Genomic DNA, 72089 nt, shown 5'->3' with positions numbered 1-72089 from the left:
TCTTTGCCGTTCAGTGGAGGTTGGTGGAGGGAGTGCGGTGGTGCTGGCCACTCGGAAGGCGGGCTCGGACCTACTCTACGGTCTCCCTCCCAACCTATCGCCTTTGCCTGTCACTGTCCATACCCACTCCCTTAATTTGTCAAACCCCAATTTAGGCCCAACTTATTTTTTTTTTTTTTTACTTCCCCACTATAAATCGTCCCCTAACCCCCTGTACTGTCCTTGTTCGGCTAACCTATCCTGTCACCTAGCCTACTCCCAACCCCTACGTTCCCTTCCCGGAGGGGAACAAGGGAGAGCTAGCGTCCTGTGTCGAGGCCCAATGAAGCCTCAGAATGGCCTCCCCAGACTTCAGCGATCTAACCCAAAGTGGGTCCAGTGGCCCACAACTAGAGCGAGGGGATGGATGGTGCGGAGGGGTACACTTCCTAATTTACCCTAACCATTTAACTGTTAAACTACCCTGGGGCTTTCAACAAGCGCCTCTCGCTTAAACTATTGGTTCTATAAACCCAGATTCCCGTCGCCTGTGTTGGTGTCCTCACAATTTCGGGCCTCGCCCCCCAATTTTCTTTTCCGTGCCCTCACACGGTTTCATGGCTGGGACGCGTGGCTCCCTTTGGCAGGCACGACCCTCTGCCGATTCTCCGACGATGTCACCCCCGGGCACTACACTGCCTCCGAGCCTACCAGCTCCCTAACACCGGGGAGTGCCCCCCATGGCACCTCCCCTGAAACGCACACGTGGCAGGCTGGCTTCCCGGGCCCCTTTCCGAGGGTCACCCGTGCCCACAACACTGCCCACACGGCTAATGGCGCCTCGGGCCCCCGCACCAAGCGGGCGCACCCGTGCCCACTACGCTCTCCCGGCCCCCCATGGGCCCTTGGCCTACCACAGCCGACTAGCCTGGTGCCCGGGGTACCCACTCAGCGATACTCACCTTTCGCAGCCACGCTCCCAGCCCGTCAACAGGGCTCCTGCACCCCTCCAAACGGGTTTCGAGCCTACACTCCCACCAACAGCAAAACGACCTCGATTTTTAAATTTTACTAACCCCCTAACTCACTCTACACTGACCCCGGGGTCCCTTGGGCGGGAGTCACTCCTCCCCCCAATCACTCATCGCACCATGCAGTCCCCATTCGCTCCATACACACAGACCCGCTGGCCTCACTCACTCACCAAGCACATGCTTCCACTTCACTCACCAACAACTCTTCAACACACACACCACTGAACTCTGCCATCCTTCTAACTACCTCCCGTAACTAACTCGTGCTCCCACGTCGTCCCTTACACTATAGCACGTTCCTTTTAACACTACGTAGCTAAACTACGTCCCCTCTACACACTCACTGTCAGTCACTGTCTCCAAATAATCTCATTAATCAATTTCCCAACCTAAATCTCGCTACAATCCCTCTAACTAATCCATTCCACGGGCCCCATGAGGACTTACCCCTGCCCCATGGAGCCAGTCTAGCTAAGCTAACCCTTCCCCCTAACTAGTTTCATCCTGTGCCCAGGCCAGGGGGTCTTCCACCCCTTGCCTGGGAATCCTGTTCACCCGAAAGTGAGGCTTGCTTTTTTTTTTTTCACATGCGCAGCACCAGCGCGGCAACTCACAGCTTGCGCACTTTGCACCTGCCCGTGACGTCATGCAGCTGCACGTGTACCTCGTCCCTCCTTGGACGGTACCATCCGGCAGGGATACCCCTCCTGCTGTATTCCAACCCCACGTGCAGCCATGACGTCACCGTGCGCATAAAAAAAAAAAACCACAAGCTCCACGTCTCGAGGGGTTCCCCACGCGAACATGTGCTCTGCCCGTTGGAGCGCAACACACACGCCCGCGTAGAGAACCCGTCCGGTCCAAATCCGTAATCCTGCCTAAACTTTGTCCATCGCGGGATCGGCAACATTCACCGCACTCGTTTCCGGACCGGGCCTTCACTCTCGCAAGCGAGCACGTGGGGGCCTCGTGCGTTGCACAGCACGGACCTCGCGCTCGCTGCTGGGTGAACCCGGCACGGTTCCCGAAACAGCTGCAGCCGCGACTCGGCTTTTGTCCCTCACATGTCGCCGTCGTAGTCTCCATTCCACCCACGCACACCTGCGTGTTACGACGCTCATACACCATTCCATTACATTCACCCCGGGAGACGCGGCTGCATGTTCACACATGCCCACCGACATCTCCCTCACACACAGCGACCTTGCACACGCTGTCTCTCTCACACTCGGCCGCTCACTCACGCATGCCATTACCCTTGCACACGTGGCTCCACTCACTCGCGGCCTTTCACTCACTCGTGCCATTTCCCTCACACAAACCATACTACTCACACACGCGGGGGCACTCGCTCGCAGTGCCTCATCCACACACGGCGCGCTGGGAAGCACGCCCTTCTGCACACTTACCACCACACCACTCACACACGGGGTCGCTTCCACACACAGGGTCTTTGTCACCCACCCGGTCGCTCTCACACACGCCCTTGCACCCGCGCTATGCGTGCGTTGCAGCACGCATTTCGCCACACTCGTGAACACACACCTCGACACCACACACACCGGGACAACCACACTGGGGATTCGTGTCCCCACAAGGGTCTCCGGGGCCTCTATACCCCCCAAGCTCTCCGTGCACCCGTTCGCAGCACTCCTCCCCCCGAACTCGCTCGACACGACCGAACCCACCTGGCCGTGACTCGCTTCAAGGGGGCATACTCCCTCCCCTCGTTCCTGGAGGAGGCCATCCAACTGCTCGCACTGGGTCTCCACCCAGTCCGCGAGCTCACCCCCATTATCCTCCACTACCTCCGTGTGTGTGTGTGCGTCACTTACCCCGTCTTCATCGTGTAGTCTTCCCTCTATTGTTCCCATCTCCCGTGTCTCTGCCAACTCAGTCACCTCTTCCCTTGTTATCTCCCTTGTCTCAACTATTATTTCCGTCTCTTCCCTTGTTATCTCCCTCGTGCACGTCTCCGTCACCCCAACTACTTTTTCCCTCTCGGTCACCGTCACTCTTCTCGCCCAACACGTCCCCCGAATTATTTTCTCCTTACCAGCCTCCACCGCGGGCCCGACAGCCGTTGCACTCCCTCCCAGCTCGTTCGCTCCCACACGTGGAGTCGCCATTTTAAACTCCCTGGTAACGGCCTTCATGCCCGCCTGCAGGCTTCGGCCCATGTTCTGCGTCTCACCCCGCAGCTCTTTCATTTCTTCCTTCATTTTGAGTGCGTATGTTTCCATATTCACCTTCACTTCGTTTGTGTTTGTATCCATCTTTTCGTTCATGCGTTTTATTTCGTTTTTCATTTCATTTGTGTTTGTATCCATTTTCGTTTTCATTTCGTGAATTTGCTTGTTCATGTTCGCATTCATTTGTTGCGCATCCGCATTCATCTTTGCCAGCATGGCGAATAGCTGGGTCATGTCGGGTGCGTTTGGGTGAGCCGTTTCGGCAGGGATCGGGGAAGGGTTTTGGTGGAGAGGGGGAGGGGAGGTGTCATACACCGCGGCCGCCGCCGCACCTATTTCGGGCTCTGGGTTCAGTTGGGGGAGTTCGTGTTCCTGCACAACCAACATTTCCTGCACAGGGTTTTCATCCTGGACCATGGATTCTACACATTATAAATCCATTTCTAATACCCCCGGCTCCCGCTCGCCTTGAGACGCCATCTTATTTCTCGCAAAGGGTTAATTTAAATCGCTCGTAATTTGGGGGGAATCGGGGGTCGCTCCTCTCACCCCTGGACCGATTCCCGTGAATTTAGCTGGAGACAGGAGAGCCCGTTTTCCCGCTCTCCGACACCAGTGCCGTTAGGAGGGGGATGAGTTTGTATCCCACTCCTGACACCAGTGTTGCGGATTTGCGCCCGCCGGCGTGCGGGCGGCCACGTAACTCGAATCGCGGCACGTCGCCCACCGGACGGACAATCCCGTCGTGACCCTCTCGGACTAACGCCGGGAACTAGTCACGGGTGGGCCTTTCGGCCTCACCACGATCGTGCCAATCGGCTCCCCGCGTGGGATAGGGTTGTTCGCCAAATTCGACCTACCTAAGTACCCACACGGAGGGTAGACCGGGCGATCGCACCTCGCCGCAGGTCGACTTCGGACACGGGCCACTTTAAGCGACCCGTTCCGTACTATCGGGATAACCGAGCGGTGTTATCGTCAACCTCGACGGTTCCGATTAATTATCGGGCGTATTTAGCCCACGACCAACCCTTTATGTGAAGTAAGATGGAGATTCAATTAGAGAAAAGACGAAGCGAAACGGGAGAAACAGTTCAACATAAAGCACATTTATTCCGTGGCAAACGGAAAGCACACATATACAATTACCACAATTATGCACCAAAAGAAGAAACAACAATTACGCACCAAAAGCAATTGCAACAAAAGAAACACAATGCAGATCTATACCGACTACGCGAGCACACAGCAACACTTACACAGTTTTACTTCACAGACGGCGCCGACAACACATATACTCCAAAGCAAAAGGAAAAAAGGGGCCACCCTCAACGATAAGGGGGCAGACGGGCCTGGGGCTGAGACCGCGTCGAGCCTACCCATCTGGTGATGAGCCGCAAAATGGCGGCGGCGCCCCGACTCCGCGGGCCTCGCTCGCACTGCCTGGAATGGGGTGGGAACGGGCCCCCTTTTCACACTATCTCAGCGCGGGAGAAAACAGTGGGGGTTGTTGATGCTCGGGGGAAAGAGGATATCTGGCTTGCTTGGGTCCCGCGACGAGCGACTCCACTGCGACCTCGACCGCGTTCCCGGCCTCCCCTCTCCGCAGCTCCCCAACTCTGACACGAGCGCAGACCTCCACAAAGCTCCTTGGCTTCTCCAGACTCTCCGGACCCCGACAGACACTCTCTCGACTGATTTCGCCGCCGCCACAACTCTCCAACTCTTTTCCGATTCGCCCCGCGCTCGGCGCTTTATAGTGCGACAGGAGAAACCATCTGCAGATTTTTGGATCAGGATCGGCTCGGGGGCGGAGCCACGCTCACCCATTGGACAGAGGAAAAGTGGGCGTGAATCATTCCTGATCCTCGAATCTGCATATATTTATTATACTCCGACGCACCTGGAGGCGGGGCCAAATCGCCCCACGCTCGCTGATAGGATGGAACAGAAGTGGGCGTGAATCATTCTTGATCCGATTTCTCGGAAAGGCCGCTTTTTGCACCCGCTGCTCGGTGCGCGCCCTGTACAAGTCCAGGATCGGTGCCCACAAGCGGCGCGGGAATGACGGTGATGCGATGGTTGCGAGGGCGAGATGTGACGGTAAAGGTCGTGGCTGTTGGCGTTGTTGTTGTTGTTGTTGTTGTTGTTGTTGTTGTTGTTGTGAAGCGGCGTTGAGGTTGGTGGTTGTTGTGTGATGGCTGTTGAGACGTGGTTGGCTCAAAATAAAGATAGAACAGAAAAACGGCTATCTTGAAGGGTCGCAGCCCGAATGAATGACATTTATTCCCTCTAAACAACGGGTTTGGGCTAACTACACATATACTTACAGAGATATCTCACCTATGGGACCTGAATGGTGGTTTGCGAATTTCCTCAACCACAACAATATATACATATATAAATAAATAAATATATATATATATATATATATATATATATATATATATACATATATAAATAAATAAATATATATATATATATATATATATATATATATTTGGAGAAGAAAAACATTTCTTTTGGTGGGGCACCCCGCTGTACACCCCCCTGTACACTTCTTAAACCCAGATTATGTTTTATTTTAATTTTATATATTTTTACTTTTTTTAATGTCATGAACAAACTTTGGTATATCATTAGTGATGAAGGTTGTGGTCAAATTTCGTCAAAATTGTGTTTGTGGTTTCGGAGATGAAAGTACCTATTTTGCGGGGTAACCCCACCCCGTCAGAATTTAAAGTCCCTGTGTTAAAGTTGCGGACAGAGGAAATACAAAAGTTCCATATAAAGGAAAGGGCACTTTGCGCTTCCCTTGATTACTGCAGGAGTCTCTGCTTCTACCAACACCATCGTTGCATATTTGTACCACACAAGAACAGAACTCGAGCTAATAGCTAATGAGCAAAAACTGTCAAAAAATCAAAAACTCTGGCACTTTTCTAGAATTTGTCTTGAAAGTCATTAATTACGCGTATTGGCCGATGTATATTCAAAGTATCAGCTCGTTTCAATCTATATCCTTTGAGATATGAGCGCCAACAAATTTCGGGTGGATGGACGGACATACTGACAGACACCAACGTTGATATCGAGGGTTTTCATTAAAAACTCAACAATGTGGAAATGGATGTTGCTGAAATTTAGAACATATTACTTCGACGAACAAAGGATTTACTTCTGAAATTTGCAACCAATTTTGTCCAGTGGAAGCCAAGAAATGAATTTTCATTCCTTGTGTTAAAGTTGCATACAGAAAAACCATCCCATATAAAGGGAGGGAAGCTTTTCGCCTCTCTTGATATTTATAGATCTATAGATCTGCATGCTGTATACATGTGACATGATCAATTTGGTGATGAGCGTTTATGGAGGGCTCATTCAAAGGCTGAGCAAATGGCTCACGTATATATGTGTATAATATTTATATATATATATATATATATATATATATATATATATATATAAACATACAGTATATATTCCATATTCTCTACGATTATTTAATATTATAATCTGTTATAACTTGTCAGAGAACAAGGTGCTGTTGCCTCGGTGAAGCGAGGACCACACAGTTTTCCATCATGTTATTATTGAAAAATCGGGATTCCATAATGTTGTTGTTGTACTGCACCAACTGGCCCACAGCATGGCGACAGCCAACCGATCCTGCAGAAGCGGTCCAAAGATTCCTCACAAATGAAATGCCATGCTGCCGCCTGTGTAGAGCCAATACCATAGAGACAGAGACAGAGACAGAGACAGAGACAGAGACAGAGACATACCCCATTCCAGAACTTCCCCGTGCTCTGCACACCATAGGCCTTGCAGCCTGCAGACACACCTCAACGGGCTTAGCCTTTAATTCGGCTGCTTCCCAGCCTCAACTGACATTCGTAGAGTTTACTCACATATGTTACCATGATGCCACTGCTTACACGTCACCAAGGTCTATGATAATGACATTATGATGTCACACTTGACTTAAGACTTGCCCTCATAGACTTGAGACATACTTGAGACTTGGCTCAGGTGAATTGTTGTCATGTCTGTATCCTGATCTTTGTTTGAATTTGCATGGCTAGGGTGTCATAAACTAGGAAGGAACCACAATTGACGTCACTGATAGTCTGATAGCTGACCAAAACTTTTTTTTTTATTAACCTTACAATATAATGCAATCATACATATTACATAAATAATAATATATGACATAGACTACCACATTTCACATTACAAATTATATCTTACACAGTGAAGATTATCAAACGTATTTACAGTAGATGTGAAACCACAAGTGGTTGCTCATAGTCACACAAAGAACAAAATCATAAACCTGAGCCTGAGGTTGACTATGACTAACATTACAACCAAGTTTCAGGTAAGTCCAACTCGCTAGCTGTCTTTGGCATGAGTAAGATTAAACAAAATCTATAGAACTTAATGAAAATGAACATTTGAACCTGTCCAAGTAGGCAAAACTGTAAGTTAGAATTTCTTGACCTTCTTCTTAGGTGGTACCTCCACCTCTTCAGGCTCGTCATCCTCTACTTTGTGTTCTGCTTCTGTGAAAACTCCCTTGAAGTGGATTTTAAACTTTGCTTTGTCATGGCTTTTGTTTCAGCATGCCTTTGATGACAGCCAAATCATAACCGCCTCCCTTGGATGAAATGCTTCTAATGGTGGCATGTTGTAATGTATGTACAAATACAGATTTTCCGTCTCCACTGACATTCTTGATCTTTCACATGTTTTCAGAGCATTGCTGCTACTTATAAGATGCTCAACATCTGCTGAATGAGGCTCGGCAGCCACAACTCTGCTTAATGCCTTCACCAGATTTGGAAACAGTTCTTTAGACACCAGATACTTGACCAGTTTGTTGAGAGTTAAGTCTTTTCCTTGTCCAGAAGACACAAGATCTTGGTATTCCATACCGAGTTCCTCAAGGTCCAAATCTGGACATATCAGCTGATGAACAGTCTTGATGTCAGCATCTTGTAGCTTCAAGAAGGGCACCAGTACCTCCATCATGTGCTTGTCAATGTCACTGTCAAACCGCTGTACCAGGAACTCTGACAGGGATTGCACAAGCTCGTTTTGTATGGCTGCATTGTCCCTTTTGCCACTAACAAAGAGGTGGTGGTCTTTGCTTCGGCGTCCTCTTTCCTCACCTGTAAACACATAATCACATATATATTAAGATTAGATTGGTTGTAATCGTTCATCTCCCATTAAAATTAAAAATTGATTGGAATCTGAGATATTACATTCCATTAGAAAGTGAATTTCATATTCAACTTTCCCGCTATTGTACAGAGTGCATTTTCTATCACACAGTGCAGTTTTTGGTTTATTAAAACCGCCGGTTTCCACAGCAAGCGGTAAACATCCTGATCGGAATTTAAAAAGAATACGTCGGTGGTCATTGAGTTAGAATGGTTTAAAATTTGACGAATTGTTCTTGTTGATAGTTACGAAAAAACTTTTAAAGACAAAAAAATGTTGATTGTTAAGAAAAAGGCTCACCAAGTGTGATATTCTTCAGTCTGTAAGTGGCATGCCCCTTCTCCTCTGTGGACTCCAGTTGTGTCTGCAAGGTGGCAACCCAGCCACCCAGCAGTGGAGTTTCCTTGAGTTTCGCCAGGTTTGTTGTCACAAGAGATGTTTCAATATACAAGTTAAGCAGGGTCACACTGTCACTGTCTGACTGAATCGTCTTCTGGAATTGTGAAAACACAGCTAGTACATCGGCAACAAATGCCATTAGCTCAAGCACAGATTTGTTGGTCAATAGCGTCAGGAAACCATTAGCGGCTTTATCTTCCGATTCCCGGAAGTATAGAACCAGAACATTCCATGAAGTCAAGATTGCATTGACAAGAGATAATGTGAACCTATGAACTGCACACCAAATCTTCATCTTTGGAACCTCTGAATCAATTCTGTCAAATGCTGTCCAAATCCCATTCTTGTCACCAGTGTTCACACTTGCTCCATCTGTCACTATGGAAGACATATTGGAGAAGATCTTTTGGGTTGCTTCTTTGCCAACAGTGTTATTGCAAGCCTGTTCCACCGCATTGAACACATCATGAGCTCCCCTAGTCTCAGGTTCATGAGCACCAAGGAAAATGGTATCTTCATCCCCACTCACGGTTATCAGCTGAGCCAACACATAAATCTTGTCTACCTGGGTTCTGTCCACGGAGCCGTCACACCTGAGTGAAATGGCAATGGAATTGTGAATCTTTTGGGATAGTAATTGTCTATCTGACTCAACAATGCACTTGAGCAACTCTCGGTGGCTCGCCGGGGTCACATACTGGAGGTCCTTGTCAAGCTTTACTTCCTAGGAGGGATCATTGAAGCTGAAGCTGTGTGACTTTCTGTAAGTCACTACTCTCATGGGGAAGGAATTTGCAGATAGAGACAGCTTCTTGCCATCTCCGTGCACCAGAATTGGTGGACTGCCAATTTTGTTTGCAAGGTCTTCATTTGCTGTTGATATTAATTTATCCAAATGAGAGACTTGCGCAACTTCCATCCTGGAAAGTGAATCTAGTCTTTGTTTTTTCATGACTTGTCTGTGCATTTCAGATTTAACATGAACATCTGTGACAGCTTTTTGGTACACAGTTCCTCTGGGTAGGGTGATAGGAGGTAATTTCCCCTTTGGCGCATACCTTTTCACAACATGAGACTCCTTCATACAAGGATCACAGTAAACTAAGTGTCTCCCATGTCTGTGAAGGTGGACAAAACATCCTTGATCACTGTTGATTGTAGATGGATTTGAGTTATCTGCTGGAGGGTCATTTGTGTTTTCACTACCTTCAGAAGTACTTCTTTCCAATTCGTATTCTCTTGATTCATCTTGTACACGTTCTGTATCTGCCTCAGACTGTTTGTCTTCATCTGCAGCTGTTGATGTACCTGGCATGGTATCATCATCCTCACCAGGTTTGGATGCCACACCACCAGCTGGACTAAATCATTTCCTGATATCCATTCTGAGTTCTGACCGATGACCATGCCTGTCAAAAAAGAATTATATAAATTACCTCACATATACTAAAAACAGTATCTATTTGTTTACTTATTAACTTACTTATTTATTTAGTTTTCAGTTTATTTGTTTATATATATATATATATATATATATATATATATATATATATATATATATATATATATATATATATATATATATATATATATATATATATATATATATATATATATATATATATATATATATATATATATATATATAGTCTGAAAAGAGACGTTACAATAGGTATGGGTGACTGGTATATTTTGGTTTGCGGATATTTATCACGTGACGATGATTCATACCAAGAGTTACAGTCGCCCACTCTTAAATGTGTGTGTAATTAATTAGATATCGTTTTCTTGCAAAATAGCCATATATGGCAGATTGACAGATGGCCTCGCGCCCCCTATATCCATCTCACACCCCCCAGTTTGGGAACCACTGGTTTAGGTCGTTCGGGCCTCGCATCAGGGGCGTATTTAACGTCGGTGCAGTTGGTGGAAACACCGACGGGCCCCTCAACATGCTGGCCCCCAATAATGGGCTAAGGCAAAAAATCTATAGGTAATAAATTACCAATTTTCATCCCAGAATTAGGCCATGAAACTGGTCAAGACACCCCTCAGAATGCACTACAGAGCATCTAGAAATCAAAAATTTTCTGGGGTAGACCCCCCCAGAGCCACCCGGCAGGAGGGGATACCCCTCCCACACCCTCCCGCGCTCTGCACGCCTTGCCCCTCCGGGCCTTGGCGCTGCTACGCACCACGACGGCTGTGCCGTCGTGCTCGGCTGCTTCGCAGCCTCCATTTTTTCCTGCCCCTGCCTCGCATCAGAGTTTGTGCAGTTGTAAATTTTCCTTAGAATAAACCCTGCACCTACCCCCTGCCTGTGGCCACAGGCCTGTATGTATGTATGTATGTATGTATGTATATATATATATATATATATGTATATATATATATATATATATGTATATATATATATATATATATATATATATATATATATATATATATATATATATATATACACGGCTTGTCTAATGGCCAAGAGCAGTGGTTCTTAAGCTTCTTTTTTTTTACCATCACACCCCCTCTCATAGTTGGTCCTTGCCTCCACGCCCCCCCCCTCACATCTTCAACCAAATGATTAAAAATCCCTCCTGAATTAAAAGGAAAAACTGAAAAAATGTGTTTTAGTCTTTTTATTGAACAGAATTCCGTATAAGCAACGCTCATATACACAGGATATTTAATGAGATACTTGACATTGCTACTTCGCTACCAGATCTTGAATGCGTGGTCGAATGACAGAGAGAGCACAACGCAAGTCCCCTTCAACGTTCAGCTTGTTTCTGTACTTGGTCTTGACAGCAAAGAGCGTGGAAAATGGAGCTTCACGAAGATACGTTGATCTAAACAGTATCAGAATCCGAAGAGCTTGATGTGAGATCAAAGGGTAAACAGGAAGGTACGTGACCCAGAACGTCTCCAGATCCAGTTTTTTAAAGTCTTCTTCAGCCGAGGAGTTGAACTTTAACTCAAGAATCTCCTCTTGCACTTCATCTGAAATATCAGCCACTTCACATTGAAATGTGTTCCTCATGAATTTCCAGGCTTCGTGCTTCTCATCTATATCCAGAAAGTATCTGATGAATTCTGCTTTCAATTCAGTCAGATGAGTAATTATTTGTTTCTTTAACTCAGAATCAAGGTAACTGTGAATGAGAGCAGAATCCAAGTTAGCAAAACTGGCTGTATTTCCATCCTGAATTCGACATTTCCAGAGGTCGACTTTGGCCATGAAGGCTCGAATGACGTCATGGAGTCATGGTTATGTTGATGTTTTTCCCTTGGCATTTGAGGTTGATGGCATTCAGCGCTTCAAAGATGTTCACCAGGAAAGCTGGAGATAGCAAAAATCCTTCAGACTGGAACTTGTCATGGAGATCTGCTTTCTGCTGCGAATCTAGAAATGTTGTTACTTCTTGTCGTAGTTCATAAAGACGTCCAAGCATGTTTCATTTCGAAAGCCATCATACGTTTGTGTGGACAACCAAGGCTTGATGTTCAGAATCCATATCCACACACAGCTGTTTGAAGAGACGACTGTTTAAGGCTCCAGCTTTGATGAAGTTGACGACCTTGATAGCCAGGTTCATGACATCCCTCATTTCAGCAGGTAGAGTTCTGGATGCTAAGGCTTCACGATGAAGGATGCAGTGCGTACCTATAGCAGATGGACTCTTTTCTTTCACTCTTGTTATGAAACCAGATTGCAAGCCAAGTATGGCCGGAGGTCCATCAGTGCACACCCCTACCGGCGAGTCCCACGAAAGTTGATTTTCCTGGAAGAAGTTTGATACCACTTGAAAAATATCTGTTGCTGTTGTATAACTTTCCATGGGATGGCAGAAGAATATTTCCTCTTTTACACAATTTCCTGACACGAAACGAGCATACATCAGTAGCTGAGAACACTGAGCAAGATCAGTCGTTTCGTCCAGCTGGATGGCAAATACAGGAGAAGCTCTTACTTGGTCGAGAACTTCATCTTTGATGTCTTGAGACATTTCATCGATCTTTCCCTTGACGGTATCGTTTGATAGAGAGATTTGGGAAAGCTTGTTTGCACTATACTTCCCCAGAACGAGCTCTGCTGCTCACAGTACACTTGGTTTTATGAGAGTCTCTCCGATGTTTTGGCTCTTTTTGCTCTTTGCAATCAACATGGTGATCTCATAGGAAGCCTCAACAACCTTTGAAGTCTGTTGCCGAAATGCTCCACTGCTATCCATCTTAGCTTACTTCAAGGACTGCCTTTTTGTTTCAAAGAATTCCTTGGGTTTGGCAGCGAGAGCAGGATGCATCGTCTTCAAGTGGCGTTCCAAGCATGTGGGCCGCACGACATCATTGCTCAGAGTCTTGTAGCATATTACACACTGGGGGACCTCTGTGTCACCCTTTTGGAGGGAAACAAATCCAAATCGAATATATTCGTCAAGATACTTCCGCTTTTTTGCACTCATTGTGAATGATTTAGTTTGAAATGGGTGCTGCAAATCTGTGAAAAAAAATTAATTTTAATTATTAAAATAAAAATAAAATGTAAATTTTAATATTAAATTTAAATAAATGTTAAATTTTAAGATTAATTTTAATACAGAAAATGGAAGGCCAAGTAGCGAATAGAAAACGAAAATTATTAAAGGCGATACTTTGTTTTTTTATGTTCATCACGATATGATGCAAACACTTGTAAAGAGAATTCTAAAAATAATTGGAGAAATTCCTACTTTTTTCTCCGGGCTCGCGCCCCCTCTGGAAATTACTCACGCCCCCCCCCCCCTGGTTAAGAACCAATGGCCTCGAGGTATGAACACTCTCTCTAAGCTGTCTTGCCTGGGTTTGAACCCGACCCAGCTATAAACTGTCGTCTCGGTGTTTCACAGGGGCAGAGTGATTCATCAATGTGTGTGTGTCGTCTCTCAGATGGATGGTAAATGGGTGTCCCGTCTACCAGCATTCGTTGGTGGATGTTAAACATCCGACAGTGTTCTTCGTGAAGAGTCGGCGAGCTATTGCCGGCACACTGAACAAATTCCTGCCATAACCTCCAATCGACATGCCTGGTGTTGGCTTAATGTTTATGGGTGGTGGGTTTTGGATCCCTGGGTCCTGAGTTCAAATTCCCCATCAGCTGTTGAATTAATACCAGGTGGGGTTGACTCTGCCTGTTATCCTTCCGATGTCGGCAAAATGAGTGCCAACTTGCTGGTATCTTGTGTTGGAGTGGTGACCCATCCAGGATTGTGTCCAATAGTCAAGGAGACTGCTGAGGAAGCACCAACACTCTGCACAGAGTATGGTCCCAATCTCCTCCTCCTCCTCCAGGCAACAGGGGGCACTGAGTCAACAGCGAAGCTGCACTCCTGCAAGAACCAACGCTGACCCGAAGCTACATACTGTGTATGACAACAAAGACGATGTTCTATTCCACTGGTTGGACGAATATCAAAATAAGAATTAATTAATCACCTTCCATTTTCACCACCACTCCCAGCCCTTTGTGCACTTCATGGCTTGGTGGAATAATGCGAATGGTGCCACTTCTCCAGCTTCCTCTGTGCAGGTACATTTTCTTAAAAGAGACCTTTCCTATGAACTCCCACCATGCTTTATCCAGCTTGCATCGCTTTTGGAGGTGTCTCGGTAAGTGTGGAAGCCTTCAGGTGAAAGTGAAACCGTAATACATGGACATCACATATATCCATCATTATTCATCTTGATGCCAGGGGTGAATCACGTGATAACTCAACCAGCCCACAGACAAAGACCTGTCTCAACACTCCATCTCTTCCCCCCTCTCCCCTTTTTGGTGTTATTTTACACACCTCGAGCATTGAACCCGTCGCCTCGCTGATGGGAGTGGAATATCAGGATCATAACTTGTATATGTCACAGTATAGAAGTGCAGGTTATTAACAGTCAATATTTGCTTTTTAACATTTATTCCAGAACATTTTATTTACTGCTAATAATCCAGCATTCATTTTAGAAACTAGCAGAGTTACCCGCTCTCTATGGGCGATCTTGTTCCAAGCGAGCAACACATTCTTCTGGCGCAGCATACCTTTATTTGGACGGTGTATAGGTAACTGACTGCTCTGTAGATGAAGCAAACATACCTCACTGTACTGCATCACATGGGGACAGAAAACTGCACTGTAAATGGTGGAGACTTGTAATACCCTCCTACACCTACAGGTGGCGCTACACGAAACACATTTACGAAGAGATTTTGTGTCCCCCCCCCCCCTTTGCTGAGTTGCTGCTGAGGTTCAGCATAACTCCAATTAATGTACAGGGGTGTTTTTATTTTTGCCGGTGGTCTTATGGGAGTGAGGGGGATGTACCCAAATTCTCTATGTAAATGTGTATCATGGAGCGCCACCTCCAGATGTGGGAGGGTATTACAAGTCTCCACCATTTACAGTGCAGTCCCCATGTGATGCAGTACACTTATTCACTAAAAAACAATATTGTGAATTTGTTTTATGTTCCGAGGGATCAGACGTTACATCCTCTTTTTTTTTCTTTTCCAAGTTGTATAATGTGGCCGTGGAAGTAAAATAATTTATCCCATCTTGTGAAATGTGATTAATATGCTATGCCAACAATTTTTGGACATGCACTACGTGGCCAAAAGTATGTGGACACCTGCTCGTCCAACGTCTCGTTCCAAAATCAGGGGCATTAATATGGAGTTGGTCCCCTCTTTGCTGCAAGAACAGCCTCCACTCTTCTGGGAAGGCTTTCCACAAGATCTTGGAACATTGCTGCAGGAATTTGCTTCCATTCAGCCACAAGAGGATTAGTGAGTTCGGGCACTGATGTTGGGCGATTAGATCTGGCTCGCAGTCGGCGTACCAATTCATCCCAAAGATGTTCGATGGGGTTGAGCACAGGGCTCTGTGCAGGCCAGTCAAGTTCTTACACACCGATCTCGACAAACCATTTCTGTATGAACCTCACTTTATGCACGGGGGGCATTGTCATGCTGGAACCTTAAAGGGACTTCCCTAAACTGTTGGCACAAAGTTGGAAGCACAGAATCGTCTAGAATGTCATTGTATGCTGTTGCGTTAAGATTTCCCTTCACTGGTACTAAGGGGCCGAACCTGAACCATGAAAAACAGCCCCAGACCATTATTCCTCCTCCACCAAACTTTACAGTTCACACGATGCATTCGGGCAGGTAGCATTCTCCAAACCCAGGTTAATCCGTCGGACTTCCAGATGGTGAAGCGTGATTCATCACTCTCGAGAACTCGTTTCCACTGCTCCAGAGTCCCATGGTGGTGAGCTTTACACCACTCCAGCTGACGCTTCGCATTGCACATGATGATCTTGGTCTTGTGCTGACGTTGCTCCCAGAGTCAGTTTGGAACTCGGTAGTGAGTGTTGCAACTGACAACACACGATTTTTCCGCTACGTGCTTCAGCACTCGGTGGTCCTGTTTTGTGAGCTTGTGTGGCCTACCACTTTGCGGCTGAGCTGTTGTTGCTCCGAAACGTTTCCACTTCACAATAACAGCACTTACATTTGACCATGGCAGCTCTAGCAGGGCAGAAATTTGACGAACTGACTTGTTACCTCCACCACCGAAATGAAGGAGGTTCTGTTTTCACCCCTTTCTGTCTGTTTGTTTCCAGGATATGTCAAAAAGTTGTGAACAGATCCAGATGACATTTTGTGGACAGGTTAGGTGTGTGACAAGGACGAACTGATTAGATTTTGGTGAAGATCCGGATCCGACTACTACAATTTTCTACGTGATTCTTCACCATTGAGAGATAGGGTTAAAATAATTATATGTAGCATGATATCTCAAAAAGTTGGGGACGGATTCGGACGAGACTTGGTGGACAGTTTGGGTGTGTCACGAGGATGATTTGGTTCAATTTTGTTGACGATCCGAAGTTGGATCTGGATAAGAGAGTTATTTAATTTTTTAATTGATTCTTCACCATTGAGAGATATGGCCAAAAACGATGTGGTTCTGTATAGCATGATATTTCAAAAATGTATTGATTGGGCCCGATATGTTCTTGTGGATCAGGCATTAACTGGTGGAGGTATGCACTCCTTCCCGAGTGCCCTTCTAGTTGTTGTTTTTTTGTTTTTTTCAACTGCAGCAAAAAGGCATCCAGAGGCACCTCACTGAACTTTAAGAGTGCAGCCACACCTGAGGTCTATAAATTACTCTCACATCTTCAGAGAAAGCTTCTTGATTGATGCCTCTGCAGATGAATCGAAGGGATCATGAACCCAGTCATACTGCTCCATGTTGGTCAACTTCAAGTAATTCTGAAACTTGTCATTATGCATGCCCAGATATTCCGCGACCACCACATTCAGCATTTTTTTTTCAGGATGTGTGTTACTGGTCCGTTTGAACATGTCCGATGAGCCACTATGTATTTCTTCTCTCCAGCTGAAGTTTTGATTTGAACCCGTTTAGCCTGTCTGTGCATGTAAGCACGTTCACGCCACGATCTCACATTCTAATTATTCAATTATTTGATATACAGTACTCAAAGATGGCAGTCATGTATGCCAGTTTTTTTTTTTTCCAGCCAGTAATTGTCTTGTAAAAAACAGACTTGCTGCAATTTGTTGTGCAACACCAGAAACTGTTGTACCTTGTTGCTCAGCTCAAAAATTATTGATGGGACCTTGCCTTGGAAAAGCCAGCGAACATCTGTGCGAGGAAGTAGGGAGTGGTGATGTGCCCCAGTCTCCTCAAAGTATGGAGGAAAGGGGACACTCGAGAGGCCTTCATTTGATGACAACGACAATTTTCATGGCTTCAGTGAAAACTGATTTCACCTCATCCAACAAGATGTTTGCGATGGAGGAAACGGTGTGATTTGAAGACTTACATTTTGATTTCTCACATCCGACGTGAACCGTTTGATATTTTCTCTTTATTTTCCTCTGATTACAAAAGTACTGCATCATATTAGGGACTTTGTAACGACACACGAGTTGCAAAGCATTGGCCTTGGGATGTAGTTTTACCCACTAAGTATCAATAGTCTGCTCCACATTATTTCAGTTCTGTTACAATGGTTGCTCTCTCTTTGTCCAAAACCGTTGAAAGGTTCAATCAATAAATGAATTTAAACTCTTTTATTTCTTACAACCACTCCCAGCCCCTTGAGCAGCTTTTTGTCTGGAATCACTCTCATGATTCCTTCCCTCCAAATGCCCATGTGCAGGAACTTTGGGGATGAGTTCTTGGGTGTTGCTGCAAAGAATACCCACCAGAATGTCACCTCCTTACCGTGCTTTTGGTGGCGTCTCTGTGAGCAGAAGGTAAATCCACAACCCCCCCCCCCACCCAGAGATGAGAACGGTTATTTTCCTTCCAACTTCAACTTGTGTTAAAAATGATTTTGTTTGAAAGCGAGATCAGTATTGGTAATCATTACAGTTCGGAATCCATCGCCATCGCCGTACCGGTATGACTCACATAACGCTGTACCGGTATCGCTTTCACATCGGTTTCACAGATCACTGACTCGGCTCAGGATTTTTAAAACACACCCAATTCATATAAAATAATCACCAACAGCTTTAAAACCAGCCACGAGGGCAAAGGAAAACACGATTGCTTGTATGGGTGCTCGGATGCTGAGGGTTAAAACATACTGTATTTACTTTCTGTTACGTCTTGACGTCATATGTTCCACTGTTCTTGCTCTATGTTTAGCCGAGACGCCGAGTGCATCAAAGCTTTTAAAATCATGTACGGTATTTAAACATTGTAAACACCCTCCTTCGATTTGTTGGTGATTAACCCGTTTTTTTATTTTGGTATACCAGTATCTTCAGAATTCCAATACCGGTGTATTGATATGAAAAAAATTATATTGATATATCGCCGGACCCAACTGGAGCACTTGTGAAAACTGGAAGCACGTACTTGAAAATGATTTCCTACTTCAGAGTACAATTCTACTTTCTATAGTATGACATCATCACATTGTAGCCTTTTTTTCATGTTTACCACCATATTTGTTGGCGTATAAGTTGATATGGAGTACAAGCCGAAATGGCGAATTTTCCCATTTTTCTTTCCTTCATTCATTGATCAATTTAATTTGAGTATAATATGAAGCAAAATCAACTTCCGTAGTTAGCAAAACTGTCAGTCGGAATAATCGAGGTGTTTAAGTCCTTCCTGACATTCACAACACTTTGCTAACTACGGTACTTCCAGGGTCATGAATATTAATGATCTGTTTTGTGTATATTATTTTGAATTACTTTGAGGGATGACCTTTTGGATAAATTAGCAATGTAAATAGTTTTTCAACATGTTTGTTATCTTATAGAGGTTACAGTATTTAAATCAAACTACGGAACCATTGTAACACTGGCTCATAGCACATTACATTTTGACACAGTTCACCGTACGTATGCTTATTAATAAACATGAACCATTCATCGGGACTATACTCTGCAGAGTGTTGGTGCTGCTGTAGCAGTCTCCTTGGCTCTTGGACACAATCCTGCATGTGTCGCCACTCCGACGCAGTATACCAGCAAGCGGGCACTCATTTTTGCTGACCTCGGAATGATGAGAGGCAGAGTCAACCCCACCTGGTATTTATTCAACAGCAAATTGGGATTTGAACTCAAGTTCCTTGGATCCCAAGCCCACCACCCTAACCATTAAGCCAACACCATGCATAATAAACATGAACACAAGACGCATTGTAATACAGGACAAGCACTCAATGTTTGTCCACCGAGCTTTGCAGCCACGATTGGCCTTCTTGGTTTTCTCAACACAGGATTCATCTTTGTACAAATACAGTACAGTACCAATTCGTATTTCCCTGGCGCTCGAATCGCACAAACTCGCAACACCTCAGTGATAACGTCTCCATTCAGGATTTGCCACGTGATCCGTTCGATAGCTCAATTGAAGACTTCGCCATTCCAAATTCGCTGCGTGACTCACCCGAAAGCCCAATCAGTGCGAGGGCCGAGAGGAGCGCCATATCACTCTGGGCTTAACTCCTCTCTGCCTTCCCAATCCACAAATTATTTGAGGAGTCCGTCCGTCCGTCGTCCGTCAAAGTCTGTCCGAGACACGAAGGCCTAATTTCCCACCATGTAACCCACTCTCTCTACACCCGCACCTTCCCCGTCCCGACAAGCGATCTCTGCCTTACATTTTGGTGAGTTCCCCTGTAACTGTTCATCTAATTGTCCATTTGTGTATATCATTTGTGTTCTTTATTGATTTCTTTAATATTTCTTTCTCATATGTAGTTAAGCTCACTTAAAGTTATCTTCGAGTGACCGACGACGTGCCTTGGGAACGCATGACCCCAACATAACACGACGACGTCTATGGGTCTTGTCTGCTTAACGTTGCACTTTCAAGGAACACATCCACGACGTGTGGAAACTTGCTGTGATGTGTTTTCAATTAACAAATATACAATTAATTTTTTTGAAAAGATCACACTTGGCAAATTTATTTCCATTCATGTGATTCAATGTCTTAAACCATAGACGAGTCGATTTTCAGTAGAAATTGAGGCCCGGACTTCTGAGAGAAGACTTCCGACTTGTACGTCATCAAGTACGGTCCTGATGTTGCAGACGTAAAGCAACACGAAAAGGACCTTTCTGGATAAGACTTTGTAGTACTATAGATGTTTACATCTCTTTGATACCACTTTGCAATACATGTCAAGGAATTTTCATGTGCATTGGTATTCACAAAGCCTGTTCAATTGACGCTGTTATGTCAATGTGAAAGGGTGTAGAGTGGTGTCGGCTCTTCCTTGGTGGAGCGAGTCTATAGGTAAGCACATCAGACCAGCAGTCGATCATGTAAGGTTTATCTCGTAAGCTTATTAACCAGTTTGACCCGGTCGTTTTAATGGCAATACCCCCCACCTTTAGACACCTCCCAATTTGTGTATGTGATCAGAAGAGAATGAGACTTGTTCTGTGTATTTATGAAAGACTCTTTTGAATTATTAATTCATCATCTTGCACTTCTTCCACCACCACTCCCAGCCTTTTGCGCAATTTATCACCTGGATAAATGCTAATGGAATTACTTTCCCAGGTCGCACTGCGCAGGAATGTATTCTTCAAAGAGTTGTTGTCGGTGAACTTCCACCACACTTCGACCAGCTTGCAGAGCTTTTGGCCGTCTCTCGGTAAGTAGGGGAGCATTCCAGGAAAGGGAGATCTTATGACATGGATGTTGCATGACCCCATCATTATTCCCAATGCTAGGGGTGAATCACGTGATAACTCGACCAGCTCACCCACACAACAAGCCCTGTCTCAATATCAATAAATAATAATAATCAACCGATGTTGTGCCAAGTGCTTTGGGGATACAGGTTTTTTTTTTGAAATAAATAACATTTTAATGGAACAGTCAAGGCTAATGTAAGAAATGAAAGAAATATACCCTTATGAATACAGTGAAAATAACAGTACGATAAAGGGATCATAATATTTGAGAAACATTTTGGTTTGTTTGTGTATTTGTGTTTGATTGAATTCCATGCATCCTCATCTATTAGATCGAATGAGTTTAAAACTGGTGCTTGTACTCGTGGTGTACACAATAACGTTTTAGAGGGTAACACCAAATTCATAGTCCTCGTGGTACAGGGTAGGAAGGCCCTAATTATCGATGTCAACATAAAATACCAGCTGGTGTGAAGGGGTACTCAGTAGAGCGCATACCTCTGCCAGGCTGATTAGTTTATGTTTTGTATCCCACTGATGGGCTGGATCTGGATTCGGAGCTGAACTAAAATTTAATCGGCTTGTTCTTGTCTCCTAACCAATTCATCCACCAAGCTTTGTCCCAATCCATCCACAACTTTTTGAGATATCGTTTTAGCCCCATCACTCAATGGTAAAGAATCACTTTTAAAAATTCTCAGATCCGGATCTGGATTTGGATCTTCACAAATATGTAATCAATTCTCCTTGTTGCATACCCAAGCTGTCCACCAAATTTCATCCAAATCCGTCCACACCGTTTTGAGATATCTTGTTCACAAACAAACAGACAGTCGGGGGTGAAAACACAACCTCTATCCAACTTTGGTGGTGGAGGTAATAAAGTTTTTGTTTGGAATGATTTGCAGTTTTGTTTGACTGCCATGCCAAGCAGGCAGGCAGAGTAAAAATATTGTTGTGGGCTGGGGGGGCGGTGGCGAGAACGACCACTGGGTGGGGGAGGTGACGCCGTCTCCCACCAGACTCCCCGGAATTGTAGGCTGTCGCTCCGGATAATTCCGTGAGCTGGCGGGTCGATGAACCGACCGTGGATGCCAATATCTCAACCGCGCAGCGTAGGGTCTGTTTGTCTAAAACCAATTTACCTAATTAACTCCGCGATTTCGACTACCGGGGAAACCACGCCCTCGGCACATCTTGCTCGAACCAGGTCACTCTACCCACTGCGGTAGAGTTCCAACTTCCGACTACCAACTCCGGTTCGGGTGCAGTCGAGTGAAAAACTGCCAAAGCCGTGCCGGCTGGAATGAACGGATTATCGGGGATGAAACCCCGCTTATACTCAGACCCGGACCATGCTAGACCAATGTAAGAAGGGACAGAAACGGACTGGGAACATTTCTAATACATTTATTAACAGTAAAATAATGACAAAGGCAAGACTTGGCACGAATATGGAAGCAGGGAAATATTTACAATAAGCAAAAACACTTACTCAGTTTTACTTAAAGACGGGCCCACACGCAGACACACACACACACACACACACACACACACACACACACACACACACACACACACACACACACACACACACACACACACACACACACACACACAAAGAAAAGAAACCCCAGAGTCTTTATTTGACCCTCGCAGCCGTGAAGAGAGACAAGCTGGGGGTCAGAGTTCGGTGGGGACCTGGTCGTCGGAGGGAAAGCATGCTCTGTCGTGCGACTCCTGCCAAAGGTCGTCAGTTTAGTCCCAGTCGCACGTGTGGGACCCGTGACTCGTGGCAGAGCTCGCATGGCGAATCGTCGGGGTCCACAGAACTCCTCTCTATCCCCGTAACAGCCACCATGAAGAACGAACCAGACTGCTCATAGCCACCGTGAACAAAAACTGCCTGACCCAACCACCCTGAAAACTCCTCCTTACTCAGAGAATCTCGGAGATATATTTCCTACCACCACGGGGAGGGACTCTTGGCAAAAAAACGCCTCGCTGTCCGTCCCTCATTGGACAGAGTCCTACGGCCCACCTTTCCGGGGTGGGGCCTTGGCCCCTGCTGGGAAACCCCAACCGCTCTTTCCACGCGGTGTCAAACTTGATGAGTAACAGTATAACGCTGCAAAGGTATGTTGGTGGTGCAGCCGGTTGGCGGTGGATCGTGACGGGCCGAGGGGTCATGCAGATGGCTTGTTGGTTGTTAGGTGTAAAGATTTAATTAGCTAACTGACAGAAGTGGCAACGCACGTTTTTGATTCTCCCACTAGACAAAAGGAAAGGGATCTGACTACACATTTACTTAACGGGATAACTGACTTTTGGGACCTGTATGTTGAATGCAAATGGTTTCCAGATCCGTAACAATATTATCTCGCTCTTCTCTGCGCACGTGTGGTCGGGACGAATTCCAAGCCAATGTACGTTAAACAGACAGACTTGTTTTCTTATTCATGTTCCGGTTCCTGTTCAAAATATACCATTAAATTTAAATACGTTAAATTTAAATATCATAAACTGATGAGACGGATGGACCGACGGACGGACAGACACGAACCAATTTCTTAACCCCGCTTTTCTCTTCGCATGCATGGGGGAAAGAAATACCAATTCGGGTGGTATTAACGCATCCGTAATTCGGGGTGAAACATCCCATCCATACCGACGGGTAACTTCACTTTAGTATAATATAAATTATGGAAATATAGAGAAACAATATAAACTGAGAATAGTATGGATGATTAGACCATTTAATTCTAGATATGAGAAATTTCACATAAAAACAAAATGAAGACATTGAAAGGGCAATCATTATTTACTTAATGTATTGCTGCATCGACGGGCACGACTAGATTGAGGAATGAAAGAGAATTCTAGAGCTGATAAAACGATTAAAAAACAACAAAGTAGAAGGGCACTCGGTGGAGCGCAAACCTCCGCCATTCGATGACTTATCCACGAGAACATATCAGGCCCAATAAATATTTGAAATATCAAACGATATATCGTTTTGGGCCCGATCTCTCAATGGTGAAGAATCACTTTAAATATTCTAGTTGCCGGATCCAGATACGGATCTGGATCTTCACGAAAATTTCATCTGTTCGGCTTTGTCACACACCCAACCTGTCCACCAAATTACATCCAGATCTGTCAACAACTTTTTGAGATATCCTGCACACAAACAGACAGACAGACAGACAGACAGACAGACAGACAGACAGACAGACAGAAGGAGAGGGGTGAAAAACATAACCTCCTTCACCTTCGGTGGTGGAGGTAATGATGTTTTTTTGTGAGAATCAAATGTGAGAGAACCAAGAGAAGAGTGTTTTGTACTTGGAGTCTGCTCCGATGTAGAGATACATGCACAGTGACTCCTTGATCACCGTTCATTTCATAATCTGGGGATTGCACGAATAACAATGATTCTGTAGACTTGCATTTTGAAATAACAGTGTCCCCCCCCCCCCCCCGCTTGCCCTTTGGGAGTCGGTGTTTCGAGAATATTAAAATCACTATAACCCAAGTTTTTTTTTTTTTTAATGTTATCTCCAACTTAACAACTAAACATTATTTTGTAATTCATTACACTGAACAACAAAAATTTTTTACTGGAGATGTGTAAAGTGATTTAGACTAATTTGGGTACGCTGATTTCAAAAATCATAACCGTTTTGCTGTATCACGTCAGGATTTTCAGTAACAGAAATATTCCCATTGCCTAGAAGTCAGGATTTCAATGAAATTTACAAAAATACATTTATTCATTTATTTCATCATGAATGCTTCAAAATTATAGAAATTACAGAAAAACTCCACTAGAATGTAATTAAAAATGCTTTAGGCATTTGGCTTTGCGTTTGTGCTGCTCTGTGTCAGTTTCACGATGCAGGAACCAGCAGAAATCGCCCATCATGTTCGGGTTGTGCCGCCCTTGGGAACGCGGCTCCATGAGTGAAATCTCTTGGTGGGATCGCTCGCCGTGCTCGGCCGAGACTGCTCCCAAGTTGGCAGGGAAGAAGTTCAGGTGCTGGTGTAGGAAATGGATTTTCAGGGACATCCTGGAGCCAAGTTTCCTGAAGGACTCCAGCAGCTGCTGCACTATTTCTTCATAGTTGTCCGCGCGCTCGTTCCCCAAGAAGTTGTCCGTCACAGCTTTGAAGCTCCTCCACGCTGCCAGCTCTTTGGGGTTTAGAGTTGTCGGAAAAGTTTCGTCCTTCATAATCTGTCGGAGTTGCGGTCCAACAAAGACACCAGCCTTGATCTTGGCCTCCGACAAGGTGTTGCCAAACTTTTCCTTGAGGTATAAAAACCCATGCCCATTCAGATACATTGCCGTACAAAACTTTTCATCAAGCCGAGCTTTATGTGGAGTGGTGGAAGGAAAACCTTGGCTGGGTCGACAAGGGCGACATGCTTCACGTTGTGTCGACCAGGTACATGCTCTTTTCGCTCTTCCCAATCTTTCTTCGTCCAGTGATTCTTGTCGTCTCTGCTATCCCAGAGACAAAGGAAGCACATGTATTTCGTGTAGCCTGACTGCAGCCCTAACAACAGCGCCACCACTTTCAAGTCTCCGCAGATGTGCCAGTTGAAGTCATTGTACTTGATGGAATCAAGCAGCTGCCGCATAGTTTCATAGGTCTCTGTCATGCCGAACGCGTGAGCCAGTGGGACTGATGGTTTCTCGTTGCCATTGTGGAGCAAAACAGCCTTCAAGCTGTTCTTCCCCGAGTCGATGAAGAGGCGCCAGTCTGCAGGATCGTGATCACACCCAAGTTCTTTCAACAGACCGTTGATGTCACTGCAGAATGTCATCGTGTCTTCCATCTCAAAGAACTCAGCCATGTCTCTGTGACGTGCTCTGAACAAGGATATCTTGGTGTTAGGTTCAAGTAGATTCCACTGCTGCAGCCTTGATCCAAGCAGCTCTGCCTTCGCCTTTGACAGCGAGAGATCTCTTAGAAGATCATTTAAGTCTCCCTGGTTCAGAAGGTGTGATTCTTGAGTGTCGGGTTCAAAAGGTTCATCATCACCATCCTCTTCACCACTGCTTACAGCTATGTTCTGATCAGCTGGAGGTGTTGGAACGGGGTTCTCGTCATCATGAGGCACAGGTTTACGAGCAGAGACGCAGTCAGCGTACTTGATGTGACCTTTATTCTTCTTGTTGAAGCCGGCGATGCTTGTGCAGCAGAAATAACAATCATCATGATGATTCTGCGGCTCACGCCATATCATGGGCACCGCAAATGGCATGCTCGCACGCTTGCCCACCAACCACTGAGTCAAGGTTGTGTGACAGCTTGTGCAGCAGATGTGTGGTGCCCAGCTCTGTTCTTGGTCCCCCACCTTACACCGAAGTAGTGAAAGTAGGCGGCCTTCATTTTCACTGCTGTAGATATACTTCGCTGTTGATCTTTTTTGGTATACCGACCACAGACATAACAGAAGTTGTCAGGATGATTGGTACAGGAACGCCTACTCATCTTTATCTGAAAGAAAGAAATATAACACAAGTTAACAACAATTGTACGAAATAGACATGTTAAAGACATATGTAAATTTCATTGAAATCCTGACTTCTAGGCAATGGGAATATTTCTGTTCCTGAAAATCCTGACGTGATACAGCAAAACGGTTATGATTTTTGAAATCAGCGTACCCAAATTAGTCTTAATCACTTTACACATCTCCAGTAAAAAAAAAATTTTGAAATTTGTTGTTCAGTGTTATCATTCCTTCATATAAGAACCACATATACGATAGAAATCCCAATTAAATAACCATAATTCTGATCATATACCATATTTACATCATATGTTATTCTGATTATATGTAATTTCCTTGATTAACTTCATGACTCGCCATGCAGAGTATAATGCGGTTTTGGTTCACGTTCGTACAGCCCAGCATCTTCTGGTTTAACCCAAGGCATCACCAAGGAGAAGTTTCTCTCTCCCACAATCACTCCCAGCCTTGTGTGCACATTTGAGTCGAGACTTATGATAATGAGATGACTCCTAAATATAAAATTTAATGCACATTATTATTAAAAAAATAAAATAAAAATTGTGGAGAAAATTTTCCTGTCGAAGAACTTTATTATTATCAATGGATTCTTCCTTTTACCCATTTAAATTAATATGCTTTTAAATCTGGAGGGAAATGTTGAGGTGTCGTGTTCCTTCATCTTCCCGAGATGATCCAGATGGGAGATGGGCGAGAGAGAAACGTTCCTGGAAGATCGTCATTCACACTGCAGCTCATTTTTTACAACCTCCTCCCCTCATACCAGGCACTGGATGTTGGCAAGGTCAAGGATGAGAGGGTAGCTGAGGAGTTTGCGAACAAGCTGAGTGGAGATTTGGGTGGGTCTGGGTGCTTTGGGGAATTCTGAAGAGTTGTGGAGTGTCCTCAAGACCACCGTCCTTGATGTTGCCGGTGGATGTCTTGCTCACCGCAGGGTGAAGAAGAATTTTGTCTCAAGGGACACTGGATAGCATTGACCAGAGTCGCAGGGCCAGGCTTAATGGCAGAGCTGAGCTGTTTAGGGAGTTGAGGCGTAAAACTGTACGTACGCTGAAAGTGGACAAGGAGGTCTATGGGCGAGGAATCTATGAGGGGGTAGAGCATCACCTGTGGTCAAGTGATTCTTGTCCTGCTTACAGGGGAATTCGCGCATTGCGTTTCTCCAAGCCCATCCCTCGGTGTACTGCAGTGAGAGCGGATGGTGGTGGGCTCTTGACAGAGGAGTCTGAAGTGAAGGCCGCTGGGCCGGTTACTTTGAACGGCTGTACCAGGTTGATTCAGTAGCTGTTGAGTTGGATATCAGAGGTGTTACTATCCCTGTTGCTGACCCTCCAATCAACTGTGATCCACCTTTGTTTGTGGAAACACAGGCTGTGGTGACCCGGTTGAAATGGGGTAAAGCTCCTGTGATCTGTGGCATCCATGCTGAAGTTCTCAAGGCTGGTGAAATGGCTGTACTCATGTCATTGCATGCAGTTCTGTGCTCTGCCTGGAACACAGGCATCATCTCAGGACTGGAAAAGGGACCTTGTTGTCCCTCTCTGGAAAGGGAAGGGGGATTGCCAGGACTGCAACAACTACCGAGGAGGTGACGCTGCTCTCAGTGCCGGGGAAGGTCTTTTGCTCGGATAATTCTTGATAGGGTTCGCCACCATCTGCTTGAGCACCAGCGTCCAGAGCAGTCAGGCTTTACACCAAATAGGTCAGCGATTGACCGTATCCTTGCACTTCGTGTCCTCACCAAACGCAGATGAGAGTTTCAGCAGGGGCTGCTTGCAGTCTCTGTTGATCTCTGTAAAGCGTTCCATTCAGTGAATCAGGATGCATTCTGGAGGATTCTTGGTCTTCTCGGGGTGCCACCAAAACTGATCAATCTGATGTCTGAACTATTCTCTGGAACTGAAAGTGCTGTGAGATGTGATACCATATCCGATTGAAATCCAGTTGTTACTGGAGTTCGTCAAGGGTGTGTGCTGGCCCCTCCACTTTGCAGCACTTGTATGGACTGGATTGTGGAGAGGATGTCGGAGAGATCAAGCTGCGGTGCTTCATTTGGGAATGTCAAGATCTCTGACCTTGATTTCGCAGATGATGCAGTCATCTTTACACAGACTCTGGATATCCTTTTGGGGGCTCTGGAGGTGCTGAATGAGGAGTCGGAGCCGCTGGGATTACGGGTTTCCTGGATCAAAACTAAGATCCAGGCTTTCATTGACATCTTGGATGCTGCTATCTTGTCTGTACCTGTTTGTGGTGACGATGTTTAGGTCATGGAGAGATTCACTTACCTTGGCAGTGATATTTATGTCTCTGCTGGCTGTGAGTCAGAGGTCAATCGACGTCTGGGTTGGGCCTGGTGATTCATGGATTCCCTGGATCCTGGGATTCCCTGGGTGTGGCGCTGTTGGTACCTGTGCAGGAGGACAAAAGTCTGAGTCTACAGGTCCTTGATGCTTCCAGTCTTGCTCTACGGATGTGAGACTTGGACTCTGACCAGGGATCTGAGACGGAGACTCAATTCTTTTGGTGCTATGTCCCTTCTGAGAATCCTTGGCTATTGCTGGTTGGACTTTGTGTTCAATGAACAGTTGCTGAGAGAGACTCAAATGAGATTTGTTTCCTGCATAGTCCGTAAGCATTAGCTGGGGCTGTATAGACATGTGGCTCGTTTTCCTGACGCTGATCCTGCTCACCAGATTCTCTCAGCGAGGGAGCCTCATGTGGAGGAGGCCAATGGGCCGACCCACATGCCTCATGGTTGTAGTGTGTTGATCAACATCTCAAGGAGATGGGGATGGCCAGGCATCTGCATGGGGGATGGCCAGGCATCTGCATGGGTGGGGGGTTGGCCAGACGGAGGCCCCTGGAGTACCGGCGGAAAGTGGACTTCATGACCCACTGCTCTGGCGTGTGCTCCCATACCTCATCTGACCTCTCCTGACCTGATCTGACTTCCCCTCATGCTCTGGGGTCGAGGAAGAAGGTTCAGCCCTCCAACACAGCCGTTCCTGATTTGTAACAAGCTCGGCGATGTGTGATTGGCTATGCTGCTCAGTGGCCATGGTACTGATTGGGTCAGGATCAGTGCCGCTGATTGAGTTGTGGCATTATCATTTTAAGTGTGGCAGCGCATGATTGGTTCGCGGCGAGAGGAGCGCTGACAAATGCGTCGAGGGTGGGGCAAATTGATTGAGGTGTGCTCTCATTTGGCTGAAGTCGGGTTTCCAAATGTGTGATCATTATCGGATCTGTATGATTATTTCATCCCTTGTACGATGTATGACCGGATTACAAAAATCGGCAAATATATGATAATTCTGGCAGGTCCAAATGTACTCGAACTTCAATTTCCAATTTACATTTCACAAAGTTTTTCTCGCTCTGTTGTGCAGTCTCACCCGTGAAAATATTGGACAATGGGATCGGAATATCGTAATGGCCTGTGTCCAGTAACCATCCCACTGTATAGCACAGACACCAACCTATCAACGGCAACAACACAAATTAGAAGGGCACTGATTGAGCACATACCGCCGCCAAGCTGATTAGTTCATGTTTTGTATACCACTGATAGGCCGGATCTGGATTCGGACCTGAACTAAAGTTTTATTGGTTTGTTCCATCCATCCATTGGGACCATACTCTGTGCAGAACGTTGGTGCTGCCTTAGCAGTCTCCTTGGCGCGATCCTGGACAGGTCACCACTCCGACACAGGATACCAGAAAGCTGGCACTCATTTTGCCTACCTCAGAAGGATGACAGGCAGAGTCAACTCCACCTGGTGTTAAGTCAACAGCTGAGGGGGATTTTAACTAAGGATCCTCAAATCCCAAGCCCACTACACTCAACATTAAGCCAACACCAGGCATATTGGCTTGTTCTTGTCACCTAACCAAGTCTTCCACCGAATTTTCTCCAAATACGTCCATAACTTTTTGAGATATCATGCTATATATCATTTTAGCCTTATCTCTCAATGGTGAAGAATCACTTAAAAAAAATTCTTGGATCCAGATTCGAATTCGAATCTTCACTAAAATCTGATTATTTTGTCCATGTCACATAACCAAGCTCTACACCAAATTTCGTCTGAATCTGTCCGCAACTTTTTGAGATATCCTATTGACAAACAAACAAACAAATAAGACAGACAGCCAGACAGATGGGTGAAAACATAACCTCCATCCACCTTCAGTGGTGGAGGTAATAACAACAACTGCAACTGTTAGACATGATTGAATGTTGCATATGGCAAATTTGGTGAATACATTTTCTCATTGTGACTTGATAGGTGCTTTACAAGGTGGCCGCAATCTCTTGTCACCCCCTTGTAAAACTTGACATTACCTTCTATCACATTATCTGACAACACTGAACGTTCTACAAGTTTATACCACAAATATTTGCAGTACTCTTTTACTATATTTCACACTAGTGAGGTATCCTTGCTATGCGCAGGAAGTTGCTGGGCAGCCAGTTCATGAAGGTCTTGGGGGCGAGGGGGGGGGGACTTACTGCAGCTGACCCCAACAGAAGTAAGGTGGATGTCAATGGTGAAACTGCAAATGCCGAATCCGCGTATGTCACGGGTGGAAACCCTCACATAATTTCCTCATTCTGCTTTAACCTCTATCTCTCTATATTTTCATTCCAAACAGCATCATTCCAATCACAAATGACTACGATACCATTCATTTAACGGAGTGGTGACCTGTCCAGGATCTTGCCAAGGAGACTGCTTTAGGCAGCACCAACACTCTGCACAGAGTATGGTCCCAATGGATGGATTAATTTAACAAAGTACAAAGTTACAAACACTCGTGAGGTAAACGAAGAGAAACGGCATTCTGACATTGCATCCGGATAGGGAGCAACTCCGTACAGATCGAAAGTCAAAACCATAATTGCATTGAGGTATTTGTGAAACCTCCCACCCGCCTTAGGATACCGGCTGGAACCCTAAAACGTTCAACATAAGTTTTGGTGGGCTATCCCCCAAACTGAGGGAGTCGTTCGGGAACGGACAGACACACTCCTGCTTTTATAATAGAGATTTTACAGCATATGACACAAGCCTTAAATGTGCAGTTATTCCAGTTGTACTCCAACATTGTCATTACAGAGGATAATTTTGTTCCATGTTCTGTTGGACATTTTCCAGAACGTTTTTGTCTGATAACTCTTGAATGAACATTTGGCAAAATGGTGGCAATTTTAAGTCGTCCTTCATGTGCCTTTGCATTGTCCAACGGGGTATTCCAAGCTCTGCGAATTGTTCATTGGTCGAAATTTTTGGTGATGTGGGCAACAGATTTATTTGACCGATTCACACTGCTGACCACTGGTTTGGGTCAGGATCAGTGATGGCGTTCCAGTTCTTGGCATATCTTTGATGTTGTCTGTTTCAACGAGTTTATGCTTCAAATGCAGAAGTCTTTTTTTAATAGGGAGTTTGTTGGTGGAATCATTGCTGGAAGTCGACGAGCATCTCTTCAATTGTTTTCCTTGTTTGTGGATGTCCGTGAACTCAGATACTGACAACAATTCGATGTTCAATGATGCAATTGCTTGTATCACTCGTGGTTACGTTCACTCAATCTTAATAAAACAGGGGAAAAGGAAACGAATTATCACTGTACACAACGGCAATGTCACAACTTTTAGAAGAGGTGACAAGACATTGTGGCCAGCCTGTACATGTGTGGTGTTGTCTCCTTTTAATGTGCTGCTTATGGTAATGGTGTTTAAACCAGAACAAATTTAAAACTCACTCACAGTAAAAAGGCAATGACGTGTTTTAAATGAAGTTCGGTTGATGAAAAATCCTTCAGCTGTTACTGGTGAAGAGGGAAAGATTCCTTCTTATGTTGAGCCACCGCTGCCTTAAAATGGCATCGGATGCCAAAAGAGAGAGCTCGTTCATTGTCCTCATGGCTGTTCAACCAAGCAAACGAAAATCCACTTCACTCAATGTTCATGATGGTGTAGAACAAAAGTCACTATTAAATATTGACGTGTTGAGTGACTCGTGAAATAACATGGAAAAGTATCGCATGGAAAACACCACTTCGAGCTGTTTGAGTGTCCTGAAACAAGCTCCCAGTGTCTCTAGTATCCGCAACGCCCATTGGCTCTCTGAAAGGACTCCACTGATTGGCCAATAATATTCGCACGAGTTTCTTTTTTTATCACGACCCGATTTCCACTATTAGGAAATGTAAAGAAAAATTAACACGTTTCAGATGATCTTGACCTTTGACGATTAATAAAACGGTACTCTCAAATCTTGGCTGCAGGACAGAGTTAGCGCTTTGTCCCGACTTTGGTGAACTGTTCCCACTGCCCTCAATCGGAAGCTTTTTTGCCTGCCACCAACTTTCAATTTTGCCCAGTGCTTTGTGAATGCTCATTGTGTGTGGGCCTTGAGGGGAATTTAGTTTCTATGATCCGAATTTATGAAAAGCGTTTCGTGAGCATTCTGCTCACGCACGCCTAACCCTTAAACTCTGACAAAAAACATTGTTGTATGTACACAGCTAATTACCCTTTTCAGCAGTAATCTACGAAGGGAGATTAACATCCATAATAATTGTGAGCATGTAAACCGCCGATTACTTTGTGAAACCCCACCCATATCTCCAACATCCCATTAAGATGATGCACTTGCATTGAATCAAAGCGCCACGACCAATTGTTGGATAGCATTCAGAGCATTGCTCCTCATTGTAGGCTCATCTGTAGGTTCATCTTGCACTCGATTCAGTAACCAACAAAATTGTTCCTTCGAGAGATCCATCCCTTATTCCACTCGTCCATCCTTCCTTCCCCTCATCCGTCCATCCATCTTTCCCCTCATCCATCCATCCCTCCAGCCATCGATCATGGAGAAGACAATCTGTGAATGTGAACAATCTCCGCATCCGAGCTATGATTCCCACATGTATGCCACTCTGGGTAATCTGGATTGAAGTGATCGATCATGGTTGTTGAAACATCCATCATGTTTTATGTTTGGGTTATATAAACAGTATAAAAATAATTAGTGGCTATCTATTTGGTATGTATGGAGATCTGGTGACGTTTTGCCACTCCTTCCATACCCTAATATAGGCTGAATTTATGAAAGGCGTTTTGTGAACATCTTGCTAACACATGCCTAGCCATTAAACTCTGACAAAACCATATTTGTACACGCACAGCTAATTATCCATTTAAACAGCTATTTACGAAGGGAGAGTAACATCCATTTCGCTGTGCGTGTAAGCAGCTAAGCAGTGGTTAAGTTCTGCACATCTATGTTATGATTCATTCCTTTTAATCGTTTCTTTATTCAGCACACCATGCAAGAGGTTACCAAGCCAATTAACCTCAATGACTCCGCATTGGCCTCGCCGCCGTATGATAAATTTTAGTTCATGTGTTCCAACGACGGCAGCATGTCGGCGAAGAAAAGAGGGGACAATTATTAATTCGAGCCACGGATGGGTTTAATCGAGGTCATGAAGGTTCACCAAGGAACAATCCAAGACAGAAGTGACGTGGGTGCAAATAAGAAACAATAGCTCGCATGGGAAGATATTTCAAAAAGGATGGCGGCACATTTCCCAGAGCGCACAAATTCCTCTGCCAGGGACCTCCGAGAACTCTGGAGGAGGATGACGATGAGGCAAAGGTACTGGTTCATGAGAAGAAACTCGACATGCAAAATACAGAAGGTGGGGAGGCTGCGACCGGTGACCTGGGCAAATAAATTGTTGTGATATTGATGATCATAGCTTGAGACTTGCATCAAGTTCAAAATGATGTGGTTGACGATGCTCATGTCAGCATCTGGTAGTTGTGGATGATGACGCTCCATCAGCAAGAGATCTTTAGCAGCTAATAGTCTGAAACAAGCTGAAGAGATTCGTTTGATTCCATTGACCAGCACAGCTGATTCTCACTTAAGATAATTATATTTTTTCTTTCCGATTAATTGAAATCATATTATGAAAATACAATAATTACTTTGTAAATATATGCACATTCTTTGTAATCTATTGAAATATAGATATATGTACGTATTCAAAAATACGTTAACTTCTTTTTCTATGATGGTGCCATTGAGGAGGAAGACGGAGTTCTGTTGGAAGAGCTTGAAGGAGAAGGTGGTGATGATGATTATTGCGGTTGAACACAGAATGCTCATACAAACAAAACGGGCAAGTCCAAAGGCAAAGGGTAAGGAATGATTGGCTTTCTTGTTTATAATTTATTTTCCTTAGGTTGCGCTTCACTTTATATGCGATCGGCTCCATCTTGTCCATTCTTACGTGAGTTTGCTTTTATTCCAGGAAAGGCAATAAATTGTCGACATCTCAGGTTGGCAGACGGACCCCGGTACTGTTAAGACTACTGAAGCATTGTGTTGCCTGAAAGAAGAGCATGAAGCCAAGATGATACTGATTGCTCTTCAGTAAGAGACTGTAAAGTGTAAACAAACGGCATACGGAGCCAAAATAGAGTATTACATGGAAAAATGAAAACGGCTTTGCTTATATCGGTGAAATGATTCAATTTTTGAAAATAAATAGCAATACTAAGGAAAAAGTGTGATATATTGTACTTAATGAATAAAGTGTTCCATGATGAACCTCTGTCAATATGTTCCCACATAAATCAGCTTCCACTGTGTTTGGTCGCTGCTTTGGTTCTGGCAGGTTTTCACGTATTGTCAAGGTCGGGCTCTGGCAGGGGATCATTACTTCGTCTTGCCAAATTATGCAAACAGACTGTTGCAACAATAAAGGCCATGCTGTGCTCCATCTGAAACAAAAATGATCATCAAATTAGATGGTGTAAATGCAGAAAGGGTTCTCCTATTTTAAACAGTTTCTTCAGTTTTGATCAAGAATCTTCATTGAAATGTACTTAATGTACACCTGAGATGAGTTCCTTTGGCTGCACAAGGAAATCTTTTCTTGCAGATACCAAAGGCTCTTTCCATCACTCCGCTCGTACTGCTATTCGCCTGGTTGGAACATCTCTCCGCTGCTGTCCTCGGAATGCACACCGGAGTCAGCATGAATGTGTACACCGGATCCCTCAGCAAAATGCCTTGGCATTATCCTCTCTGGAATTCCTCAAATAGCTGCGACTCTTCAAAGATTCCTGACTGGAAACTCAGGACATGGGCTGACACATACCATCTGGAAACTACATTAGTGAACAGAAGTAGATGGTCACATACAAATTGACAACTTCGGCTTTTGTAGCCTTTTCTCTTCATATACCTGAGTGCATTTGGGCCACCAGGATTTACAATTTCCACGTGAGATCCATCTCTAGCTCCAATAACTCCAGGAAATTGTGATATCGCATGGAATCCTGTTACAGTTCTCCTTTCTTCTGGAGAATCGGGAAAATGTATAAAGTGCATTTTCTTCGCACAAATAGCTGCAGTGATGCGATGAATCACTTTGCAACATGTGGCATATGTGGTGAAACACCACACATATCTCCAACATGCGATTGAAATTATGCACTTGCATGGAATCGCAGCTCCATGGGTAATTGTTGGATGGGATTCAGCACATTACTCCTCAGTGTCGGTTAATCCAGGTTATCTTGTATTTGATCCATCAGCTAATGAAACGATTCCTTCGAGAGTCTGTAACTCTGGACAAATTTGATATCGTTATACTTCTCTCAAGGATTGCATCTAACCTTGAAGATTCTCAATGCACATCGATGAACTGCCATACTCTCTTCTGCCTCCTCTTGAGCTAATTCAATAACTCTGAACGTATACACATTCAACATCCCATGCAAACTACCAATTATAAGCTGTGCAGTGCTTGCTCCATGGTATTAAACACACTGTTATACATGCCCTCACAGACATGTAAAAGTTCCTTCATTATTTAAACGCTTGTCACTCAGTTTTGATCGTGCATTAGATAAACGCTCTTCGGTGATACATGATTAATTTTGAGCGGGTAATCATCACACGATTAGCGATTCTATGTTTAACTCTTAAATGCCTTTTGTAAATTCGGCCCAAAGTCTTTCAGCAGGGAAACCTGATTTTTGTGACAAATGATGCTCATCCTTCTTGATCAATAAAGGAAACAGCAAAAGATAAACTCTGGACCGGCAACCACACACAAATTGTCTTTAAATAGGGAGTAATAGGTGAGCATTGGATTCTTATCTTCCTTTTAATCATCCATTTCCCTTTACCTGTTTGTTTATACACATATTTAATTGGAATTTCCACATTTCCTTCACCAATGACATTTAAGCTGTAAAAAAAAAAAAAATTCAGGAAATAAATATTCCATGGCACGTTGTGCTATAACAAGAGTGTTAAACCTGGTGTACATGAGTGTAAACTCTTATCACCTATAACAGCCTTGTGGTGATGAGAGTTGTTTCCTTTCCCAACCAAAGGTTTGTGGTGACTACCTGTGAAAAACCACAATACATTCCATGTGCATTCCCACAATGCCCTCCCTCCCTGAGAAGCTTTTCAGATGAAACAAGAGGGGAGAGATGCACCATGAAAAGGTTCCAATCGGAAGGTATGCTCTTACCTGCCTTGCTTTACCGTGTCATCCGAGGATGTTTTTGTTGCCGGTATGAGTACGGTTACTTATCATGATTGTATGATGTCAGATAGTTTGCTCTGCATTAAAAAAAAACATGTTTCTCTGTCTATATTAAAGAAACAAACCTTCACCGATCGTTCGTTTATTGGAACTCCGTAACAATTCCAGAGATGTTTTAAGTAAACTGATAACGAAGAAAAATGTTGATCCATATCTTTATTTTCTGTCTTTGGATATTTGTAGTTGATTGAAGGGGTTTTGAGTTTGATTTTTATTTTGTACTACGAGGTCATTGTCGTGTTCATATATCAGGTTCATCTGTTTGATTTTGCTCTTCATGAATACTCACCATGAACCAGACATTGACTACTTATAATTACTTATATCGAGAATTATTCATATATATATATATCTTTTTTTTTTCATTCCTCATACTATTATTACTACTATAACTACTACTTTAGCAGCCCAAATTATTGTTCAGCAACTTATTATAGGTCGTCTGGAAAAGGTCTTTATCTCACGTCTTTCACGAACCAGCTGACCAGGTCTGACATTTGAGTGAAGGTGATTTGGACGGGAATTTGTAGTTTGTTGAGCATGCCGGAGATAATTCGCCTCATCTTCTTGGAGTACATCATGGGATCTTTAACATCCACAATCTAATGATGACAAAACATAACATCCACAAAACACATTGATGCCTCGCACTGCCTGGTCGACACCGGGGTGATAATTTATAACTGGGTCGGGATTCAAACCCAGGCTGGATAGCCAAAAGTTGGTTTTGCATACTTCAATACCATCCTGCCACTCCATTTGTTATGACCATTCTCATATTCCTATTAAAACCTTTCATTCAACTTGTTCAACAAGATGTCTCTTCCCAACCCTTACTAATTCCCTTATAATCATTCCCTTTTTGATGTAATCTTGTTCGATCAATTTTTAAAAAAGAAGATGATGATGATTTAAAATGAATTGTTAATCTTTATTGAATCCAAATCTTTATTTTCTCTCTTTGGATATTTGTAGTTGACTGAATTTTTAAAAATTAAATAAATAATTAAAATGAAACTCCAACCAAGTAAATGGAAGTTTTAAAACAACATTAAATAAATAAATAAATAAATGGAAGTCGATCATCTCTAATTGAAGGTTCAAATACCTTTCCTTCCATTGACGTTCAACTTGATGGTCTCCAATTCACCGATTTCTTCTCGGGTTTATAAAATGTTGAAACTATTTGGCCAAATCGCTAAAATTAAATAGCTTTTATCAACAAAGGACATTTTGAATCAAAAAATGTAGAACTCGGTAAATTTATTTTTAGATTAAATGATCACAAAAAGTGAATTTCTCATTTCCAGAATAATTAAGGAAATCCCCATTCAGTTTCCCTTCTCATATCCAGTATCAGTATGGTGTTACCGTTTTATTAGTATATGCATAACACACTTCATTGGCCTAAATTCGGAATAACATCAATATCATTTAATGATGTCGATTCTGCACTCGACAAGCTGACCAAGGATATTGTTTTTTATTCTAAAACTTTTAAATTTGGTTATATGGACTTGCACGTTTTTGCATCCAGTTGTAAGTTCACCAGATTTTCACGTTTGTTCCTTGATACACTGCCAGTGATGGTAAAATTATTAATGATCCATATCCACGGTGGTCAGTTGGTCAGAGATGGAAAAGAGAGATTTCGCTGCAACCAGAGCATATAAACCTACAACTGTTTATAATGTCTCGTTTGAAAGCATTTGCACACATCTTTTCACCTGTTGTAAGACTGCACAGGTGTGCTTTAGTTTTTGTGGTCCCCATCGCGTGCTGCCTTTTTGGCTGCTGGGTGCATCATTGGTTAGGGGCACGGCGATGCCGCTGATGCAGTGCCTCTATTACCAGTATCCTGGTGCTCATTTCGCCGACCTCGGAAGGATGACAGGCTGAGTCAACCCCCTGGTGTTAATTCAGTGGAAAACGGGGCTCGAACTCAGGACCCTAGGATCCCAAGCCACCACCCTAACCACTAATCCAACACCAGGCTAGTTTTTGGGATGATAAAAAGTCATTGTTCGATTTTTAAAAATAGTTATTACATTTTTATTTCTTAACGAACACGAACAAATAACACCCAAAATTACAGGTATTCGGCAAATTTATTAGATCGTAGCACAAGTGGAGTTCTGCATAACTATTGGTGTGATTATGTCAACAAATTTGATCGAAATCTTGAATCAAAGTCCTGGCACATCAACAGCATGAACAGTTTTATCTTCACCTTTGGACAACATCCACTTTAGCAAAGTATACAAGCCATTGGGTATACAGGATGATGTGTCACTTTGGTTGATATTCTATCTCCCGAGTCTTGGGGTATCCAATGGATCACATTGCAGTTTGGTTGCAACAAGATGAAGCGACTGTTCGAAGTGCCCAAGTGCACCAACAGTTCCACACTGCTCTGCTTCACGCTCCTCAGTTCAACCTTTCAGAGCCTTCGCACTAAAATCTGAAATACATGCAGGAGAACCAATCTCGGTTGGTTTGGGTAATGCTGATTCCGAGATAGGTTAGTATCGCCATCATGGTTTTGTAGTTTCACCTCCAGTTTGTCGGGTCTTACGTTTTGATTGTCAATGTTAGATGGAGAAACAATTTGGCAGTATTTATCAATAATGGCATCCATGGGAAGGATGTGACCATGTCTGAGCCCAAAATCAAGAGCCTTCACTGATTGGGACTATGCTCATTGTAGGCGCTCTCCACTTGCATTTCTGCTCGTCATATTGCATCTGCTGTTTCATTCTTTTCAACTTGATATTTGCAGGATTCATGCTAGTGATCATTATAGGCAATCAGGTCATTTTCACCTACATGATATTTTAGGTTATGATTTTGCTCTGTCGACTTACAAACACTGTACTTGGTGTAATTTGTTGCACTTATGAGACTGATAAAAGATGCATTATGCCGAGTCTACCATCTGAACTTCTCTTCTGGTTGTCGGTGTACCCTAACACGAGGTTCATCATCACCCTTTGCAGTAGAAGGTTGGGGGTGTCTGTCAGCCTCACTGTTTTATGCTTAACAGATTGTTCGCTGGTGAAGGATTCATAACACCCCTTATGTGAAACTGGTTCCTTAGCTGCGAAATCTCTGATATGAGGCGTCATGTACCGAAGTGTGCGTATGCACTTTCATGGTGCTGCCATACTTCAAATGCCGTTGTAATGACTTGCTTTCTTGCTTTAGATGTAATACCTCCACGAGATTTTGGACAGAAAATAAAGTTTCCAATTGATTGCTTTATGGACACATTTTGGAGGCATCACAGCAATTGGGTCTAAGCTGTACTCCATCTGGCTACCTCAATAATGTAACGAAAACAAACATCACACGTCACAAAGTGTCATGTAGCACTCATGACAATTCTTTGCAGTAGCTTAATTATACTACAAAGTTGTAGGGTAGCATAATTGGCTAAGGGCATGGTTGTGCAATTGATGTAGTGCCCCCCTCCCTGTGGGCTGGAGCAGGAAATTGTAATTTGTTCAGGATGCTGGTGATAGCTTGCCTACTCTTCACAAAGGACTCCGTGTGATCTTTATATATATATATATATATATATATATATATATATATCTCTCTCTCTCTCTCTCTCTCTCTATCTCTCTCTCTCTCTCTCTCTCTCTCTCTCTCTCTCTCTCTCTCTCTCTCTCTCTCTCTCTCTCTCTCTCTCTCTCTCTCTCTCTCTCTCTCTCTCTCTCTCTCTCTCTCTCTCTCTCTCTCTCTCTCTCTCTCTCTCTCTCTCTCTCTCTCTCTCTCTCTCTCTCTCTCTCTCTCTCTCTCTCTCTCTCTCTCTCTCTCTCTCTCTCTCTCTCTCTCTCTCTCTCTCTCTCTCTCTCTCTCTCTCTCTCTCTCTCTCTCTCTCTCTCTCTCTCTCTCTCTCTCTCTCTCTCTCTCTCTCTCTCTCTCTCTCTCTCTCTCTCTCTCTCTCTCTCTCTCTCTCTCTCTCTCTCTCTCTCTCTCTCTCTCTCTCTCTCTCTCTCTCTCTCTCTCTCTCTCTCTCTCTCTCTCTCCCCCCCTCCCCCTGGTTGCATCAATGGTTGAGACACGGCTATGCCGCTGATGCAGTGTCCCCCTTACCAGTACACTGGTACTCATTTTGCCTACCTTGGAAGGATGACAGGCTGAGTCAACCTCCTCGTGTATTTTAATTCAGCGACCAACGGGGCTTGAACTCAGGGCCCTAGGATCCCAAGCCGCCACCCTAACCACTAAGCCAACACCAGGCTTATTAACCAACTAATGCTGGCATTAGTTGGTTGATGTTTCATGTAATATCTCAGAAAGTGTACAACATATCCTTGTTTGCTTTACTACTCATGGTAGTCTGATAGTTAAGAAGAAGAAAAAGAAGGGTTGGTGCTCGTGGGTATGGAGGGAGAAAAGGTTGTTGCTGTTTTTTGTTACTTAAACCAAAATTTTAAGACAAGAAACAGAGGGTGAAGTTGGGATGGATAAATGGGGGAGGTGGGAAAAGTGGGGGAAAACAGGAACTGATGGTAATAGGGATAAAATACAAATAAAAATGATCGTACACCGAGACGGGAAAGACAGGTTGGCCTCAAGGAAGATCGATAAGACAAGATCGACGAAAACTCACAAAATAGCTCATGAAGGATGTGATCTTACCGTGAAGGATGCATTCTATGCCACGTTCGAGTCTGTGGTCGATCAGTGCCCCAGGCGAGATACACTTCTCGTCTTGGGGAATTTCAATGCATCGACTGGAACTGATAGGGATGGTTATGAGACATGTGTTGGTCTCCATGGGTCAGGAACTGTGAACCTGAATAGCACTAAGTTCCTTGACTTTGCAAGAAGTCATGGACTTAGGGTGGCTGGTTCATGGTTTCAGCGCCCACAAGCTCATCGTTGGACTTGGTATTCCAACGCTGGCGGTGTGGCAAAGGAGATTGACCATGTCCTCATTGACGGTCGCTGGAGGATGATCCAGAACTGCAGGGTCTACCGGAGTGTTCAGTTCCTCAATACCGAAAACAGGCTTGTTGTAGCATCTCTTAAGTTGAAGAGTTGAACACCTTACATCCAGGAGAATGGTACCATCCCAGCCTTGGCTGGATGTTGGCAAGCTCAAGGATGAGAGGGTATCTGAGGAGTTTGCGAACAAGCTGAGTGGAGATTTGGGGGGTCTGGGTGCTTTAGGAGGTCCTGAAGAGTTGTGGAGTGCCTTCAAGACCACCGTCCTTGATGTTGCTGGTGGATGTCTTGGAACCTACCATACGGCAAAGAAGAATTTTGTCTCCCAAGGGACACTGGATAGCATTGACCAGAGTCGCAGGGCCAGTCTGAATGGCAGAGATGAGTTGTTCAGGGAGCTGAGGTGTAAAACTGTATGTGCACTAAGGGTGGACAGGGAGGCCGATGTGTGAGGAATCTGTGAGGGGGTGGAGCATCACCTGTGGTCAGGTGATTCTCGTCCTGCTTACAGGGAATTTGCACATTGCGTTCATCCAAGCCCATCCCTCGGAGCACTGCAGTTAGAGCAGAGGGTGGTAGGCTCTTGACAGAGGAGTCCGAAGTGAAGGCCCGTTGGGCCGGTTACTTTGAGCGGTTGTTCCAGGCTGATCCTCCAGCTGTCGAGTTGGATGTCAGGGATGTTACAATAACTGTTGCTGACCCTCTAATCAACTGTGGTCCACCTTCGCTTGTGGAAACACAGGCTGCGGTGAACCGGTTGAAATGGGGTCAAGCTTCAGGGATCTGTGGCATCCATGCAGAACTTCTCAAGGCTGGTGGAAATGCTGCACTCGTGTCGTTGCATGCAGTTCTGTGCTCTGCCTGGAACACAGGCATCATCCCAACTGACTGGAAGAGGGGCCTTGTTGTCCCTCTCTGGAAAGGGAAGGGTGATCGCCAAGACTTCAACAACTACCGAGGGGTGACGCTGCTCTCAGTGCCAGGAAAGGTCTTTGCTTGGATAATTCTTGATAGTGTTCGCCACCATCTGCTTGAGCACCAGCGTCCAGAGCAGTCAGACTTTACACCAAAGAGGTCAACAATTGACCGTATCCTTGCTCTTTGGGTCCTTCGTGAACGCAGATGAACGTTTTGGCATTGGTTGCTTGCAGCTTATGTTGATCTCTGCAAAGCGTTTGATTCAGTGAATCGGGATGCCCTCTGGAGGATTCTTGGTCTTCGTGGGGTACCACCAAAACTGATTGGTCTGATGTCTGAACTCTACTCTGGTACTGAGAGTGCTGTGAGATGTGGTGGTACCATCTCTGACTTATTTCCAGTTGTTACTGGAGTTTGTCAGGGGTGTTTACTGGCCCCCACACTTTTCAGCACTTGTGTGGACTGGATTCTAGGGAGGATGTCGGAGAGATCAAGCTGTGGTGCATCATTTGGGAATGTCAAGATCCCTGACCTTGATTTCGCAGATGATGCAGTCATCTTTGCGGAGACTTTAGATATCCTTTTGGGGGCCCTCGAGGTGCTGAATGAGGAGTCGGAGCCGCTGGGATTACGGGTTTCCTGGGTCAAAACTAAGATCCAGGCTTTCAATGACATCTTGGATGCTGCTGTCCTGTCTGTGCCTGTTTGCGGTGAGGATGTTGAGGTTGTGGAGAGATTCACTTAACTTGGCAGTGATATTCATGTCTCTGCCGGCTGTGAGTCAGAGGTCAATTGACGTCTGGGTCGGGCCTGGGGAGTCATGGATTCACTGGATAATGGGGTGTGGCACTGACGGTACCTGTGCGGGAGGACGAAAGTCCGAGTCTTCAGGTCATTGGTGCTTCCAGTCTTGCTCTATAGATGCGAGACTTGGACTCTGACCAAGGATCTGAGATGGAGACTTAATTCCTTTGGTACCAGGTCTCTTTGGAGAATCCTTGGCTTTCGCTGGTTGGACTTTGTGTCCAACGAGTGGTTGCTGAGAGAGACTCAAATGAGATTTGTTACCTGCATGGTCCGTGAGCGTCAGCTGCTGCTGTATGGACACGTGGCTCATTTTCCTGACACTGATCCTGCTCACCAGATTCTCTCAGTGAGGGAGTCTCGTGAGTGGATGAGGCCAATGGGCCGACCACGTGCCTTGTGGTTCCAGCAGGTTGATCAGCATCTCAAGGAGATGGGGATGGGCCAGGCATCTGCCTGGGGGATGGCCAGACGGAGGCCTCTGTAGTATCGGCGGAAAGTGGACACAGCAACGCGCTGCTCTGGTGCATGCTCCCATACCTGACCTGACCTCATGCCCCCATTGAATATTCTCATGCCCCCCCCTCCCCCACTAGAGCCTCTGTTTTAGATGTATGAGCCATTTTAGGTAACAACCCCCATCGAGCACACACGATAGAAGTTCACATGCCCTGAAGATCGCTATTTTCTATGGGTTTCTGCACATTCCCACCAAGCATTCTGGGATGCAATCCATCACTTGGAAAGTCGCGTATTATCTATAATTGGAACATTATTCGTTTATTTTGATGCAAAATAACAAAGCTGGAGCCCTTTTCCTGGAATTTTAATTTTTGTTTGAAAACAGTCATTTTACCCTCATGAAAACGAACACACACACACACACACACACACACACACACACACACACACACACACACACACACACACACACACACACACACACACACACACACACACACACACACACACACACACACACACACACACACACACTCACACACACACACCCTACCATACAACCGGTCAGAAAATGTGCGACAACAACCCCTCAAAACATTCGAAGAGGTTGAAGGTATACAGGGTAAGGTTTATATGAAAAACGAAGCCAAATGATTATGGGACATTGGCGGAAACTGTCAGTGAAACAAGAAGTTAATCAGAGCACATTCTCTGGGTTCTTTCAATGTACTCATTACAATGTCATATCTGGATTACTCAGATTAAAAAGATCCTGGTTACCAACATTCGATGACATTGACATTTCAAAGGTAACAAGTGAATCATATTAAGTGTGCTGAAAAAATACTAGTTTGGCAAAACGTTTAACAAAAACAAAACGTTTAAGAACCTGGTGTTGGTTTAGCTGTTAGGGTGGTGGCTTGAGATGTTAGGGTCCTGAGTTCAAGCCCCGTTTTTCCGCTGAATTAACACCAGGTGGGGTTGACTCAGCCTGTCATCCTTCCGAGGTGGGCGAAATGAGTACCAGTGTAGCAACCAAAAGGCTGCACACGAAGGGAAGGGGTATCGATGGATTGATGAAATCTGGTATTGGTGTGGCACAGGCATGTTGGGCCAAATGGCCTCCTCCTGCGCATAATTTTCCTGTCAAAAACAACTAATTGGGTCGAAAAATGTTTCCCAACACAAAAAGAATACCTTTTTCCCTTAAAATACTCTTGCAAATCAACATGTCATCCTTGGAGTTGCAGATGGTCTAACGCCTGATGTTTTCTGTGCAGGGACAAATCCTCAATGATGTTCCATCATCTCCTCCTTGGCATTGTCCTGGCTGTGACGTGTATTGGTGAGCATACGATGAGCGTGATCATAAAACAAATAAATCAGAAACTTGTAATTCACATCATGTTCGGGGAAACATTGACTTTGGTTTGATCTCGTACTTAATCTTCACCACGACTTGGTATTTTTTTTTATTGATTTTTCCATTGATCGATGATTTGGTGGAGCTTGTTGTAAATCACAGACTGCACAAAGACATTTTATATCTGTCTTCTATCACAATAAATGTCAGTCAGTCAGTCAGTCAGTCAGTCTGTGTGCGTCCTCCATAACTCCAAAACCATGAAACCTAGTGGCACGAAACCTTGCATACATACTAAGGGAACTCCAAGGTGGTGCATGAATGAAAAATGGATGTTTGGGTTAATTAAAACACCACTTTTGAAGATAATTGACAACCTTCTTTAATTATATCCTTTGTCAAGGCGCACACTCGGCCACCTCGCTCTCACTTGCTGGTGTCTTGATTCGCCATTTTGATTGGCCTGCTCAACAATGCCTTGACTTGGAACAGGCCGCAATGGTTTATGAACGACAAGCAAATAGAATGCGTCGCTTTGCTGATATGGGTGTTAAGGGGGTGGGGGGGAGTAGGGAGGGAAGGGAGAGAGGAAGAGAAGGAGAGAGGGCGGGTAGAGAGATTGAAGAGAGGGGAAAGAGGATAGAGGGAAGAGAGGGGAGGAGAGAGAGGAAGGAGGGAGGTGAAGCTAGGCGGGGTTGAAGAAGGGGGAGTGAGCAAGAGGGGGCGGAGGTGGGGAAAGCCACACCTCACCAAATTTTGCTATACACTGCGGGAGGGAAGGGTGCGGAGGAGTGTGTGTGTGTGTGTGTGTGTGTGTGTGTGTGTGTGTGTGTGTGTGAAAAAGAGAGAAAGATATATGTTATGCTTAATGACTGACCACACACATGCGAACGCATGCACACACACACGAAGGTGGATACTTTGAGACCTGGAAGGGCTCCATTCCACCTTCTGAAACCCGCATATGGAATTAACAACCAACAACACACACACCGGTGCAAAGTGCCGTTGTGATAATACTGTTTATAAACATACACACGTACAAATGTACACACACATAAAGTACATACAAACTACAAGCACAAAGATTTACCTTAAAACAGAGTTCTTTGAAAGAGGAATTCAAGTGGTAAATTAGCAAAATTCAATTCAACAAGCTCGAATGAGCTAAGATCCTCGTCCTCTTAATGATGACGTCATAAAAACGAATATGACATCATTGTGATGTATCAGGTTTGCGATAAATTATCTGTGCTAATGCCCGGCTTGATTCCAGCAAACAAAATTCAAACAGCTTGCCTAGTTTCGGAGATAATGGTATTGGCGATTTCCATTAGCGGCGATTTCCATTAGCGGCGATAGTATGACGTCAACTTTTTTTGGAGGAAGAATTTCCAAAATCGAAGAGGGTTACTGCCTGCGCGTGGGCTTTCTGCATATACATGGCCAGTTTCACGAAGATCCGATTAAAACTCTGGGTTGTGAAACAAAAAATGTCAAAAAATAGGAATGACATCATAAAAATTGATATGATGTCATAGTGATGTATCATATGTGCGGTAATTCATCTCTGCTAATGCCCTGTTCAATTCCCGCAAACAAAATTCAAAAAGCTTGCCTAGTTTCGGAGATAATTTTTTAGGGGATTTCCATTATCAGTTATTTTGACGTCATAACTTTTTTTCTAGAAGGAATTTTCTAAATCAGAGATGGTTACTGTCTGCGCAGGGTATTTTTACAAATATACGCCAAGTTTCAGGAAGTTTCGATGAAAACTGTAGGCTGTGAAACAAAAAAGTCCACAAGAACAACAACGTGAGTATGACTTAGAGATCCTCCACGCGGATCTAAAAATATATGAAGGGACAGAACACAAAATGTCGGTCTTTGCCTTCACAGCTCAAACAAACATGGTGAACACGAGGTTGGATGAACATTATTGTTTTGTTTTTTCCCTCTTGCTGAAGAAGAGGGTATTGCATTTGGGTCCGTTTCTTTGTCTGTCGTTGTTTGTGTGTTTGTCCACACAGAACTTTAGTGTTTTTCTCTGCAACCACTTGTTGGATTGAAACGAAATTTTCACCAGAGGAGTGCCTCCTCCTGTGGAATATTTTAATGATCATGGTGTCATAGGTCATGTGGTACAGGCGCCATCTTGGAAAAACCGAAAAAAGTTCCACCTCTACATCTCCAAAACTGTTGACTGTGCAGGGTAAGTAGTGTATGAATACCATCTCGTTATGTATGTATCGATGTCCAAGTGAGGAGTGGACTATTAAAGCAAATTGCATAAAAAGGTTAAACAAAGAGATGACCTGCAAAAATAAAAGTGTACGTTTTCAGTGGATGATACCTCCCGAGGCACCCACCGAACGGCACAGCAGGGACCAACAAAAGTGTAAATGTACGTCTCATCGATGTGTTAGATTGAAAGCACGGGTATTTTTTTCCGAAATGAGCAATCAAGCAGCTTGGAGAGTATTAATACCAAGTGTATTAAGCACGCAAGCAAGCACCCCAACGAAACGGTTGATAAGGAATGGCTGGCTTGGCAAGCGATGAGCGATCGCCTATCCATCATATAAAACACACACCTCCCGGAACCGCCAAAATGTTAAATATGTCTGAATTGGATAACTAAGTACCTTTTTTTTCGCTGTCGGAACTGCTGCTTAGTTCAATTTTGGTTCTCAAATTTTGTAATTTCATTTAGTTTAAGAGATTCTCAAAGTTATGGCATGTGTGGAAATGAAATAAAGCCGCGAATGCTGGTGTCTTCGGGTGGTTATAAGCATTGCAATGTATCCAGTGATTTGCAAGTACGATGATCAGGCATTTGATAATATGAGTGAGGAAAGTGGAAAAAAAACTATTGTAAATAAACAGTTACGACCTGTTCTGGGTCAAGGCATTGTTGAGCAGGCCAAACAAAATAGCGAATTAAGACCCGAGCAAGATAAACAGCATGTGCCTTATGATGTCAGCGAGGTGGCCGAGGGTGTGCGTGTTAGAGAATATAATTAAATACGGCCATTAGTTATCTTCAAAAGGGGTGTTTTAATTAACCCAAACACCCATCTTTCATTCATGCACTCCCTTGGAGTTCCCTTAGTATGCATTTATAGTTTCAGTCTGCGAGGTTTCATGGTTTTGGAGTTATGGAGGAGACGCACTGACTTACTGACTGACACACTGACATTTATTAGTTTCGTGAAAGTGCTCAAAATGTTTTTTTGTTTTTTTTTTCACTTTCCTCACTCATATCATCGAATGCCTCATCTACATGCCTACAAATTGCTGTACACAGTACCTCACTTTTGTAAGTGTGATAGTTTTCATATTTGGATCTTGGAGCAATTTCATGCATTATATGATGCGATTTTCCGCAATCTACTCTCACGGACTAATTTATGTATATTATCGAAATATAATTTGAGTTTAGAGGATTGGATCAGGTGGCTTAAATAACTTTCGAAATCTGGAGTGAAATCTGAAAATTCTAACAAATTAGCGATTTTTATAACCAAGTGTATTTATTTAAGCAAAAGATTAAACAACGTTTTTTAAAACCTTTTTAAACTTTCAACTTCAGCAGTGTACATGCGATCACATTTTCCTTTGGCCTCGTGACTGTTTCTAAAGCAATTGGTTATTTTATATGAACTTGGTGTGCTTTTGAAAGGTTTAATATGGTTTCTCTTTATGAATTTCAAAGTAAAACATTTTGATAACGCCCAATTTCTGAGCCGTTTGCCGTATTGACACATTTTCTGAATTACCGAGCCAAATTTTTTCCACATGATGATTAGCAAGCAACTGTTTATCTATACGAATAAATCTCTGTGTTTGTATGTCAGAGTGTCTCCTCCATAACTCCAAAAGCATAAAACCTAGCAGCCTGAAACTTTGCATGCCTACGAAGGGAACTCTAAGGAAGTGCGAGAGTGAAAATTGGGTGTTTGCGTTGATTAAAACACCCCTTTTGAAGATAATTAACGGCCTTATTTAATTATATCCTTTTATTAGGTGATCCTCAGTCACCTCATTCTCTGGGGTCTTAAGGTGTATCCTAGCTTCTATCGTGGGTGTATGAAGCCGCCATGTTTTTTGGCCTGCTCAACCATGCCTTAACATGGAACAGGCCACCATGATTTTTTAACGATGAAGTTTTTTTTTTTCTCCTTTCCTCACTCATATTATCGAAAGTCTGTTCATCATGGCTACAAATCGTTGTATACATCACTTTTGTAAGTGCTATATTTTTCAAATTAGGAGCTTTGAGCGATTTCATCCATTATATGATGTGATTTCCCATGATCTACTCTCACGGACTGATTAAAGTATATTGTATCATCGAAATATGATTTTGGCTTTGAGAATCGGATATCGTCGGGACTAAATAAGTGTCGAAGTTTTGAGTGGAATCTGCTTATGTAAATAAATTACGAGACTTATAACCCTATAGATCTATTTACTTTAAGCAAGTAAGGCGATGTTCCCTCCTCCATGCATACACAAACAATGTGAAATTTCCCAACCATTACATTTATCTTTTTCTCCTGCTTGGAGAATTATATTGAGTTAACAAAAGATTCAGGAACGTGCCAACATTAACCAGCTTCATTGAGCTATATGATTTAATGCATTCACTGCGTGACCTCATGCTCTGTCCCCCAGAGGGACTGCCTATCCATGGCGTCTGCCAGATCTGTGTATATTTTCGGACGTTTCATGAGGTGCTCTACTCGGAATCAAAGCAAATCTTGTGAAAAACGGACATTTTAAAATAAAGTTTTATAACGTTTGTCGCAAACTTTTTTACAGAAAAGTTATAACGTGGGCCGCAAACTGATGTACCACGTGATGCGTGCACAGCCGAGCAGGCAATGTGGTGGATTATCTGCAATGTTTATTTCATGGGCGATTAAACTTTGCGATATCTCCAGGGTTGTTCTACGTTAAACAGCAGCTCTTTTGTGGATAAAGTCATTGTTTCAACAAATTCATTTAATTTCCTGAAGTGCTGCAGACGCGGTGAAAACCAGCTTTAAAGTTCAAGGGATTCTATATGGTATGTATGCGGCTTCAACCTGGCCAGCCATTCCTTATCAACCATTTAATAGGAGTGCTTGCTGGAGTGCTTAAGCCACTTGCTGAGTGCCCTACAGTTGATATAGGTATGGTTCATCTCCCGATCAGGATGTGCAGTCGGCAGTTGCTACAAGGTAGAGGTACATAATTTACAAAGGTTATATGGTTTCTCTTTGCGACTTTCAAAGCAAAATGTACTTGATAACACCTGATTTCCAAGCCGTTTGCCGTATTAACATGTTTTCCAAATTACTGAGCCAATTGTATTTTCGACCCATCACATGAAAATTGGCAGCTGTTTATAAAGATGATTGTTTATGCACATCTCCCTGAAACGTCTGTAATGCAATGGTGTTTTTATAATTCGTGTATTGAAATTCCTCCAAAACAAGGGTGAAAGCTCCTCATGGTTGTTGAGTTGTATACCGTACGTACTGCAGTTGGTAATCACACTGACTCCAATCTGATGATTCCTGAAGAATTGCCAATATCTGCCGAGCACTAATACTGTGTGTGTGTGTCTGTTTATCTGGTGAAAGCAAGCATAACATTTTCTCTCTCTGTCCCATCCTCGCTCCACCCCTATCTAAAACAGAGCAGCACCCTTCCACACACCCTCCTACCGAGACATGTTTGGGCGGTGATTCTGTCCGGATGCTGTTCGTCTCCGAACGCGTCCCGACACTGTGTGTTTATAGTATGACCAGTAGAAAATGGATTTCAGACATTATTTTGTTTCCATCGTCACTGTTATTCTATGCAGAAGCATTTTGTTGAGTGTGAATCGAATCGTAATTAACGCTCCACCGCACGTCTCCCTTCCCTTCCTCTCACCTCTCGGTGCCTTCCCTTCCCCCACCCACTCTCCCTCCCTCCCTCCTTGCTCCCCCACCCCTCCTCGCTCCCCCTCCCTCCTCTTTCCTCTTCCCCTCCTCGCTCTCCAACCTCTCCCCCTCCCCTCCCCTCTCTCTCTCCTCCGTCTTCTTCTCCCCCTCCTCTTTTAGTATTCCCATCAGCGAAACAATGGGTGGTGGTATTTGCTAGTCCTCTGTACTAATAAATAAGCCTGCCATTGGCTTAGTAATCCTTATCCATTGGCTTATCCTTATCCTTATGAGGTCAGTGAAATGAGAACCAGTGGACTGGTAATAGGGACACTGCATCAGTGGCATAGCTGTATCCCTAGCCAATGATATGCAACCAGCAGCTTCAAGTGTGCGTGTGTGCGTGTGTGTGTGTGAGTGTGTGTGTGTGTGTCCATCCTCCATAACTTGAAAACCATGAAACCTAGAGGCTCCAATCTTTGCATGCATACTAAGGGAACTCCAAGGAAGTGCATGAATGAAAATTGTGTGTTTGGGTAAATTTAAACACCCCTTTTTCAAGATAATAAATGGCTTACCCCCATTCCCCTCGCAGGGTCTTAATTTGGCCTATTCAAACACGCCTTACCTTGGAAACACGATCTACTCTCATGGACTAATTAAAGCATATTATCGACATTATATCAGATTTGAGAATCGCATCTCATGGATTAAATGAGTGTTAAAATCTGGAGTGAAATCTTAAATTAACAAATTCGCAATTTTTTTTATAACCAAGCATATTTATTTAAGCAAAACATTAAGCTAAGTTTTTTTTTTCTACTGTTCGGACGATTATATTTAGTGAAGAAAAGATTAAGGAATGTTCAGAAAGTGTAATTTCATTGAGCGCAACGCCATGCTCTCGCACCTGCTTTTGCAATCCATGATGAAACAGTCCACAGAGGTCCATTTTTTCGGCAATTACTGACGCAGTTTTCTTTTTACCATTTTGTGTGATCTGTTTTCATGACAAAATGTTTATATAAATAATACTAGCAGTTGCTGCAATATATTAATCATCGACAGTCATTGAAAATGAAGAGGTACGGAGACAGCACACTCAGACATGGTACAAAGGACTCTCTATGGGGTATGTGTGTACATGCGTGCTGCATGCAAGGGGGTTGGAGGAACGCATATGGGGGTAGGGGCAGCTTCGTAATAATTCAGGCAGACCTTTATCAGGTAGATATCGTAGGTTTTAATTGTTAAATGCTCCCAACTGGTTTTATATAGAACATGACGGTTAAAAAGAAAACGTTGCTGTCTGGTTGTATTTTATGTCCCTGGTAATGCCCTGGGTTGCTGCCTACCCTCCTCTCACACTTCCTTCCCTTCCCCTCATGCTGCCCTCCTTCCCCTCCCTTCATGCTGCCTTCCCCTTCTCCTCACGCCACCTTCCCTTCCCCTCCCTTCTCACCACCTTCCCTTCCCCTCCCCTCTCGCCACCTTCCCTTCCACTCCCCTCCCGCCGCCTTCCCTTCCACCCCCCCCACCCTGCCTTCCCTTCCACTCTCCCCCCACTGCCTTCCCTTCCACTCCCCTCTCGCCACCTTCCCTTCCACTCCCCTCTCACCGCCTTCCCTTCCACTCCCCTCTCGCCACCTTCCCTTCCCCTCCCCTCTCACCGACTTCCCTTCCACTCCCCTCTCACTGCCTTCCCTTCCACTCCCCTCTCACTGACTTTCCTTCCACTCACCTCTCACTGACTTCCCTTCCACTCCCCTCTCACTGCCTTCCCTTCCACCCCCCTCTCGCCACCTTCCCTTCCACTCCCCTCTCGCCACCTTCCCTTCCACTCCCCTCTCGCCACCTTCCCTTCCCCTCCCCTCTCACCGACTTCCCTTGCACTCCCCTCTCACTGCCTTCCCTTCCCCTCCCCTCTCACCACCTTCCCTTCCACTCCCCTCTCACCGCCTTCCCTTCCCCTCCCCTCTCACCCCCTTCCCTTCCACTCCCCTTTCACTGACTTCCCTTCCACGCCGCTCTCACTGACTTCCGTTCCACTCCCCTCTCACTGACTTCCCTTCCACTACCCTCTCACCGCCTTCCCTTCCACTCCCCTCTCACCGCCTTCCCTTTCACTCCCCTCTCACCGACTTCCCTTCCACTCCCCTCTCACCAACTTCCCTTCCACTCCCCTCTCACTGCCTTCCCTTCCACTCCCCTCTCACTGACTTCCCTTCCACTACCCTCTCACCGCCTTCCCTTCCACTCCCCTCTCACCGACTTCCCTTCCACTCCCCTCTCACCGCCTTCCCTTCCGCTCCCTTCTCACTGCCTTCCCTTCCCCTCCCCTCTCGCTGCCTTCCCTTCCCCTCTCACTGCTTTCCCTTCCCCTCTCGCCGCCTTCCCTTCTGCTCCCCTATCGCCACCTTCCCTTCCACTCCTTTCTCGCCACTTTCCCTTCCCTCTCCTCTCGCCACCTTCCACAAGCCTTGGGGATACCAGGCTATTCATGAATAATTGATGTCACATGGTCTGGCAGCCAGAAGTATTAAATTTTTTGATCTGGGTTCTTTTTGATTTTATTTATTTATTTGGAATAAGGCTTACTTGGGTGTGCTTGGATGGGTTTGAGGGTAGACGTATAGCACCTGAAACCCAAATCCTATCCAGGTTCCTCCTGATGACTTCATCTTTGCTTTTTGCTTGTTCGGGTTCCTTTGATGACTCCAATGCATTGCTGTACTTACAGAATTTGGTCTTCCGCTTGACTTGAATTGAATTTATTTTAATCCCATTCTGAATTCAATTGATAGATATTAAAACGGCATGGATCAGGGTCAAGTGGCTGTTCACAGCAGGGTGTCTTCGCACCCCGTCATCACTGCCAGCAGTTATAAAGTGACAGTTCTAATTTTGTCTGTTATTAATTCGGTAACACACCAGTACACTATTTCCACACAAAATACACGACACAAACCTCCACAAACACCACACAAACCAATTCCTGATGAGGGTCTGCAAACTGTGATTGCTCTTTTTCTTGTTTACATCTTGGATTTTTTACCAAACTGGACTTCCTGAAACATTAGTCTGTTCAATTTCTGACTTGTCCAGTTAAAACACAGTTACACACACTACACACTCATTCCTTGGATTATGTATACAATCATTTTGCTTTTGTAATCCCATATAAGATGAGTTACCTTTTAGTCTGCAGATTATTTTGGGTTTATTAACTTCAATTTTGGGTTTAATAATTACCTTGTGGATTAGGAATTAAACACTGAACACCTGACATGGAACCCCAAATGTACATGAAAATGCAATTAAATTGTATCGTTTAATTTGAAACTTATTTGCTTATTTAAGCAACTCCTCATTCTTCCAACATCTGACAGGATTGTGTGGAAATAGCACACCTGCCTTCGGTATTAGTCTGGGTTTGATTCCAAACCTGACTATAAATTATCATATTAGTGCGACCCGGATAGCTAGGCCTGATGTTCAACTGAAGGGAATTTTGAGCAGAAATTTGTAACTCGTTTAAGGTAACGGTGATAATTCGCCTGCAGGATGGCCACAATGTTTTGTCATCCCTTGTAAAAATTGACATTGCCTTTTATCACATTAGCTGACAACACTGAAGGGTTCTACAAGTTAAACCACAATACATCTGCAGTACTCTTTTACTTTATTACACATTTTACAGCATATGATGCAAGCCTCTGTTATGAAGCTCCAAAAGGAATTATCACATGTCGACAGGTCTTTTCTACGAGGTTGCCAGTCAAGTGGCAATCCAGATACTGCCGACAATCCATTGTTCAATGATGTAATTGCTTGTATCACCCATGGTTGCATTCACTCAATCTGAAAAACGAGGGAAAAAGGAAACTAATTAACACACTGCACACAAAGGCAATGTCACAGTTTTTCACAAGCAGTGACAAGACATTGTGGCCATCCTGTAGTTATTATGAAATAAGCCTTGGGATCTTTAACAGCCACCAGTGGTGCTTGAAGATGGGTCACCCAGTTTAACGTTCATCCAAAGGATGCCGTATTTTCTAATACCTCAGCCTGCCTGTGAAACATCAGAGTGAAAGCTTGGTCGAGATTCCAAACTCACAACTTGATCTTTCATACTTTCTCTGGTTGTTATTATTAACATTACTACACGTTTAGAGAAATTATTTGGCACACAAAATATAAACAAGTATTAACACTTCAACCAAAAACATGAATTAGTAACCCTGTTAAATTAAACAAAATATATAGTATAAACATGAGTGTAAACACTGCTAAATTAAATATAACATGATACATTTAAGATTTGTCACCGAGAACATGAACATGAGCTTAAACACACTTTAAAACTCAACTGCAAAACATATAATATAAACAAGATTTTTAACACAATGTTGCTAGCCCCAGCAAGAAATACATTCATCCCCCACCCCCACCACTCAGGCCACTACCGGAGGGAGCGTGTGTGTGTGTGTGTGTGTGTGTGTGTGTGTGTGTGTGTGTGTGTGCGTGTGTGTGTGTGTGTGCGTGTGTGTGTGTGTGTGTGTGCGTGCGTGCGTGCGTGTGTGTATGTGTGTGTGTGTGTGTGTGTGTGCGCGCGCGTGTGTGTGTGTGTGCGTGTGTGTGTGTGTGCGTGTGTGCGTGTGTGTGTGTGTGCGTGTGTGTGTGCATGTATGTATGTCTGATTATTATAGAATCAAAAACGGCTTGGGCAATCTTAGTGGGGGACTTGCAATTTTCACCTGTACATGTTGAATAGTGCAAGTGGTTTCACTGATCTGATTTAACAATTGATCCCTGCCTAAGGGAGGGAGCACAGATACCATTGTCCAGAGAGAGAGAGAGAGAGAGAGAGAGAGATATATATATATATATATATATATATATATATATATATATATATATATATATATATATATATATATATAGAAACAAGAGCTTTAAAGCTTTAATTAAACACTAAATATAATATAAAAAAAAATTATTAACACAGATCGAACAAAACATGGAATATGAACAACAGTGTTAACACTTAAATGAACAAAACATTTAACAATATTAAAAGATATATTTTCTTTTGTTTCCATTTCTTGTTAAAAAAAAAAAGACTCCCACCATATGATATGAAACATCTTCTCATAACTTTTTCCTCCATCAGTGAAACCAAAGCTTCCACATGAGATCATGGATTGGTTTTTACTTTCTGTTTATTACTTCTTTCTCCTCTCCTCACATTCATCTTCCACTTCTGGTTATTATTCTCTCATACCATGAATGGTGCTCCCATACCATTGAGCCATCGCCAAAGAGTCAAACTATACGGTGCGAAAACTTTTGTTGATTTGTCACTGACACCATACGAGGCTTGTTTCCCCGCACACATGAAACGAAAAGCAGGATTAAAGAATTGGTTCACTTTGTCTGTCTGTCTGTCTGTCGGTCTGTCTACAGACGTCAGCTTATAATCGAGGAACAACTTAATTTCAATTGAATATTATATTTTGAATACAGTAGAACATGAATCGGAACACAAACCGGCAGTTTAGCAGTACTTTGACTGAATTTGGCAAATCGTATAAAATCTCACCACGATTGCACATGCGCAGAGGAGTGAGATTTTTTTTTTAACTCTGTCTGCCTGTCTGGCAATCAAACAAAATTGAAAACCATTCCAAACAGGAAACTTACTGTTTTTCGGGATATCACAAAGGACACAAACAACAGGCATGAAGAACTAATGTAACATGTCAAATGAAGTGGTGGCAGTAAACTTGCAAAACCTTTTTTTTTCTTTTGTGTTTTTTTTCCTGCAGCTTTTAAAATCTTTATTTCAATTGAATTATATAATTGAACACTAGAACACATATCGCCTTCTTGGCACTTAAAAATAAAACATTTAGCAGTAATTGGAGAAAATATTCCGCCATTTTACGTCATCGAGACCAATCAAATTTTCCGCTCGTGCTCAGTGTTGAGAAATATAGAGATTCAGAAAAAAATCCTCACTCACAGGAAATGTAGATCGTGCTCGGAAACACAAAAAGCAAGAGTTTAAAAGACCATTCTATATCCTTTCTTCTTAAAACTGCATGGGATAAGGTGTGCGATGAAGTCTCGAGTTTCAATCATTATCAGACATCATCAAAATCTGATTCTTATACAGAACATGCGTTTGTATATGCATCACATGAAGATTTACACAAATATCTATTTCATGGCCAGGGACAAGGCTGTGGATACATGGAGCATAGTTCTTTGCCAACATACGTCACAGCAAGGCTTGCACCTAGGAGGTGTACCAACCTCAACTAAAATGATTGACAGGGATTCTAAAGAACTCTCGAATAGTTTACATCTAATTGGACATATTATTGGATCCTGATATAGCATTGGTAAGAACACAGAATCACTGGAAGCAATATGACTGCACAGTTAATGGAGCTTCCAGACCAAGCAGCATGGGTTTCGGCAGCATGTATCCGTCTATCGATTATAATCTTCCAAGGTTCATTGACTTCATTCCAGCACCATTGTACAGTAGAATAGGTAGTGAAAATCGAATGTGGATTCATCCTGATTAGTTTGATGATTTCATAAAATGGCACATTCACACATCACATAACTATAACATTACTATACATTTAAGATTCCTGACCCAAACGTAACTACAACCACACATTCACACAACAAAGTCCATCATCATAGCTGTGATCAAATAACATTTGATCGAGGTAAAGTTCATGAAAAAACCCCAATAATTTTCCTTGGAGTGTGATTCCATAGATATCTTGAGCATCTCTGGAAAGGTTATTTTCAGACTATATGAAATCGCATCATCCAATCATAAGGCCATTGTCGATTACTCCATCATTTTTTGCACCTTTTCTTAAGGGCATTCTTCTTGTGTATGTGGTTTCATGTGTACTGTGGAACTCTGTAAGCATCAACACTACATTTGTAAGAATATTTTCTCATGTTTCCCATTTCTTCTCTCACAGGTTGTTCAGCAACGAGGAGTCCAGGAGATAACCTGAGGACGAATCTGACGGTGATGGAGAACTCTACCCTAGTGCTGCCTTGTGCCGCCGCCGATGGCGCTGGCAAGCTGAAGTCAGCGTGGTGGTGTTTCAGAATGAACCTGCTTGGCTGGAGTAAGGATGGATGGAGTGGGACATTGTGGGGGGATTTAGCGATCATGTTCGGGTAATTGAGGTGAGAGTAGGACAGGTGGTGAGATGGTTCAGGAAACAAACCAGAAACTTCTCCTTGATGATGCATCACGTGGCTGCAGAAGATTCTGGAATGTACGAATGCAATATTACAATGGAATCAGGAAAAAAGAACATATCGAGTTGGTTCCAGGTGAATGTAAGAACAGGTGGGTTACGGATCAACCACATCATTGTGAAAGTTTCCATTTGCTTTCCAGGATGGAAAGTTTCCACCTCGTTAAAAAATTACATCCCGTTTGTATTTTCAGGCAAAGATTATTCCAAGTCTTCATCTACAAACCGAACACCGTCATCCACAGGTTCAGCCAACTCTCCCAGTCCAAACTCAACCAAAAAGCATGATGATTATCAATTCTACTTTATTCCTTTCCTGTGCGTCTGTGTTATTATGGTAGTTTTGGTGGTGTTCTGCATCTACCTTGTGGTGAAGGTCATCCAATTGCAACGAGGCAAGTTAGCAGTCATTCCACATTTTATTCATTCCTTACTCTTGAGATAATCTGTTCTTGTAGAAACTTACTCCGATACATCATATTATGTTACCTGTCTTCATACTAAAATATGCAATTTGGTCTCTGTCTGTCTTTTTTTTTTTGAACACGATGCATTCAGTCGTTACTTATCCAATCTCATTCAAACTTGACAGAAGGAATAAGGGTCACATGATGGAGGTTGTAGCAACTTCACCCCCCACCCCCTACCTCAGAAAACCCCTAAGGGGGTTTTCCGCCTTGTGTGAAATCGGTGTTAAGGTTTTTATCCGTGTCAAGATGGCTAATCATGCCATTTTTCCAAGGCTGCTTCTAATAACAAAAACAAGAACAACACCAATGATGATAGCATAATATTAATGTTATGACAAAACAATATTAATACTAATAATATCCCCCTCTACACAAAGGGTTTTTCACCCTTGGAGAAACGCTGTATTAACTTGGATAAATAGCTTATCATGGCGTATTGTGTGGCAAGCCCACCAAAGTAAACATATTATAAACCATACATAAAACAAATACCACCAACCTTCTAAAATACCTCAAATGGTAGCTGATCTGCCGTGAATAAAAGAGAGGTTAATGTTTCGGTTTAACCCCTTGTCAGAACAAAGAAAGAAGGAAAGAGCCGGATATTGGTGCAGGATAAGTACCGCAAATGACGTCATCACTGATGTACTGGGGTGGGGAGCGCCGATTGGACAGAGGTGTGTGCATCGTATGTGAGGGGGAGAGAAGACTGGGTAGGGGTGGAAAGTGAGGGGGGAGGTGAGAGAGAGAGATAGAGGGAAAGGCAGGGAAGGGGAAGGAGAGGAGGAAATAGATCATGAGGGGAGAGGAAGGATATGGGGTAATAATAATAATAAAAAAATTATAATGAGGGGTGAAGGATGATTATGAGTAGGTTAAGGCATGATACTTAAGAGAAAGTGTAAACTTTTCATTCAAGCCATTTGGTACAGGTGTAACAAGGTTGTGGATGAAATACTGTTCTTCAAGTTTTCAGGAATCATTGCTACCATCGTGGAGTATCAAAGCACAGACAGACGTGTGATGAATAGCGTGTCCTACCTGGCTGAAGTGATGAGAAACCCGTTTACGAATATCATCATTATTGGTTCCTTCTTCATTATTCGTTCCTTCTATTACCAATCAAATTATCACCAATCAATGGACAATATCTCCTTCTTCCAAAAACAAAACCCGAGAATGAACAAATTCCTCTCCTTTTGGTGTATCATCCCAACAGCCTTGCAGTTAATAGAATCATCCAAAACAAGCTCGAATGAGCTAAGATCCTCGTCCTCTTAATGATGACATCATAAAAACGAATATGACGTCATTGTGATGTAAGGTTTGCGATAAATTATCTGTGCTAATACCCGGCTTGATTCCCGCAAACAAAATTCAAACAGCTTGCCTATTTTCGGAGATAATGGTATAGGCGATTTCCATTAGCAGCGATATTATGACGTCAACTTTTTTTCTCGGAAGAATTTCCAAAATCGGAGATGGTTACTGACTGCGCGTGGGCTTTCTGCTTATACATGGCAAGTTTCACGAAGATCCGATGAAAACTCTGGGTTGTGAAACAAAAAATGTCCAAAAATAGGAATGACTTCATAAAAATTGATATGACGTCTTAGTGATGTATCATAGTGCGGTAATTCATCTCTGCTCATACCCTGTTCGATTCCCGCAAACAGAATTCAAAAAGCTTGTCTAGTTTCGGAGATAATTTTTTTAGGCGATTTCCATTTGCGGAGATATTTTGACGTCATAACTTTTTTTCTCAGAGGAATTTTCAAAATCGGAGATGGTTACTGTCTGCGCGGGGTATTTTTACATATATATGCCAAGTTTCAGGAAGTTTCGATGAAAACTGTAGGCTGTGAAACAAAAAGTCCACAAGAACAACAACGTGAGTAAGACTTAGAGATCCTCCACGAGGATCTAAAAATTTAGAATCCTACAGAATGACACAGAAACCATTTCCATCTTCTCTCAGCCACCTCTTTATTTTTTTTTTCATTTTAATCGAGAAAAAACTTTTTCGAATTTTCTGGTCATAAGCACACTCCCTTTCCAATCTACCACCTGAAATATTCAAATGTTGCGTAGTCGGCGTCGTACCTGTGATTTTATCAGGACCAAAGCACCCCCAATATCAAAGATCATTTCACTTGTCCCATCTTCAATGGAATTTACTGTATTTTATGCTCAATTTGCAACAAAATTTGCATCAGGGAACCTGGACGACTGCTTGGAAAACACTTTAGAGAACACCTCAACGACGTTAGAACCAATAACGGTGATGTTCATAAACGGGTTTCTCGTCACTTCAACCAGGTAAGACACGCTATTCATAATGTGTCTGTCTGTGCTTTGATACTTACTCCACGATGGTAGTAATGATTCCTGAAAACTTGAAGAACAGTATATCATCCTTGGTACACCTGGACCAAATAGCTTGAATGAAAAGTTTACATTTTCTCTTAAATATCATGCCTTTACCTACTCATACTCATCCTTCACACTGCATTATAATTATCATTATTTTTTTTTTTAATCCATATCCTTCCTCTCCCCTCATGTTCCATTTTCTCCTCTTCTTCCCCTTCCCTACCTATCCCTATCTCGATATCTATCTATATCAATCTCTATATCTATCTCTATCTCAAAATATGTCTCTATATCTATCTCTATATCTATATGTATCTCCATCTCTATATCTCTATGTCTCTCTGTCTGTCTGTCTGTCTGTCTGTCTCTCTCTCTCTCTCTCTCTCTCTCTCTCTCTCTCTCTCTCTCTCTCTCTCTCTCTCTCTCTCTCTCTCTCTCTCTCTCTCTCTCTATCTCTCTCTCTCTCTCTCTCTCTCTATCTCTATCTCTATCTCTATCTCTATCTCTATCTCTATCTCTATCTCTATCTCTATCTCTATCTCTATCTCTATCTCTATCTCTATCTCTCTCTATCTCTATCTCTCTCTCACACCTTCCCTCCCAAACCCCTACCCACTCTTCTCTCCCTCTCCCCTCATTTGCTTATCGTGTCCACCATGGACAATTGGACCCAAGCCTAGATCTACTGTGATCTATATACACCCCAAAGGGGATAACATGACCCTTTATACACTCCCCTAGAGAGAAAGTTAGCATTATCAGGTGAGCAGTTGAAAAACTTGCAATGTGAATGGAAGAGTCTGTGCGTACAATGAATGGGAGGAACACAGAGAGATTTTCGATTTTTCAGCTCTTTGATGAGCTTTTACATGTTACATCCAACACAAAAACATTGAAGATAGTTGTGCAGATAAATTACAGAAAATCAAATCATGTGGAATTTGAACCTGAGATCACAACATCATGACTTACGTGCTCAGGTGGAAATACCAAACAGGTAATCCTGGATATTTTACAGGCACATTAGACATTGTGTTTCAAGTGTGTTCTTACTTTGCCGGTTTAGTGTGAGAGAGGAGTTGTATCATGTTATTGACACAGTATGTGGATAAACATTTGCTGATGGTGAACTGAACTCTTTTCTATTTTTCCTCATCAGATTCAACAGCTCGGAGCAAACCCCAGGACGATGTAAGTTATCCTATCACAACATGACCTTGGTTATAACTTCATTTTCAAACAATTATCAAGATTAATTAGATCTCGGATGGTATCCCTTCCATCAGATGAAGGAACAATTTGTTGTCCGCAGTCATTTTTCTGCCTAAACAAGGGCCATAAACACAGGACCAGGTTCCTATAACATACATTCACATCACTTTGATGATTATTGGGATTCATTCAGGGATCAACACTGACAGGTCAGAACATTAATCCTGCATTTACAGCCACTTTTGTTCATTTTGAACTTTATATATTCTCTTATTCTCTCTCATTCCTACAGACAGACCAGAAAGACCCGCTGTCACCAAAATCCACTGAACCGACCTATGTGACAGCAGTAAGGTCGGAGGTTGTGGATAGCCCATACAGCTCTCTCAATCCAACGCGTCCGGCGCTTCCAACACGTCCGGAGATTCTCCCAGCCAGGAACAAAAGCCAGCGGTTGTGATTACAAACCATTTTGTACATTATGTGTTGCGTGGTTATGCCTTGCCTGAAAACATTTGTATAAACTTTAAAACGATGCAAAATAGAATTGTTCAGGAATAGTCCTGATTTCTGAAAACTGTTCATTTTAACTTATTTTTATTATTTGGACAAAGGTTTATCAAGCAAGTTCCCTTACAAGGAACATCAATACAGTAAAAGGCCATTTGGCCCATCGTGTCTGCACAATGGTTGTTTGTCCATGCTCTATCTAACATATGAAGGTCAATTCATGTTGATATGTTTGTTACCTCTGCTACCAAAGGTGGAAGGAGGTTATGATTTCACCCCTCTCTGTTTGTCTGTGTGCAGGATATCTGAAATAGTTGTAGACGGAGCCGGATGAAATTTTGTGGACAGGTTGGGTGTGTGACAAGAACGAACTGATTACATTTTGGTTAAGATCCGGATCTGGATCCGACTGCAAGAATTTTTAAGTGATTCTTCACTATTGAGTGATAGGGCTCTCTCTCTCTCTCTCTCTCTCTCTCTCTCTCTCTCTCTCTCTCTCTCTCCCTAGCTCTCTCTCTCTCTCTCTCTCTCTCTCTCTCTCTCTCTCTCTCTCTCTCTCTCTCTAGCTCTCTCTCTCTCTAGCTCTCTCTAGCTCTCTCTAGCTCTCTCTAGCTCTCTCTAGCTCTCTCTAGCTCTCTCTAGCTCTCTCTAGCTCTCTCTAGCTCTCTCTAGCTCTCTCTAGCTCTCTAGCTCTCTCTCTCTCTCTCTCTCTCTCTCTCTCTCTCTCTCTCTCTCTCTCTCTAGCTCTCTCTCTCTCTCTCTCTCTCTCTCTCTCTCTCTCCCTAGCTCTCTATCTCTCTATCTCTATCGAGTGGAGCCTGTGGCTGCTGGTTGCATCATTGGTTGGGACGCGGCTATGCCGCTGATGCAGTGTCCCCCTTATCAGTACACTGGTGCTCATTTTGCCGACCTCGGAAGGATGACAGGCTGAGTCAACCACCTGGTGTATTTTAATTCAGCAGCCAACGGGACTTGAACTCAGGACCCTAGGATCCCAAGCCGCCACCCTAACCACAAAGCCAACACCAGGCTAGTGATAGGGCTAAACTAATATATAGCAGAATATCTCCAAAAGTTGTTGACGGGTTCGGATGAAACTTGGTGAACAGGTTGGGTGTGTGACAAGGAAGAATTATTTCAATCCTGTTGAAGATCTTAATCTGTATCCAGATCTGATAATTTTTTTAAGTGATTCTTCACCATTGAGAGATAGTGCTAAACTGATATAGATCACCATATCTCAAAAAGTTGTGGATGGATTCGGATGAAACTTGATGGACAGGTTGGTGTGTGAGGACTAATTGATTTGATTTTGGTGAAGATCCGGATCTGGATTTGATAATTTTAAAAGTGATTCTTCACCATTGAGGGATGGGGCCAAAAACGATACGTGGCATGATATTTCAAAAAAATATTGGGCCCTGTATGTTCTCATGGATCAGGTATTACTTGGCGGAAGTATGCGCTCCACCGAGTTGCCTTCTAGTTTATATACGCTTCAAAAACTAATTAAACAACTACTGAACCCTAACCAACGAAACTTTGCACGTTGCCTAAAGGTACCACAAGTATGGCTTCTGTTGGGGTAGCATATTTGGGGGGGGGGGGTTCAGGGTGGAGGGAAGACCCCAATTCTCTCTATGTAAATGTGTATCGTATAGCGGTGGTATCCAGTACTATTACAAATCATCCTCATCTTGAGCAAAGAAAGTTTAAGCAACTTAACAATATGCATCATGGTGATGTTGAATTCTGAGTGAGAATAATTCGAAATTTTCAAAATGTTTCATTTCACTCATTTTAAGCAAAGGTTCAAACCAAAGGGAACAAAGCAGAGCTTCGCACCTAAGTAGAAATTATTTTTGTTCACACCATATACTGTATAAGCAGCAAGAATGACTGATGAAGATTATTTTAGTTGGCTTCGAAGAAGATGGAAGATGACCTCTGGCAAATTACTGCATCCAGTGAATGGAGCAAAATGTTTGTGAAGTACATGTTGTCCTTTGATTACATAATTCAGCAAAGTGACGGGTACTCTTGCTAGTTCTTTATAAATGCTGAGCATCAACCAAGGAAGCAGCATGTTTGTAGTCTTTTGTATGACTCGGCGAGGGTTCGAATCGCCGACCTACGAGATGCAGAGCAGATACTCTAACCGCTGCCACCGAGTATGGTATCTCTTCCATCAGATAAATGAAATATCTTATTGAACTTTGAATATTTTTTGATTCGTTCGAAGAACTCTAAGAATGGTATGATTAAGAAACGTTTACCAAATACTCCTATTCTTTCACATTCCCATCGACAGATCATGAACCACAGTCTCGAACACCTACATGACAATGGAGAGGGGAGCCTGCACATCTCCTTCAAACCAACAACTCCAGTGCTTCCCTCGCAAGCAGAAGCAAAAGCCAGCCAGCTCACTCTTCCATGATCCAAGATTACCATTTGTAGATCATTACAAACAGCTTGTGATTACCAACATTTTGGAGATTCGGTGTCACACAGATACACCTTACCTGAGAACACATAAATCGGCTTTCATAACCACTGTATATCAAACAGGATTGTATTAATGGAGCAGCGTTAAGTCTCATATTTTAACAGATCAAGTGAACTCTATAGAAGAACGTGTGTATATAAATCCAGCTGACAGGATACCCTAGAGGTACGCACACTCACCTCTAAGCCACCTAGCCTGGGTTTGAATCCCGACCCAGCTTTAAAATCTCATCCCGGTGTTTCAATGGCAGGCTGATTCATCAATGTGTGTGCCATCCCTCGGATGGACCTTAAATTCGGCGTCCCAACTGCCGGCATTAATTGGTGGACGTTATAGGTCCCATGACACTCAAAAGTACTGAAAGTGCAAATAAATAAATAAATATATATATATATATATATATATATATATATATATATATATATATATATATATATATATGTCCTATAGGAGGTTTTCATCGTGATTTCTGATCTGACAATGTTTTTTCACAATACTCGTTCTGTAAAATGTAAAATTTAAAAAACAAACCTCTTAGGGAACGCCCCTAAAAATTCTGCCGAAATCTACTGAACGACGCGTAACCCACATGACGTCATCTCCAGAACAACAAAGGCTGCACGCAAATTACTCGGGTTGGTGGTCTACGTGATTTTATTGGCTTCCTGTGTGTTTCCACATTCGATTCAAATGCTTCATTCATTTCAGCTTTTAAAAAAAATCAAACATTTGGTTTTGAATAATGGATGACATGGACTTTGATTTGTCTGGTAGCGACAGTGAGTGTGAGAGAAATGAAGGATTTTGGTCTGAATCAGATGGAGAATTGTCGGATAACATAGTCGCGGGAGTTGAAGTTCAGGCAGCTGGAAATGGAATACGGCCTTAGCAGTTCGAGTCCGAAGCAGGATAAGCAGAGGAAACTGGCGATGAAACTCCCAGAGTTCATGATGATCAGGAGGACATCGAAGGAAAACTTGGCAATAACAACTGGTTAGACTAAATCCTATTCGTAATTCAATAATGTAAATTCGACTTGCATACTGCTCGATATCAGAAATATTTTAGTGAGGTGACGTGACCAGCGCAGCGCAGCGGACATGTTGCTCCGTGGTGAATGAATCGCAAGCAAGGCCAGCCCATGTCATCGGCCGTATCTCTCCGCGCATAAAACGAAGCAATCTCGCTGTCCGGATACGATGAAAACTTGTGTGCAGAACACACCTTGCGACACAATTGTCTAGAGTCGTCCGATAAATCTGACGTTCTATTGCATTTTTATTTATTTTGTTCCTACTGTCGTCATGTAGCGCCAGTAGAAAACGATGAAGAAAAGTGAATAATAAAAGAAAACTACAGCACGTCAGATGTATCGGACTAGTCGGACGGACGACGGATTTATCGGATTAGTCTAGACTGTAGAGTTGACAAGTAACTTGTATTAGCATGCACACAATGTATAAGTCAATGCGTAAGAGTCCCGAGGCTATGAGGCCGTGTAATAGGACAGATAAATTTGTCTATCATAGTTGTGCCAACATATTTTTCCCTGTTAATTTATTACAGAATTTTGGCTAAATGTTAATGAATAGCAAGCCAATGGAAGCAGTACCTTCACTTTAGAATAAACCCATGTATGTCGAGTGCAGCCATACCTGGCTTGCATGTATGTGGAATCGTACCTATCCCAGTAGGCTGGTTTCAACAAACAATTCAATAAGCTGCAAAATGTGGGTGCAGGTTTTTCACATTGTTTGATTTTAAAATTAACTCTTTGCGCCTTGAAATGATGCAATATTAATCGTTAGTATTTTACTTGTATGTCCCTGTAAGTTTATTTTTTGATAGAAAGGTTCAACAGTCACATTTTATATTTTGTGGACATGGTATAGCCCTTTATTGTGCATACACGTATTGGATTTGTACACGACTACGACAAGGTAGTAAAGGGATAAATAATTGCCTCGTGATTATTGTGCATACACGGCTCAGAAGCAGAATTTCTTTTCCGCGAAACAATCACAGGAATTAAGACGATCAGTAAGATAGCAAACAAATGTGCACAATGCATTTGTACGTAGTTTATACGGCGCACGACGTCTAATCAATCGACTCTGAGCGAGTCGCGTTCTGGAGATGACGTCAACGGTCACGTGACCTGCGGTTCGCTGAACTCCACTTTTTTGAGGGGCGGGGCATAGCAAGTTGTGAAAAGCACTACAAATGTTCGAAATATTGGTCTAATTATCCCATTGTTGATTTAAAAAAAGAAACATGGGTGATTTCTTCACTAGGAAGGTCAAGTTAATATATGAATAACCAGAAACTTTTGAGTGTCATGGGACCTTTAAAGATCCCATGGTATCATTTGCAAAGAGTAGCAAGCTATCGCCTGCACCCTAAACAAATGAAAAATTGCCACCCTTGCTAGAAGAGGGATGGTAGACCGCCTGTCCATCATGAGTCTTGCCAAGAAACTGCTTTGGCAGTACCGACCGATGCTCTGCCACGGTGTATGGTACTTTGCATCGGATATAAATAGGAAAGAAAAATGGAAGAAGAAGACATTTCACGAATTAACTTAAACAGCTTAAAACATTTCAAAATGTCTGCTGACATGAAAGCGGCTGTTTTGAATGTTGCATTTTGGGAATGGTCACACGCCCGCCCCCAAATTAAAATAAAGAGACAGACTTTAAATTAACTATTGGATTGTGATTACAAAAGAGATCATGTAGCCAACAAAGGAAGAGGTGAACAATGATTAAAAAGTGTAAATAATTCCCTGATGTGGTGCATCTGTAGCATAATTAGTGGTTTTGTCTTTTTTTTTAATTGAACGTTTAAGAATAAAGTTGGAACAACAAAGTAAAATATTTAAGTGTAGTCTGTGACACAAATCCTTTTAGCGAGCTATGTAGAGAACGTGTGTGTGTGTGTGTGTGTGTGTGTGTGTGTGTGTGTGTGTGTGTGTGTGTGTGTGTGTGTGTGTGTGTGTGTGTGTGTGTGTGTGTGTGTGTGTGTGTGTAAAGAAGATTGATACCAATGCAGTTCAAGTATGATGGTTGGTTGCTCGTAAGTTGGGGTCGTTTTGAATCTTAAATTTTGAGAATATCAACTTGCCCCCAAATATAAATAAGAACAGACAGAAGATCAAAGAGTTTCCGTGTTGTATCTTGATGGTTATGAGATTGCATGACAACAGAACAATGTTGGTTTTACTCCACACAAGTACACGATGCACATGTCTGTCTCTTCTGAGCTCGCGAAAAGGTAATACCGATGTCATATGACACTGTTCCACCAGACCCCCGAGGACCGATGTGAATAGTTTACCTCGAGGAGAGTTTAACTCCACTTTTGTAAGTAGGTAAGAGTTTATTTTTATGTGCTGTTAATTATTGGAGTAATTGTATCACAATTAACAGAATTTATTCTTTTCTCAATCTGGCTGCTTACCTGATTTTTTTTTATTTTAAGGAATAATTTTTTTTTACAGGCAACAATTATTTGTTCTCATTGTTGGCAGGTTGTTGATTTGTTGCCTTTCCATTTTCTGTGCTCTTATTTGTGCAAAATAAACGTCCATGTACGAGTTCCTTTCAGGACTTTGTTCAAGTTGGACATCAGTACTCTCACTTGAATGGCCGGTTGTTTTGTTGTGCTGTGTTGGAGCTGCGACACCGGAATAATCGGCCAAGCAACCTTAGTTTGCTAACCATGATGGATTTGTTTCCCAACCAAATGTGGGTTTGAAAGGAAATCCCAAGCTGTTTGGATACCATCCTGTATTTAATTCGGTCCATCATCTTGATGCTGGTACACATTCTCTTCCGAGGAAGCAAACCCAGACGGATGCAAACCTACAATCTGTCCGCACATCTTGGAACCATTGTGTGTGTGTGAGTGAGTGTGTCAGAGTGTCTCCTCCATAACTCTAAAACCAAAACCATAAAACCTAGCAGCCTGAAGCTTTGCATGCATACTAAGAAAACTCCAAGGAAGTGCAAGAGTGAAAATTGGGAGTTTTGGTTAATTAAAATACCCCCTTTTGAAGATAATTAACGACCTTATTTAATTATATCCTTCATCAGGCAATCTTCGGCCACCTTGCTCTGTGGGGTCTTAAGGCGTATCCTGGGTTACCTCATTGGTGTCTGAAGCCGCCATGTTTTATGGCCTGCTCAACCATGCCTTGATTTGGAACAGGCCGCAACAATTTCTTAACCATAAAGTTTTTTTTCTTCTTGACTTTCCTCACTCATATTATTGAATGCCCGTTCATCATTGCTGTGAATCGTTGTGTACATCGCTTTTGTAAGTTCTCTAGTTTTCAAATTAGGAGCTTGGAGCGATTTCATGCATTATATGATACGATTTTCCACGATCTACTCTCACGGATTCTCTCTCCATCGAGTGCAGCCTGTGGCTGTTGGCTGCATCATTGGTTGGGACGTGGCTGTGCCGCTGATGCAGTGTCCCCCTTACTAGGACACTGGTGCTCATTTTGCCGACCTCGGAAGGATGACAGGCTGAGTCAACCTCCTGGTGTATTTTTAATTCAGCGGCCAACGGGGCTTGAACTCAGGACACTGGGATCCCAAGCTGCCACCCTAATCACGAAGCCAACACCAGGCTTACTCTCACAGACTAATTAAAGTATCTATCTATAATTCCAGCAGTGTGTGTGTGTGTGTGTTTGTGTCTGTGACCGCTGTTTCTCAACAACCACTGGTCCGATCTGATTGAAACTTGCCAGGTATATTGCTGGGGACCTGAGGATGTGCCTTTTCAAGGTTTGATATTAATCGGAAAAGTGCTTCCCAAGTTATGGCCATTTATTTACCAACCAATGAAAGGACACGTTGCTGCGTAGGCGTGGCTGTGTAGGCCGCTGCGCGGTGGCCGACGATGACGGTCACTAGGAGTGGCAATGGTCAATGGCAATGAATGTCATGGCAAGCAAAGACAGGGAGGTAAACTTGATTTTAATTTGGATTTTAATTAACTGTGTGTGTAAGTATCACAGCAGTTGTTACTTCAATGCAAGCGATAATTCGTGGAATGCATGTGAACATTCCGTACGGGCACGCACCACTTCCGGATAGTGATGACTTAATGTATTCTAATAATTTCTCGATTTCTTATGCACATTTATAGATAAACACAATGCCCCAATCCAGTCGTCGTTTACTAGAGTGAAGGAACGGCCTGTGTGGCTGTTTGAAAGTTTGTTTTTTGGGGGGGGTGGCGTTTGCACGTACGGCCACGCACGTACGTGCACGCGAGAGCGAAGGAACGGCCTGTGTGGTTGTTTCTGGCTCGCGGTTTGAATTTTTTTTTTGGGGGGAGGGGGTTTGCACATACGGCCACGCACGTACGGGCACGCGAGAGCGAAGGAACGGCCTGTGTAGTTGTTGTTTCTGGCTTGCGGTTTGAAAGTTTATTTATTTATTTATTTTTGGTTTGCACGTACAGCCACGCACATACGGACATGCACGTACGGGCACGCGAGAGGGAAGGAACGGCCTGTGTGGTTGTTTGTGGCTCGCGGTTTGAAAGTTTGTTTTGGCGGGGGGTAGGGGTTGCACGTATGGTCACGCATGTACGGCCACGCACGTACGGCCACGTGAGAGCTAAGGAACAGCCTGTGTGGTTGTTGTTTCTGGCTCGCTGTTTTAAAGTTTTTTTGTTTGTTTTGCACGTACGGGCATGCGAGAGCTAAGGAACAGCCTGTATGGTTGTTGTTTCTGGCTCGCTGTTTTAAAGTTTTTTTGTTTGTTTTGCACGTACGGGCATGCGAGAGCGAAGGAACAGCCTGTGTGGTTGTTGTTTCTGGCTCGCGGTTTGAAAGTTTTTTTTTTCGCACGTACACCCACGCACGTACGGGCATGTACTCGTATTATTGAAATATGATTTCGGCTTTGAGGATCGGATATCCTCCAGACTAAATAAGTGTCAAAGTCTGGAGTGAAATCTGATAATTTAAAGAAATAACAAGAAAAAGAGCAATCAGAGATTGCAGACCCCGGCCTTGACT

At 43.5% G+C, this 72089-nt stretch overlaps 2 pseudogenes across 1 annotated transcript; both read left to right on the top strand.

The window, feature by feature from the left end:
• The first annotated feature begins 34040 nt into the window (after positions 1-34040).
• LOC147022392 (uncharacterized) lies at positions 34041-35150 on the top strand (annotated as a pseudogene).
• A 1894-nt stretch (positions 35151-37044) lies between these two features.
• Positions 37045-66461, top strand: LOC147022391 (uncharacterized; annotated as a pseudogene). The gene is made up of 7 exons (XR_015061223.1): positions 37045-37166; positions 45674-45738; positions 58688-59067; positions 59170-59370; positions 62978-63009; positions 63323-63483; positions 65852-66461. The product of XR_015061223.1 is annotated as an uncharacterized LOC147022391 (transcript).
• Positions 66462-72089: the final 5628 nt, after the last annotated feature.

This window comes from Eptatretus burgeri, chromosome 8 (genome assembly GCF_056783735.1).
Source record: "Eptatretus burgeri isolate ZD-2024b chromosome 8, Ebu_testis_v1, whole genome shotgun sequence".
Lineage (NCBI taxonomy): Eukaryota > Metazoa > Chordata > Myxini > Myxiniformes > Myxinidae > Eptatretus > Eptatretus burgeri.
This window is presented reverse-complemented; position numbering and strand designations above follow the sequence as displayed.